A 64,692-nucleotide genomic window follows, 5' to 3' on the forward strand; every position below is an offset into this window, starting at 1 on the left:
GATGAAGAAGGGATAAGTCATAGCCATCGTCATTGTTAGGTGCTTCAAATTTCATGACATAATAGTCATAATTTGGCATAGAGTAGGTAATGTCATAGATAGAATGATCTTGAGGATAGTCTCTCCCAAGTGTTCTCCAATCAGTTCTAACGAAATCAGTATTAGTATTTTGTGGTTCACACTCAAGTGACTCTTCATCTAACGTTTGTCCCTTAAATGAATGGATTATATCAACACACACATCTTTAGTACTACAAGTTCCTTCTTGATTAATTTTAATAGATTCATTTGTATTTTGAAGTCGACATACTTGTGTACATGATATAGAGGATTCTTTTGCTAGCTTTTGTCTTCTCTCGAACTCAACTTCTTTTGGACTAATAGGCAATCCTACTTGACTATCTCTTAGTTCTTCTATGGTTCTTCCATACCTTGGTACATCTTGCTCCTTATCTAATAGAAATCTGATAGTTCCTAATGTTTGATCCATATTGTTTGTGCTTCTTGTAGTGTTACTTCTTAGTCTTTTTCATCCTCTTTCTTTTGTTGTCTTGTATATGCCTCTTTTCTCTGAATTATGAGTTCTTCTTGTCTTCTTTCTAACTCTATCTTTTGTTTTGTAAAAGACCAGTCTTCATTTGTGATATCTGCTTGCTCTTCATTCTTTTCTTCACTTGATATACTAGATGATACATCTGGACCCCGTTCCTATTCATTTGAATCTAACTCTGAACCATTTTCTAGGATTACACCAATGTACCATACAGGAATACTGTATGGTGCAAATAGTTCTTTGATTTCTGCCATCTCTACTTTTGCTACTTCTGGAATATCTTGTTCAGATTTTGTATTTGGTCTTATTCCTTGAACTTGTTTACAAGATTCTTCTTCTCTTTTGATTGCAAGTTCTTCTTGTTGTTTCTCATATTCTTCTTGTTTTTGCTTATTGGCTACTATTTATCTTGCTTGATGTTTCTTGCCATTGTTCTTCTCTAGGGACTGATTTCTTTCTCCACTTTGGTTGTTGATAATTATGTTGCTTTTGATTTGGTTTTGAATATCCAAGTCCTAACTTATTTTCTTTAGATTGTGAGTGAGGACAAATAGGTTCTAAAATAACTTGATGATGCTTACCAATTGGTCCTTTTCCTTTATATCCCATTTTTTGAATGATCTTATAACCATTGCCATATTGCTCTATGGGAATATTGACTTCTGCAGCTATTGCTATAGTTTCATTTTCATCTTTGTACAACCAACCAAGAATTTCCTTGTCTTCAGTTTCTTCTGCAAGTGTTCCAGCTCTAACAAATGCTCCATTAAACATTTCTTTTGATTTTTATGAGATCCAAGGTTGGATATTTGTAGGCTTTCCATATGATTTAGGTGAAAGTGGAAAATTATGCAAAGAATATTTTCCCATTCCTTCATCATTTAATTTGAGCTTTTTCTCGAAGGTTTCCCATAACTTTTCTTGAATTTATTTGGTAGGATATACTGATTCTTTGTTATGTGGAAATCTTGTATCTTGTGTTGGCTTCATATTATTGCAATATTGGCTAGAGTTTGCAATTATAGTGACCTCTTGTCCCTCATGAGGAAACTTTACACATTGGTGATATGTAGAAGGAACTGCTTTCATGTTGTGAATCCATGGCCTTCCCAGAAGAATGTTATAAGAGAGATTCAAATCTAAAACCTAACATAATGTATTCCTTTCCACAAGTCCTATTTTGATTGGTAACACCACTGTTCCTTTAGAAGAACACACCTCTTCATCATAAGCCTTAATGGTTATTTTCTTCTTTGGATCTATTGCATTTTTTGAATATCTCAAAGCCTTTATTAAACTTAATGCACAAATGTTTAAGCCAGCTCCAACATCTACGAGTACGTGTTTGACACAAGTTTTATTAATGGTGACTTCAACATGTAAGGGAGCATTGTGAGGATGTTGCAAGGATGCGTCATCATTTTCAGAAAAATGATAAGCAATTAGGGGCTATAAGGTGTCCCACCGTGGGGCTGGAGCCTCGCACATATCTTTCTAATATCCTGTCTAGTTCTCACAAAAACAAATTTAACGCATTTGTAATCTAGATTCACACCTGTGTGAGTTCTGACAGCGCTTTTGTCCTGCAGGCTAGCACATTTGTCATTTAGGTTAGCGCTTTTGTCTACAAATCAACGCATTTTATCCTCAGAGCAGTGCTTTTGTCCTGTAGGTTAACGCATGTGTCATTTTGGTTAGCGCTTTTGTTAGTGATTTTTTGCTTCTTAGTCCGTAGAGTAGCCCTTTTGTATCACGGGTTCACGCTTTTGTCCTCTAGGTTAGTGCTTTTGAGGTGAAAGACAGTGCATTTTCTAGGATAGTGCTTTTATTTGCAACTAACAAACTTTTTCTGCAGGTTTGAATGTCCAAGAACTAAATTTTTCAAACTACTGACATATCTATGTGCAGGATTGTTTTTAAGCAAATTTTATGCATTTCCTCACGTAGTTAATTAAGAGTTTTATTTTGGAAAGTAACACATCATATCTTGCTCATTTAGCTTAACTAAGGCGATAAATTAACAACATGCAACTTGCATTTTGAGTGACTTCTTTAAAATAGTTGCACATAGATTTTAGAAGGTTAAAATAAACTTGTGTTTTCCATACTTGATGAAGTAGTAGGTAAGTATGCTCTCACCCTCATACAATGATCAAAAAACCAGACCTACTTTCTTTTATGTGTAACCTTTAGAGGGTCTACCTTCTCGAGCTGCCTTAAGGGAGCTAGTGAGAGGGGAACAACCCAAAGTGGAAACGAGCTAATACCAAGTCCTTCCGATCCACTCTAAATAAATCATGTTTGTGATGAAAGTCACAAGAAACATGTGTTGATAAGTTCATACCGACACTATGTTTCCCCATAAACCCTATGGAGCGTAACCTCTATAGGTTGGGAACCTTCTGTATTTACAGAGCTGAAAGTGTCACATGTATGGCCACATGACCGGAAGCCTTTACTAAAAACCACTTTTACTAGTTGCCAAAATATTTCTAATTATTGGCACAGGAGATCGGACCTCTGAAGCGGCTCACACACATATAGTTCTTAGTAGAGATATCAAGTTTTCCATGGGGGGTTTTCATGGAAACTGGTTCTTGGTTGCCCCGGAGAAGTGAGTGTCGAGGGTGGAGCCAATGGGGTCAAGCATCTAAATATCCCCTTTGAATAGCGTAGCCTCGAGGGAAAACACCATGTGAGATTCAACAATTATTGTCTCAGTCTGCCATAAGATTTGTACTTGCTTCTGCATTTTGTTTTTCAAACATTGTGTCTTCTATGTCTATAACATGCTCAGAATGGTCAAAAAATGAAGAAAGTCATCATCTAAAGATGAGCAAAAATCCAACAACTTGCTAGAAAATTTGAAAAGAATCCTTGAAACATAGTCAGAGTAGCGCTTTCAAGCAACAAAATAGCACTTTTATCCCATAAGTTAGCACTTTTGACCCAAAAAAAAGTTAGCACAAAGACTTTTTCACATCTAAAACAAAGCATATCAAACCAAAATTTCAAAATCAGTACATAAACACTTCTTGAGTAGAATTGTCTTTAAACTATCACACATTTTCAAACTAGTTTGATAACTGGGTCACCAATCCAACAAGCTATACACATAAAAGTTGGCTATGAGTAATTAAATAGATATTTTATATTTATTTAATGATTATTCTTCTATTAAATAGTTAATTTGAAAAGATTAATTTATTTAATTCATTTTATGGCTTTCTATTAATTAATATTTTATTAATTAATTCATCTATCATATTCTTCTAATTAATTAAATATCTAATATTTATTTATTCCTCTAACCAAGTTAATTAAATATCTAATATTTAATTATCTCCTCCAAACAATTAAATATCCAATATTTAATAGTCATTCTCCTATCCTATAGTCTCAAATATTAAATAATTCTTAAATTATTTAATCTCCCTTTTCCAACTCACCCTCCATCTCCACTTCATCTTCCCTTTGCCAACTCATCAAACATGTGGCTAAAGAAATTAATATTTATCAAATATTAATTCATCATTTATCTCCAACTTCCAAACTTAATGAAAATTGTATATGTACACATATCTCATAACCATTTTCTATATTCTCTCCAACACCCCTACATCTTAGGAAGGACTTGAGTCCACTTGTCCTCTCGTGCCTAAATTTCCTCCAACCATCCCTAGATTCTCTCAGTCAGCAACCCAGTCACGGTGAGACGAGTGACACTTGTCTTCTCCTTCCCCCTTTCTCTTAACCTTCACCTTTGCTTACAGCCATCCAAATCTGCAAATCTAATCAAGACCATTGATCTAAGCCACATCATCTAATCCTCTCAAAGTCTATAAAATCAAGAGCTTCAGTTGAGAGAGAATTAATTTTCAAGAGTCTCCAAAATAGTTTTCAATCAATCATATGCATCCGCGAGTTTTTGAAGCAATATAGCATTATCATTTTAGCAATATAATCATATAGCATTATCATTTTAGCATAATCATGTAGTTGTGCATATCATAGTATCAGTTAACTACAAGTTATCAATCTATTCTTCATATGTCATCTTGGAAGCCAATAGTGCATTGTCTGAGAGCACACCCATCTGCAACCAGGAACAGTGGAGTTAGGACAAAATGAGACATAAGACATGAAGGTAAAATATTGTTTTATTTTAATATGTATTTCATGCAGTTTCATTGGTTGAATTTGGATTTCCTGTATGCATTTCCATTTGTATTTTGTGAAACTAACTTATTGCAAGTAACATTCTAAGGACGAAATTCAAGCTCACACATTTTGGCACCCACCGTGGTGCTGGACCTCGCATATACTTTAAAAATCTCAAAAAAAATAAAATTAACGCATTTGTAATGCAAATTCAGGCATATGTGAATTCTGACAGCGCTTTTGTTCGACAGGTTAGCGCATTTGCATCATAGGTTAGCACATATGTCATGTAGGTTAGCGCTTTTGTCTGAAAAACTGCGCATCTGCATCATAGGTTAGCGCATATGTCATATAGGTTAGCGCTTTTGTCTGAAATTCTGTGGATTCGTATCACAGGTTAGCGCATTTGCATCATAGGTTAGTGCATATGTCGAAGAAATCGTGCTTTTGTATCCATAGAGCAGTGCTTTTGTAGTCTAAGTTAGCGCTTTTGTTCCGCAGGTTAGCACTTTTGAATAGAAAAATAGCGCATATGTTAGGTTAGCGCTTCTGTTTATGAGACTGAACAAATTTTCTTGCAAGTCCGAATGTCCAAGAAATCAGATTTTTTAGATTACTAACATACATGTGCAGGATGGCATTTAAGGCAAATTGTATGCATTTCCTCATCTAGTTAATTAGAAGTCTTCATTTGGAAAGTAATATACCATATTTTGTTCATCTAGTTTAACTAAGAGGATGAATTGACAGCATGCAACTTGCATTTTTTAAGCTTTCTCTAAAATAGTTGCACATAGACTTTTGAAAGGGCTAAAATGAACACCATGTTTGTTGGAGCAACATCTCCAAATAGGACTTAGCCAACAATTGCTTTGAAAAGGTTAAAAAGAACACTTGTATTTCGTGTCTCGAAAGTGGTAGGTATATGCTCTCCCCTTAATTGGGTGACCAAAAAGCCAAACCCACTCTTTTACGCTTTCTTTACTTTCAAGCAATTAAATCCTTTAGAGAGTATGTCTTCCTGAGCTGCCTTGAGGGGGCCAGTGAGAGGGGAATGACCTAAAGTGGAAATGAGCTAATACCGAGTCCTTCCAATCCACTATAAATAAATCATGTTTGTGACGAAAGTCCCAAACAACATGTGTTGATAAGTTCATACCGACACTATGTTTCCCCATAAACCCTATGGAGCGTAACCTTTGTAGGCTGGGAACCTTCTGTATTTACAAAGTTGAAAGTGCCGCATGTATGGCCACATGACCGGAAGCCTTTATTAAAAACCATTTGTACTAGTTGCCAAAATCCTTCTAGTTGTTGGCGCAAGAGGTCGGACCTCTGAAGTTGCTCACATACATACGATTCCTAGTAGAGATATAAAGTTTGCCATGGGGAGATTTCATGGAAACTGGTGCTTGGCTACCCTGAAGAAGTGAGTGTCGAGGGTGGAGCCAGTGGGTCAAGCATCTAAATATCCGCTTTGAATAGCATAGCCTCAGGGGAAACTCCATGTGAGATTCAACAACTATTGTCTCGGCCTGCCATAGGGATTATACATGCTTGTGCATTTTGTTTATTAAACACTATGTCTTCTATGTCTGTAATATGTTCCAAATGGTCAAAAATTGAAGAAAATTATCATCTACAAGGGAGCAAAAATCCAACAAATTTCTGAAAAAGTTTGATCAAAAGGGTAATACAAAAGCTTTTCAACACTTGAAAAACCAGACTCAAAATCAAAGTGTCAAAACATCAACGTCAAAATAATTCTTGAAGTAGGTTTGTCTCTAAACCATCACATATTTTTCAAACTAGCTCAAACAACTAGGTTGCTAATCCAATAGGTTATACTCAAGAGGTTCTATAAACATCAACATTTAACAAGCTATTGATTCAACCATCTTAAGTGCAAAAATCAACATCTTTGTCAAGTTTCTCATTAGGATGATCAAATCCTCTATCACGAAGTTTGATCAAATCTATACTAGGTTCCTAATCTTGGATATATCTTTCCTATTTTGAACCTAGGTTATATCAAAACCAAAACACACCAACATTGGAATCAAACAAACTTGTGAATTGTCAAATACTTATATGACTTTTAAGTATCACCTTAAGAAAAGAAAACCCAGTTACAAAGCTACTCAGAAAAGAATAAGATTCTTGTATATCAATCGCAAGATCTTATTGAAACATAGGACATTCCTACACTGTTTTCGTCACTACTTACGTGGCTACGGTACAGAATTTGATGGTGAAACATTACAAAGATGTGTCTTTCAACAAAGAGACGCTTTATCCCAATGAACAAACAATAGTGGTAAGATCAATAAAGCATATCTTCCTAAACCAATAATCACCTATTGACCTTGTCCTTTGGAACTTTCAACAACTTTGAAATAAACACATGTCAGTTTGGACTAGAGCCCAACACGAACAACTTAGAAAACAAAAACAAATGGAGGAAGAAGATACTCCTTTATTCCACACTTTTGGATTTACCATTGTTGACGAAGAAGCAGTCAATAGCACCATTAGAGACCTAGAGAAAGATTTCAAATTTGATAGGATAATGGAAAAATTGTTGGCAAAACAAAAAGAAAAATATCTCTTGATGTTGGCAAAATCTGCAGCTAAACTACCACAAGACTTTAACATGGAAAGCTTGAAACAAGATGCGGAGACAAGTAACAGCCAAAACATAGACGAGAAAAATAATGAAGATGTGAACAAAGAAAACAACGAAGAAACAAGGAAAGAAAGGGATGATAAAAGAAAAGAACGTAGTGACAAAAAGACTCATGATGAAACAAGGAGAGACTATGTAGATAATCCCTTATCAAACCTTGTCCAATAAATACAAACTCTACAACAACAAATACAAGACATACAAAATGGGACAAGCTCCAAGAAATATTTGTTACAAGATATATGCCCATATCCTTTTCATAAAAATCTGAATATAATACCATTTCTGCAACATTGCGAGATTCCTAAATATGACAAATACGATGGAAAATCTGATCCTCAAGATCACATTAGGGAGTTTTGTACTATGAGCATGGAATTTGCTCATGATGAAACCTACCTTATGCGTCTTTTTCCTAGTAGTTTAAATGGACAATCAATGGAGTGGTTTTCACGATTACCATCTGGAATCAAATCCTTTGAAGAACTTGTGAATAGGTTTATTTCACAATATTCCTACAATATAAGGAATGAAATAACAATGTTGGATATCTGCAATGTTAAACAAAAGAATGGTGAATCCTTTATGATTTTCTTACAACAATGGAAACTCATGTTTAATAGGTATCCCCAAGATGTACCTGATCAAGAAGAGATGGACATATTCATTGATAATCTTATCAGTGAAATGAGTTATCAACTAAGGATGCAATGTCCTCCCTCTTTCACCAAAATGATCGAGAATGGACTAAAAATAGAGAACGCAATGGTAAAGAAAGGAGCACTAAAACTTTACAATAATTCATACAACAACAACAACATCAATGACAAACCCAAGTTCTGGTCAAAGAATATGAATGTCAGCAATGAAGGAAATGACGATAATAGTAATACAACAACAACAACCAATTTTCAATCTATCAAGTCAAAACCCAAGCAATAACAATCCAAAAAACAATAAAGCTAAGTCATTTTTCTCCAATCCTCGAAGGAAATTCACAAACATTGGAGAATCTTTGGAATCAGCTCTAAAAACTTTGCTTGCTAACAAATTGATTGTTTTGCCAGAAGCAAGAAATTATGAACCACCAGTCAAGCCCAATTGGTGGAATGACAATCATTTTTGCAACTATCAAAGGAATAAAGGACACCTAACAAATGATTGTCAGAGATTGAAACACCTTATCCAAGATCTGATCAATAATGGAACCATCACAGTGGATAGCCATAAAAAAAAGGAATCACGCTTGGCTTTCAAAACTCCACTTCCGAATTATGGCAAAGGTGAATCATCCCAATTAAAAGATGACAAAGGAAAAGCCAAGGTGAATTACACTTATACCTACGATGATGTAGTGAATGTAATCATTGTTAACGAAAATTCATCTTCTGAACCAATCAATGTTATCACGAGAAGCAAAGCAAAGGTTACTTTTCCAAGTGTAGCAAAAGATCCAACACCGAATCCACAACGATACAATTTAGTAGAGCAATTGCAGCAAATACCTACTCAAATATCAATTCTGGAACTTCTCAAAATTTCACCTATGCATAAGGAAATTTTGGAGAAAGCTTTAGTGGAAACAACAGTTTCAAAAGATTTGGATGTAGATCAATTCCAAAATATGGTAGGACACCTTATAACTCCTCATTGCTTATCATTTTCTGAAAATGATGATGCGTCCTTACAACATCCTCACAACACTCCCTTACATGTTGAAATCTCCATAAATAAAACTCGTGTCAAACATGTGCTCAGAGATGGAGAAGCTGGATTAAACGTTTGTGCTCTAAGTTTGATAAAAGCTTTGGGATATTCAGAGATTGCAGTAGATCTAAAAAAGAAAATAACCATCAAAGCTTATGATGAAGCAGAACGTTTTTCTAAAAGAACTGTTGTGCTACCAATTAGGATAAGACCTGTGGAAAAAGATACATTATGTCAGGTTTTAGATTTGAACCTCTCCTACAACATTCTTCTAGGGAGACCGTGGATTCACAAGATGAAAGCAGTTCCTTCTACATATCATCAATGTGTAAAATTTCCTCATGAAGGAAAAGAAATCACTATAATTGTAGATTCCAGACAATATTGCAATAATTTGAAGCCAACACAAGATACAAGAGTTCCACATAACAGAGAATCAGTATATCCTACCAAAGAAATTCAAGCAAAGTTATGGGAAACTTTTGAAGAAAATCTCAAGTTAAATGATGAAGGTATGGGAAAGTATTCTTTGCAAAATTTTCCACTTTCCCCTAAATCATATGGAAAACCTACAGATATTCAATCGAAGACATCAAGAAAATCAAAACATATGTTTAAAGGAACCTTTGTTAGTGCTAGAACTCTTGAAGAAGAAAATGAAGACAAAGACATTCTTGGTTGGTTGTACAAAGATGAAGATAAAACTATAGCAACAACAACAAAAGTCAATATCCCCATAAAACAATATGGCAAAGGATATGAAATGATGCAAAAGATGGGATATAGAGGAAAAGGACCAATTGGTAAGCAACATCAAGGTATTTCAGAACCTATTTGTCCACACTCACAATCCACAGAAGATAAATCCAGGCTAGGATATCTAAAGTCTAATCAAAAGCAACATAATCATTAGCAGCAAAAATGGAGAAAGAAATCAGTTTCTAAAGAAGAAAATTGGCAAGAAAAGCTACATCAAGCGGCCAAAACAGTAGCCAATAAGCAAAAGAAGCAAGAAGATCATGAAAAGAAAGAAGAAGAGACTACTATCAAAGGTGAAGAAAAATCTTGTCAACAAGTTCTGAAAATACAAACAAAGGCAAAATCCGAACAAGATATTCCAGAAGCAGTAAAAATAGAAATGGCAGAAATCAAGGAACTTTTTGCATCAAAGATGTGCGTGTGGATATAATCCATTCATTTAAGGGATGAACGTTAGTTGAAGAACCACTTGAGTGTGAACTACAAAATGCTAATATAAATTTTGTTAAGACTAATTCGGAAATGTTTGCGAAATTCAATTCTCACAAACATTTAATCTATGACAGAACCTATTCTACATCAAGCTATGATCATTATATCATGAACATTGAAACACCTAATGATGGCGATGATTATGATTTACCCCTTCTGCATCCTGATCTAATTGATTGGGATAATTTAGACAACCCTGAACTGAATGTCTTTTCTAATGACCATGACTTAGTCGTGTACCTTAACATTTTTGAACCCATCCATCCTAAGATATCTTCCATTGCAGAGTCAAGTGATGTTTCTCGTAATCAGGAGAATGCCAAACTTTCCAGTCACAAAAGTGAAATAAAACAAGGAAAGAGACCTATTGTTGAAAACCATTTCATGGCAACATTAGATCAATCAAAAGAGAACACAAAGGGTGTATCTGATGGTGAAAACCTCCTAGAGACACCAGAAGATGGAAAGTTTGACATTTTTCCTACATATTTTCAAGAGAGATCTGCTATCCTGATAGAACCGACAAAAGAAGTAAACATTGATACATCAAAGGATCCTAAAATACTTCATTTTGCTGCCTCATATCAGAAAAAGAGAGGAAAGAGTACATGGAAATCTTTAAGCAAAGACAAATAAATTTTGCTTGGTCCTATACAGATGTGCCAGGACTTAACCCAGATCTTATCATGCATCATCTTAATGTGGATTTAAAAGCAAAACTTGTTAAGCATAAGCTATGAAAGATGCATCTCCATATTGCTCTCCTTGTCAAAACCAAGCTCAAGAAACTATTAGAAGTGGGTTTCATAAGACCATTTGCTTATCCAGAATGGATCTCAAGTATTGTACCAGTATCAAAGCCAGATAAGAGCATAAGAGTCTGCACAGATTTCAGGGATCTAAATAAAGCATGTCCAAAAGATGATTTCCCGCTACCAAACATTGATATCATAGTAGACTTATCAGCAGGACATGAGATGTTTTCATTAATGGATGGCTTCTTAGGATATAATCAAATAAGAATCGCACCGAAGATCAAGAGAAGACAACTTTCACCTATGCATGGGGAATGTATTGTTGGCATGTTATGTCATTTGGGCTTAAAAATGTAGGAGCAACTTATCAAAGGGCTATGACGACAATTTTCCATGATATGATGCATACATTCATGGAAGGCTATGTCGATGACATACTTGCAAAATCTCACATGAGAAAAGAACATTTGAACATTCTAAGCAAGATTTTTGATAGGCTGGAAAGATATCAATTGAGATTAAATCCAAAGAAATGTGCATTTGGGGTAACCTTTGGAAAGCTCCTAGGGTAAATTATATCAGCTTGTGGCAATGAAGTAGATCCTGGAAAAGTTAAAGCTATCATGGAAATGGAGTCACCTAAAAACCTAAGTCAATTGCGATCTTTACAAGGAAGGTTGCAATCAATCAAGAGATTTGTTTCTCAATTGGCTGATAGATGTCTTCCATTTACCCATCTTTTACATAAAAATGTTCCATTCAAATGGGATACAAAATGTGAAGAAGTTTTCTTGCAAATAAAAGAATATCTTATGAGTCCTCCAGTACTGATATCACCAATCAAAGGGAAACCATTGTTACTCTATGTCTTAGCAACAAGTGTGTCATTAGGTGCTCTCCTAGCTCAACATGATGATGAAGGAAAAGAAAGAGCAGTTTATTATATCAGCAGAACACTTGTTGGCTATGATTTAAATTATTCCTCAATTGAAAAGATATGTCTAGCAGTTGTATTTGCAACCCAAAAGCTATGACATTCTATGTTGATTCATTCTGTAAAACTAATAGCAAAGATAGATCCTCTCAAATATCTATTGAGCAAGTCAACATTGACAGGGATACTAGCCAAATGGGTTATGATATTGAGTGAATTTGACATAGAATATGTTAACCGGAAAGCTATCAAGGGACAAGTCATCATTGATCAATTGGTCGATGCACCTTTACAAAATAACATGCCTTTGCACATCAAATTTCCTGATGCATATATCTTGACAGTAAGTACAAACTTTTGGGAATTGTACTTTGATGGTTCTTATACTCAATATGGATCAGGTGCGGGAATATTTTTCATCACACCTCAAGGACACACAATTCCAAAATCATATAGATTACGATTTCCATGCACCAATAATACTGCCGAGTATGAAGCATTGGCCATAGGGCTTAAAATGGCCATTGAATGGAATGTCAAAGAACTACATGTCTATGGTGATTCACAACTTGTCATAAATCAAATCAATGATGAATATCAAACAAAGGATCATAAGTTTATGCCATACAAATAGTTGATAGAGGAATTCAAAGGACACTTTAAAGAAATCACATTCACCCAGATTCCCAGAAATGAGAATAAAGCAGCAGATGCAATGACTACAATAGCATCTCTCTTGTAAAATAAAGAGAATCAACAGCATTACAAATTTCTCGTGGAAGATATCTTAACCCCGACCATCCAATCCCAGCATACCTATCAAATTTGCAATATATCAAGAACCAGTGAATCCTTATACGGTCAAACCTACCAATACTTGAAAGATCATATCCTTCCTCTGGAATTATCTCGTAATCAATGAAGAAACTTTATCCGTCAGTCCTCTCACTATACCATTATTGTTGATATCTTATATAGGTGTGGTCTAGATGGTACATTGTTGAGATGTCTTGAAAAAGATGAATCTGAGAGAGTTCTTAATGATATTCATGTAGGTATTTGCGGTACACACTCGAGTGGTTTAACATTGGCTAAGAAACTTATTCGTATGGGTTATTTCTAGCCTACTATGGAAAGAGATTCATTCACCTGTGCTAGAAAATGTAAACAATCTCAGATCCATGGAAATCTAATTCATGCACTAGCACAAGAGTTATATCCTATGACATGATCATGGCCATTTTCACAATGGGGCCTTGATTTGGTAGGAAAGATCAATCCCTCATCTTCTAATGGACATAAGTTCATTTTGATTGCTACTGAATATTTTACTAAGTGGATTGAAGCAGTGCCTTTAACAAAAGTGATAGGAAAACAAATATTATCATTCATCTTGAATTATATAATCTGTCACTATGGCGTTCCTATGACCATTATCACTGATAATGGAAGACCATTCAAAAATCAAGATGTGAAAGAGCTATGTGAACAATTTCATATCCAACATAGGTTCTCTAACCCATATTATCCACAAGGTAATGGTCAAGCTGAGGCATCAAACAAAACTATCTTGAAAATCTTGAAGAAAATAGTCAATGAAGCTGGAAAAGATTGGCACATTCAACTAAATCCTGCTCTTTGGGCATACCGAACTAGTGTCTGCACTCCAACAGGGGCAACTCCATATTGTTTGGTCTATGGATCTGAAGCTATATTATCTATAGAAGTAGAGTTACCTTCTCTACGAGTATCCTTGCACGGTCTTATACCAGAGGAAGAACAACGAGTCTCTCGACTCCAAGAACTAGAATTAATTTAAGAATGTCGCCAAAATGCAACATAACATTTGAAGGTATACCAACAAAGAATGGAAAGAAGCTATAACCACAGAGTCAAGCCACATATTTTCCAGATTGGAGATATAGTTCTAAGGGAGAATCCAAAAAATCAGCAAGATTGAGAAAAGAAGGGAAAATTTAAACCGAATTGGCTAGGACCTTTTGTCATAGTAGCCGCATATGGATCAAGAGCATACAAGTTATCTACCCCCAAAGGTGATTGGTTTGATGAACCTATCAGTTCTATCCATCTCAATAAATTCTATGCTTGAGATATAAAGTCCTAAAAAAAATCAATAAAAAGCATATAAAGTCCTGAAAAAATCAATAAAAAGCATATAAAATCCAAAAAAATGCAATAAATTTAGACAGTGAAAACCTGGTAAACATGCGCTATCTAAGAAATAAGTTCCTCCATCTATGAGATCGCTTTACGCACCTATCCACTCCATCCTATTGCATCTATCACTTCCATCATATCCTAGTTTATCCATTCTGTCTTTCGCATCCATTGCTCTGAACCATTTAGCAAGAAACATGCAGCTTACCAACAGTTATCAATCTTTGACATACTTGTCGTAGTCACTTGTCTTAGATTTCATCAGAATCAATCAATCTGCATTTGTATCCCGCTATGGTTTGGATCTTGATCAATTCATATATCCATAATAATTTTTGTTTCCACTGGGGGAAAAATCCTAATTCCTTTTGCTAAGGTGATCTTTTGAATCTTTAAAATCCAAAAACATTCGAAAAACTTAGAAAATCCAAAAACACCTAGGATTTTGAAACAGATAACGAGCAGCAAAGCAACGAAAATCAAGGCATTTCATCAACAACTGAATCGTGAAATTTAGAAGCCAAAGAATCAACTAACAAGTAACAAAGGATTATCAAAGATCATTCATCAAGATGATTATATCAATTAATGACCATAAGAACATGTGAATGACATACAAGATTCATTGTTTATATCTTGATTTTATTGCTAATCATGTACTCTATGCGACTCAAGGATGTCCATGACTAGAGAAGCTATGATGGGGCATGATTATTTTCTTTGATTGTTGTTTGTGGTTTATCTCTTACTACGATATGAACTTGTCTCAGGATATGATCAACAAAAGATCAAGGAGGACGTTCCAAGTCATGCATGAAAGGAGATACTCCTTGTTTGTTCTGCAAGCAATACTCAGGTCAACTTGATCCATTATATCACATTGCTTGTATTAACTTGCTATATCAAAATCCATGTAAGGAATACTCAGGTCATCTTGAATCATTATGTCAAGTTGTTTGTATTTTCTTACAACATTTTAAAGCTCAATGAAGAAATCAAGCACTATTACAAGATAACATATGAAGAATGGCAGTACAATTTTTAGTTAGATCATTTCATTAGCTCATTATTCATCTGCATTATAAGCATTCATTTGTCAGTTGCATTATAAGCATATCATTTCATTAACAGATCAACGGTCATAAATAAAGATTGAGTATACTTGGACAAACAAACACAATTTGCATTTAATCATTGTAGGTGCATTCATTTTATCATCATTTCAAATCATTTCGTGGCATTGGTTTGCATTTAATTAAGTGCATTTAATTCATCATGTAGTGTATCATCATTATTATTTGCATTATGATTCCATTATCGATCATTTAGTTGCATCTTTGCACTTATATTCATAAGCATATCATAAACATAAAAATAAAAAATAAATAAAAAAACATTTCATATAGATCATCGTCAAAAGCAAAGCAATCATTCATTTACATTTCCATATAGATCATTGCATTGCATATCATTTAACTTATTAATCATTTTCATTTGCATCCAAGATCATCAAAAGTGAAAAATCAACAAAAGCATTTATCATTGCATCATCATATAAAGCATCATCATAATGAAAAGAAAAGATCATACTGATGAATACTAAGAGGGGGGGGTGAATTAGTATGCCAAAAATCTTTGTACTTAAACACTTACACAGTCTGAAGATAAACCGGTAAAACAGTCTAATAGACAGACCGGTTATCACACATGCAAACCAAAATGTGAATAAAGCATTCACCCACAAAAGCAATACAACCATAACACAAGATATTTGATGTGGAAACTCAACTGGGAAAAACCACGGTGAGATGGAACTCACAAGTCACTATCTACAGAATAGAAACTAGACCGGTTAAGGTCTTACAATGTTCTTCACCAAAACAGATCCTGTTAGGAATCTCAATCTCTGTTAGGAGATAAGTCCGATTAAAGACTACCTTGTTAGAGGATTTTAGATTCACAAAAGTGAACCATCTTGTTAGAGGATTTTACAAAGGCTTTTGGGCCTACCTAGTTAAGGGCTACAGACTTGTCAAAGATGTGAGTAATCAACAAGTGTTTGATCTATCTAATAGCACAAACTGCTTGGTTAGATCCAGTATAGCTCACTGCTAATGCGTTTCAGCATTACTTCAATCTTCTCTATCTCTTTCTGTTACAACTTGATCTTCTCAGATAAGATCGCTCTTACAACAACTCAACAACCACTTTAAACCCTAGCCACAACATAAACCCTTTCAGCAACAACAACTACAACAACTCAAAACCCTAGACATGATGTCCTTTTAAAGGAATCTGATTTCATGTCGGTCCAATAGGATTACATTACAATTTCCTAGGTTCAATGAATCTAGACATACTCAGTAACACGACACAAAAAGCACCATCAGTGTGTTGGCACCGTCAATCAATCGATGGGTTGGTAAATCATCACAAAATGCTAGTTGGTAACTCATCACAAAGTATTACCGGTTCATACAAAATACCGGTTTCCGGTTTGACAAAAATGAAGACTGGTAAGAATGTGCTATGCCGCTTTGCTCCTTTGTACCGGTTGAGATCTACGAACCGCTTGAGGTCAATATGCCGCTTCAGACCGGGAAACACATTCTACAAAATCACCAATAGTCTAAAGACTAGAATACAACATACTGGTTGGAACAAATACCTGTTGAGCTCTAGCTCATACATATAAAGGGGATCTCTATACAAGTGTGTGTCCATCAATGACAATCACAACATAAACATAAAAAATGCCAACAATCTCCCCCTTTGGCATTGATGACAACACTTCGGAAAATAAAATTTTGACATCTAAGTGTTTTACAACAAAAACATGCCATTAACAAAATTGCTCCCCCTAAGCATATACACTATCCCTTAATCAACACAATGTATAGCAATTTTGCATACAGAGCATAAACAATGAGATATCAGAGCACATAGCATATATCAAAAACATATATCAAAATTTTAAAATCAGATACTTCTCCCTATTTGTCTCCAAAATAGATAGAGTACTTCTCCCCCTTTGCCAACAATGACAAAGTACCGCTGAACAACCCTATTTCCATTTGCTATAAATAAAAATTTTATGACAATAATGAATAATACTTGTCAAAACCCAATTTATAGTCCTGCAAAAATTGTTTCATGGATAGAGACCAGGACTCAAGTAAGGAGGTGGCTACTTCTTTTTCTGTTTGCATCTGGTATACCTGGTCCTCCATAGCATCAACTGTGCTCAGCTCCTGCATAACTGTCAAGGCATCTAGGTTCAGATAACACTTTTGAAGAATTTGCAGACGTGGAAGTAAAACTAGTTGTAGCTCCTGCAAATCTCTAGATCGTGTACTGATCAATTGCTCCATTTTGGCTGACTGGATCTGGAACCAGTGAACGATTTGCCCATATGTTGCAAAGGAATCATAAGGTGGCTTAAATGTGCTCAAGTAGAACTGTAAGTCCATTTGAAGCTTTTGCTTCTTAGCTAGCACATCATCGCAGAACAGATAAGGTTGACAGATTTTGCTTAGTAGCAAGTTTCCCTCATCCAAAGCATTCCTTATATCCTTTTGGTCTTTCAGCAGTTCAGACCGGAGCTCGTTCAACTTTTTCACTAGAGCAATGTTAAGAGCCTTTTGATGCTCTTTCTTGACATTTGCCTCAGCTGCTTCTTCCAGGCTCTGCACCTGATCATCCACTACAGTACATAGTAGTTTGAGTTGTGCTAGTGATGATTCAGTGTTAGGAAGATTAGTATCGAGGATTAAACTAGTAAGGGTGTCTACAGCCACCTGAATTATGTCCTACTCCTTTTTCTTGCGAATGATCTCAAGGCGCTTTTGAGCAACCTTGATGCTTTGCATAAGCTCTGACCCACTTGCAAACTGGAGATCGATAGGACTGGAGACTTCAGCCGGTTTGGCTTGACTCTCGGTTGCCTTTGGAGTCTCCATCTGTGTGCTCTCCATTGCTTTCGCTACCTTGTCTGCTTCTTCCTTCTTCCTTTTCTTTGTTTCTTTCTTCTGTTATTGTTCCTTGTCTTCCTCTTCTTTCTTTTTCCTCTCTACTTCCTTCCTCTTCTCCTCTTCTTTTTCTTCTCTTCCTCTTCCTTCTTCTTCTTTTCTTCCTCTTCCTTCTTCTTCTTTTCTTCCTTTTCTTCCTTCTTCTTTTCTTCCTTGTCCTCTTCTTCTTTCTTCTTCCTTTCATCTTCTTGCTTCTTCTTCTCTTCATCTTTTCATTTCTCCTCTTCCTCTTTTCTCTTCTCTTCCTCTTTTCTCTTTTTCTCATCTTCATCCCTCTTCTTCTTCTCTTCCTGTTCCTTAGCCGCTTCCTGTGTGTCCTTAGCTTGCTCACCACCCTGTTCGGCTTGTTGCCCCTGTTATGTTCCCTTAGAAGGTATGTCCTGAGTGACATCTTCTACATCCAGGGCATCGACATCAATAGTGTCGATTGGTTCTTCAACCGAGTTTCCTTCTTCATCAAAAACTTCATCCAGTTTGGATATGACCGGTTCTTTTTCTGCTAGTCGGTTGACCATTCGTGCTTTGTGAGCTTGAATAGCATGATTCATATACTGATGAGTGTCTTTTTCAACATAATCAACTCTTCCTTCCAACGGCCAGAGTCTTCTTCTCCTTGTGAAGAAGAGCCCTTTGTTTTGATCCAAAACATCAAATAATTCTGAATTTGAGAGGTCGGGAAAGTACTATGCAAAGACTTTCTCCCTAATCTCCTGTTCTTTTTCAATGGCAATGCACAATTTATTATCTAATGCTTTAAATAAAGAATCTGATGTCTAAGATTTAATCTTTGATGGCGACCGGTCATTTTTACACAAATAAATAATGATTTCCTGTAATACTTCTTCCTTCTCATCACTAAAATCATCATAATAATCTACTAGATCATGAAGTAATTTTCTCCTAATATTCTTAACTGTCCTTTGAAAATGTGTCAAAGGTTTGTATGAGGAGATATCGATATTTACCGGTGCGGATGCTGCCGATTCATTCTTCTTCATTTTCTTTGTCTGTCTGGCCTTCTTTGGCTTTTCATCAGACTCGATCTCTTCAGAGTCCAGTTCATTTGTCTTAGTCTTCCTTTTTCTTTCAAAGACTTTTGTCGGTGTCACCTTTGGTTTCTTCTTTGCAGGTGACTGCTTGGTCACTCTTGGAGTTGCAGTGGTAGCCGGTGCCGATGTTGCAGGCACTGCCTTGGCTTTCTTTGATGTCGGTTCTTTTCCTTTCTTAACAGATGGTTCCTCGGCTAGTGCAATCCTCTCCAAGTAGGTTCCGGTCCTTTTAGCCTTAGGATGAAGAGGCGAGACAATAAGGGTTGAGGCATACCCTTCTAGCATATCATACATAACCTCATAGCCCATTGGCTCCACTTCCTCCATTCTAGGCTCAACAACCTCCATTAAGCATTTGTCCACCTGAATGGTGAAACAAATGTCATCTTCGTATTTCTTAACGATATCACCTGACATCCTTACCCTTTGACTCATCTTTCTTCTGAACTCATCAAAATATTTGTTCAGTACTTCAGGGTAACCGGTTCCAATGGCTTGTATGGTTTCCTTGATCTGCTTGGTTACCGGTTGGTCAAGAGACTACTAGACATCTCCTACTCCAGGAAAGTAGCCTTGGATATAGAAAAACAACCCAACCAATAGTTGTCCGAATTTGAATCTCAGTGCATTATCCTGTTTAATCGACTTCAGATTAGATGGGATTTGCCTCTACATACCGGTGCATAGGTCAAATGATGCATCTTCTTTAATCATGCGGTAAGCAGCATTTACCGCTGCAGCAGATACAGAATTAATCCTGCTGGCTGAGAATGTTCTGTAGCCTATCACCATGTAGGCATATTTCACTAGATCATCCTTGATAGGATTAACTGTCATACCCCGTGAGTCACTTGTTGAACTGGTGAGCTTGGCCATTTCGGTTTTGCTTACCGTTCTTAGGGCTAGCACTTCTCCTGTGTTGCAAAAATAGGCAACTGTATGAATTGCCTGAGGCATGATATCATGCGTCCTCTCCAGGTACATCTTGTCACCATGGACTCTACTCAAAATGATCCTAATATGATCCTTTGTAAAATCTTCCAGAAAGTATACTGCATTATGGAGTTTCTTCTTCTCTAAGATACTAAACTCCAGTTTGATCTTCTTTTCCTTGCCGCAAAATAAACCTAACTGGGTGTGAATAGCTAAAGACCCTAGGTCTTCTATTTTGCAATCAATATAATCTGAAATTCCTTCTTCAACTATGACTCCAGCCGGAACTTGTGATAAGGCATTATATTTGGACTTCCTTTGAATAAAACTTTTCGACTCAATGGATGTACTAGAACTGGTATGAGATGCGGAAGCCATTGTTGAGTATTTCAAGAACACAAAAAATACCTTTACAACGCAAATTTAGGGCTTCCTGATTCTGCTTCACTCCACTCTTCGTCGGTTGCCAAATCACTTCTTTGTATTCTCCACGACTGCTTGCAAACTGGATTTGAATCTCCTTCAAGATTTATCAATTTCTTGAAATCTTAGCTCAAATCACCTTTTCTTCACTCTGCACTTGAAAACTTTTCTTCGCTCGAAAAGAGATAGTGAGAAATGATTTGAAATATGCTTTTATACATATCTCTCACCTACCGCCATTAATGCTCCTCTATTAGTGCGTAAACCCTAATTTGCCTCTTTTACCGTTTTCGGTCTTTTGCCAAGCGATAGGTATCACATGCCAGTTAAGGTCTATTACCGGTGTAACTGGGGGTTCACAATCATTTCGCCGTTTGCTCCCCCTAAGCCTCTTTGGAGGTTAGTTTGTCGGTTCTGATATTTCCACACTAGGTGCAGAAACCGGTTCCTCTTCCAACATTGTTGGTTTCTTCCTCCGAGTTTTGTTCATGTCCATTTGAACTTTTTCAACATCAACTTCTCCTTTTTGAGTGACCGGTATATCATCAAATATACTCTTTCTGCTTCTGCAAAATCTTGCAATGTGACCAAGTTTGTTGCAGCGATAGCAAACCAATCCAGGTGCTCTCCAAGGTCCATTGTTCATATTTTCATTCTTTCTTCTGCATGTAGCAGCGGTGTGACCATGTCCATGACAAATCCAATAGTTTGCTCTCCATCCGATTGCCGATTGATAACCACTGTTTCCTGACTGATAATTGTAGGCATTAAACTGGTTAAGGTTCCGGTTTACAAAATCTTTCGGACCAGCTCCTTGGGTCCTCTGAGGATATCTTCTGGTATTGTTCATGACAAACCTGCATTCAGATGCTCTATGCCCAAACTTGTTGCATGCATAACAATGACCATTGAACTTACTAGATCTAGGTACATTGTTGATAAAATAAGGAAAATTATTGTAGGCTTTGCTCCTACATACATTGGCAATGTGTCCTTCTTTAAGACAGTTAAAGCAAACAGGTTTGAATTTTTGCTTACCTTTTCCTTTGAGTGCTGGTTGCTTCTTTGATGCTTCAACATTTGTTCCTGAGGATTCTCCTTCATCATGTCTAGAGAAAACAAGACCATTGGTATTCTTTACCGGTCTAGATGACTCAAGCTTTTGCTCTAGCTTGACAGTACTTCTGCTAAACTTAGCAAGTATTTCCTTTGACTCAGAGAGTTCTTCGGAAATAGCAGTATTTGTCTCCATTAGGCTTGCATTTTCAGAGATGGCTATGTTCAGTTCTCCTTGCATGTCTTCCTTCTCCATCCTGCTCTCATGAAGGCGAGCAGTCAATGCACTAATCTCTTGTTTCAACTTGGAGATCTCATGATCTCTGTCCTTTACCCGATCTTTAGCTTTCCTCTGGTTCTCAAGCTCTTGACTAAACTGGATGGTCAGTCCTTCTAACTCCTTTCTTAGATTGGAGTTTGAATCATTCAGCTTATTTACTTCTGCAATCATGGCTTCCATATTTGCTTCATCTTCATAACTACTTTCAGATAGCTCCATCAACTTCTCTGCATGTTCTCTCCTTTTTGCTTGAGATGCCTTGTATTTGACCATAAGATCATCATAGGCTTGCTCAAACTGAGTGAGCCATTGAGTAAGTTCCCTCAAGGTGTATTCCCCATATCTCTTTCCAAGTGGTTAAACTTATAGAAAGGTTGGCTCTGATACCAATTGATGAATACTAAGAGGGGGGGTGAATTAGTATGCCAAAAATCTCTGTACTTAAACACTTACATAGTCTGAAGATAAACTGGTAAAACAGTCTAACAGACAGACCGGTTATCACACATGCAAACCAAAATGTGAATAAAGCATTCACCCACAAAAGCAATACAACCATAACACAAGATATTTGACGTAGAAACCCAACTGCGAAAAACCACGGTGAGATGGAACTCACAAGTCACTATCTACAGAATAGAAACCAGACCGGTTAAGATCTTACAATGTTCTTCACCAGGACAAATCCTGTTAGGAATCTCAATCTCTGTTAGGAGATAAGTCCAATTAAAGACTACCTTGTTAGAGGATTTTAGATTCACAGAAGGGAACCACCTTGTTAGAGGATTTTACAAAGGCTTTTGAGCCTACCCGGTTAAGGGCTACAGACTTGTCAAAGATGTGAATAATCAACAAGTGTTTGATCTATCTAATAGCACAAACTACTTGGTTAGATCCAGTATAGCTCACTGCTAATGCATTTCAGCATTACTTCAGTCTTCTCTATCTCTTTCTATTACAACTTGATCTTCTTAGATAAGATTGCTCTTACAACAACTCAACAACCACCTTAAACCCTAGCCACAACATAAACCCTTTCAGCAACAACAACTACAACAACTCAAAACCCTAGACATGATGTCCTTTTAAAGGAATCTGATTTCATGTCGGTCCAATAGGATTACATTACAATTTCCTAGGTTCAATGAATCTAGACATACTCAGTAACACGACACAAAAAGCACCGTCAATCAATCGATGGGTTGGTAACTCATCACAAAATGTCGGTTGGTAACTCATCACAGAGTATTACCAGTTCATACAAAGTACCGATTGCCGGTTTGACAAAAATGAAGACTGGTAAAAATGTGTTATGTCGCTTTTCTCCTTCGTACCGGTTGAGATCTACGAACCGCTTGAGGTTGATATGCCGCTTCAGACTGGGAAACACATTTTGCAAAATCACCAATAGTCTAAAGACTAGAATACAACATACCGGTTGGAACAAATACCTGTTGAGCTCTAGCTCATACATATAAAGGGGATCTCTATACAAGTGTGTCCATCAATGACAATCACAACATAAACATCAAAAATGCCAACACATACCATCATCCATCTAATCACTGTATCCATATATAATCAAAGCATATAAGCATATAGATCATCAAATAGAATAACATGCATAATAAATATCATCATCATATAGAATCCATGTCTGCATATAGATCATCATAAAACAATAAAAGTCCAAGTATACAATGATATCAGATAAATAATACAAATGCCTCATCAAATACAAATCAAGTCAAGGTTGTCCTGTACCACTGCCTCCTGACTTTGTCCGTCTCTATGGCTGTGGGCGCGAAGATCCTCCAGATGTCTATCTCCCATGATCACCACTCCTCTGAGGAGGTCCCATAACCCCACCACTGCTAGTATCTATCAACACAGTGGTATGATAACTACCTGCTCTTTGCAACTGCCTCCTCATATCATTGTCGCCAGTAGGAAGTCTCCTTCCCAGCCCGAAATAATGCTCTAACAGTATCTGCCAAGAGAGTACCTGATCCAACCTGTTGAATATGATCAAGAAGGCCCTGAGTATCTTGTTGTCTCCTAACAGCTCTATCCCGCTCCATAATAAGAGTCTGCACTTGTGCTCGAAACTGATCAATCTGTGCTCTCAGACTGTCAATGGTATCCTTCCCTGGCACATCATGCTCTGGTATAACCACATCTGGCATATCATGCACTGGTGCAACCTGCTCTGGTACATCTTGTTGTGGCACATGAACCCCAATCCCCTCACCACCAACCTGTCCAACTACTGGAATCTCAGTCCAAGTAACTCTCTGAACCCATCGTCTAATCAAAGGAACATGATCCTCAGGATCCTCATCATCTCCACCATGCACTGCAATAACTCAAGGATCTGGTTGAATATGTCCAAAATCAATGCCTCTCCTGCAACCCCCATCCAGTCCAGTCACCCAGCCTCCTGTCAATGGCAATCCCCTCGGTGATCTCATACTAGTCCTACCATGCTCTCTCCCAATCCGTCCAACATCCCTCCCACCCATAGGACGTGGTCTCTCAATCCTGCCAGCCGGTCCAAACGGTCCTCCACAAACTCTCAATCGACCTCCCCTCTGTCCAGGTCTCCTACCACCACCACCTCCATCCCCACCATCATCTCCACCTCCCCCAACCTCATGAGCAGCTCTAAGCTCTCGTCTCTGTCTCTATCTCCTAGAAACTGGATCATCTGAATCATCATCCTCATCTCCTGAGCTAGGAGAAGGATCTGCTGGATCAATAATGCGAGGAAATGGATGCGCTAATATGTACTAGGCATACTTTGCAGTAACCCCCAGATCAAGAATATGCAATCTCATATCATATGCCACTCTCGAAGTAGCAACAAACTCTGCACGAGCAATCTCAAATGATAACGATGGTCGCCAATCCCGCCTATCTCTGTACCGCCGAGCATATATCGTCACACCAGTAGGCATAGGCTGGATGATACCAAACTATCTCAAAATCTGACTAATCAACTGTTTCTCAACAATGAAAGGTGTCCGACCAATAAGATATCTACTCTGCATGATACATGGTAATGTCTGAGCATCATCCATCCATGTCTCACAATCAAGATATGGTCTCCAAGTGATGTTGTCCAAAGAATCTAGCACCCAACACCAATACTCCATCTTACCCAACTTATGCTGAGTAAGGATACCTGCATAGAAATATAAGTATGGTTGCCTCTCTCCATGAAATCTATGATGGATAGGTCGAGTAACAGCAATGTGCTCCCAGCACTAGATCTGCAATAAAGTGCACCCAGTAGACAAACTCGCACTCTCATCATACACTACCTGATGCAGATCATGATATAAATGAGCTAACATGCACACACCCCAAGCATATCAAGTACGATGTTGCATCATACTCAGAAGAATCTCACCCCATCCAATGGAAAAACCTCGTGATCTCCTATCAGGACATATAAATCCTCCAATCAAACCAACAAGAATCACAAGAAGAGCCTCATAGTACATCACCATATCAACCCATCTAATCTCTCCTCTACCGATGCTCTCATCAACAAACACGAATCTGCATGCCTCTGTCCCCACTCAATCCTAATAATCATACTGTACTATTTCACCAGTCACTAGGATATGCAGAATCTTGTAGACGTCCTCAAGAGTCACACTAATCTCGCTCGTCGATAGGTGGAAAGTGTTATGCTCGTTGTGCCATCTTTCGGCCAATGTTGTCAACAAATCCCTGCTATGCGTAATCTCAGGCATATATAACAAATAGCATAAACCACATGCATCTATGTGTCTAATCTCAACCTGGGTCAACTCTAGAACTAAATGTCGCACTGCCGGTAATTTCTCCCGACACTGGAGAACATCAAGTTTCTCCTATTTTGTCAAGAGAAATCAATCAAATCAAATCTATCGATCAAATCATCATCTATCAATCAAAACTGAATCAATCATCAAATCTATCTATCTATCAAATCAAATTGAAGCAACTTATGCTATCAAATCATTTTAAAAACTATCAATCATGGTTTTTTATCAATCACTGAGTTTACTCAAAACTCTGCTAAAGCTCCTACATCAGAAACTAAATCAATTTCTTAGAGCTAATCAAAGCTATCTATCCAATCTATCAAATCAAACTCATCAAAGCTATCTATCAAACGATCCAAATCAAGCTAGTCAAAGCTATCTATCAAATATATAAAGCAAGCTAATCAAAGCTATCTATCCAATCTATCAAATCAAACTCATCAAAGCTATCTATCAAACGATCCAAATCAAGCTAATCAAAGCTATCTATCAAATATATAAAGTAAGCTAATCAAAGCTATCTATCCAATCTATCAAATCAAGCTAATCAAAGCTATCTATCAAACGATCCAAATCAAGCTAATCAAAAGCTACCTATCAATCTATCAATCACGCAATCCTGCAATCAAGACCTTATTTTCATCATCAATGCATTTTAAATACGTTAAATCTATTCATCAAAGTGATTTTTCGCTTTTGCACTTATCAAAATTATCAAATTTAAGCAAAAGTGCTGACCAATTGAGCATTTGCGCTAAACCACAACAAATGCGCTAAATCTAAAAGTGAATGCGCTAACTTAGTGCATATGCGCTATCCTTTTCAACAAACGCGCTAAAACTACAAGCATAAGTGCTAACCCATGCAAAAGCACTACCTTTTTGGGCATATGCGCTAACCGACAACACATTTGCGTTACCCTATGCATATGCGCTAACATACAATGCATATATGCTAAACTAAGAATTTGCACTAAACCTAGTTGCATATGCGTTAAAACAAATTGCAAAAGCGCTAAACTAATGCCCAAAAAATCAAAAATTTCAAAAAAAACCAAAAAACCACCTAAAAACATGAAAATTTGAACGAAAATTTGAAAACAAGGCGCGGGATAAGAAACATACCGGATACCCATACTCGGGAGGTCGCTGATAATGCCAAACACGCTCAAAATGATGGTTCTCCACGGGAATCACCATTTTGCCACCTCAGCAAGAATATTTTCTCCACAAGCTGACAAGGATAACAATGAAGTTAAAATTAGCTTTGGTTAATTTTATATTTACTATTTGAAGAGTAATTAATTTCAAATGGGGCAATTTAATTTATTTTTTACAAATGAATTTAATTGACTAAATTTTTTTATCAATTATCATGAGATTAATCGTTCAAACCAAAATTTTTGACAATTTCATGATCAATCTCCTGAGGGGGCACACAATCAGGATTTTCAATCTCTATCAGGCACATTATCCAGACTTGATTTAATCTTTGAAACAATGTTGTCTCGACATCATTTCAAAGAGGGGCAAAATGTATACACATAAAAATTGGCTATGAGCAATTAAATAAATATTTTAATTTATTTAATGATTATTCTTCTATTAAATAATTAATTTGAAAAGATTAATTTATTTAATTCATTTTATGGTTTTCTATTAATTAATTCATCTATCCTATTCTTCTAATTAATTAAATATCTAATATTTAATTATTCCTCTAACCAAGTTAATTAAATATCTAATATTTAATTATCTCCTCCAAACAATTAAATATCCAATATTTAATAGTTATTCTCCTATCCTATAGTCTCAAATAATAAATAATTCTTAAGTTATTTAATCTCCCTTTTCCAACTCACCCTCCATCTCCACTTCATCTTCCCTTTGCCAACTCATCAAACCTGTGGCTAAGGAAATTAATATTTATCAAATATTAATTCATCATTTATCTCCAACTTCCAAACTTAATGAAAATTGTGTACGTACACATATCTCATAACCATTTCCTATATTCTCTCCAACACCCCCTACATCTTAGGAAGGACTTGAGTCCACTTGTCCTCTCATGCCTAAATTTCCTCCAACCATCCCTAGATTCTCTCAATCAGCAACCCAGTCAAGGTGAGATGAGTGACACTTGTCTTCTCCTTCCCCCTTTCTCTCAACCTTCACCTTTGCTCACAACCATCCAAATCTCCAAATCTGATCAGGACCGTTAATCTAAGCCACATCATCTAATCCTCTCAAGATCTATAAAATCAAGAGCTTCAATTGAGAGAGAATTAATTTTCAAGTCTTCAAAATAGTTTTCAATCAATCATATGCATCTGTGAGTTTTTGAAGCAATATAGCATTATCATTTTAGCAATATAATCATATAGCATTATCATTTTAGCATAATCATGTAGTTGTGCATATCATAGTATCAGTTAACTACAAGTTATCAGTCCATTCTTCATATGCCATCTTGGAAGCCAACAGTGCATTGTCTGAGAGCACACCCATCTGCAACTAGGAACAGTGGAGTTAGGACAAAATGAGACATGAGACATGAAAATAAAATATTGTTTTATTTTAATATGTATTTCATGCAGTTTCATTGGTTGAATTTGGATTTCTTGTATGCATTTCCATTTGTATTTTGTGAAACTAACTTATTACAGGTAACATTCTAAGAATGAAATTCAAGCTCACACAATACCATTTCCACAGCATTGTGAGATCCCTAAATATGACAAATACGATGGAAAATCTGATTCTCAAGATCACATTAGGGAGTTTTGTACTATGAGTATGGAATTTACACATGACGAAACTTACCTAATATGTCTATTCCCTAGGAGTTTAAATGGACAATCAATGAAATGGTTCTCTAGATTACCATCTGGAATCAAATCTTTTGAAGAACTCGTGAATAGCTTTATTTCACAATACTCCTACAATGTAAGGAATGAGATAACAATGTTGTATTTATGCAATGTTAAACAAAAGAATGGTGAATCTTTCATGATCTTATTGCAGCAATGGAAACAAATGTTTAATAGGTATCCAAGAGATGTACCTGATCAATAAAAGATGAAGATATTCATTGATAATCAACAAGTTATCATCTAAAAATTCAATGTCCTCCTTCTTTCACTAAGATGATTGAGAATGGTCTGAAAATAAAAGACGCGATGGTAAAGAAAGGAGAGCTAAAGCTTTACAATAATTCTTACAACAACAACAACAATCACAAATGCAAGTTCTGGTTAAAGAATAGGAATGTCATCAATGGAGGAAATGACGACAATAATGCTACAAAACAACAACCAATCTTTAATCTATCAAGTCGGATCCCAAGCAATAACAATCAAGAAAATAATAAATCCAAGTCTTTCTTCTCCAATCCTCGTAGGAAATTCACAAACATTGGAGAACCCTTGGAATCAGCTTTGAAAACTCTTCTTGCGAACAAATTGATTATTTTACCAGAAGTAAGAAGTTATGAACCACAAGTCAAACCAAATTGGTGGAACGACAATCATTTTTGCAATTACCATCGAAATAAAGGACACCAAACTAATGATTGTCAAAGATTGAAACACCTTATCCAAGATTTAATCGATAATGGAACTATCACAATGGATAGCCATAAGACAAACGAATCACACCTAGCCTTCAAAACTTTGCTTCCAAACTATGAAAAAGGTGAACAACCTAAATCAAAAGATGACAAAGGCAAAGCCAAAGTGAACTACACTTATACATATGATGATGTGGTAAATGTCATCATCGTTAAAGATAACACACCTTCAAAACCAATCGATGTTATTACGAGAAGCAAAGCGAAGGTCACATTTCTAGGTATAACAAATGAGTCAACCTCCACTTCACGACAATATAACTTAGTGGAACAATTACAACGAATATCGGCTTAAATATCAATTTTGAAACTTCTCAAAGTCTCACCTATGCATAAGGAAACTTAAAAAAAATCTCTAACAGAAACAACAGTTTCAAAAGACTTGGATTTAGATCAGTTTCAAAACACGATGGGGGCTAAAATGTGTCGACTTGAATTTCATCCTCAGAATACTACCTGCAACATATTAGTTTCACAAAATACAAAGGAAATGCTATAGGAAATCCAAACTCAACCAATGAAACTATATGAAATGAATATTAAAATAAAAACATTATTTTTACCTTCATGATTTAAGTCTCATTGTGTCCTAACTCCACTGTTTTTGGTTGCAAATGATTTTCTCTCAGACAAGCACTGATAGCTTCCAAGATGGCATATGAAGAATGGACTGATAACTGATAGTTAACTGATACTATGATATGCAATTCAAAATGATTATGTTAAATGATTATGCTATTTGCTTCAAGATTAAAACTCACTGATGCATAAGTTTTCACATATGGTTAACTTAAAAACTCACTTGAAGACTAACTCTTTCTCAACTCAAACTCTCACATTTATAGGCTTTGAGAGGATAAGATGATGTGGCCTAGATCAACGGTCATGATCAGATCTGCAAATTTGGATGGTTGTGAGCAAAGGTGAAGGTTGAGAGAAAGGTGGAAGGATAAGACAAGTGTCACTCATCTCACCTTGACTGGGTTGCTGACTAAGGGAATCTAGGGATGGTTGGAGAATATTTAGGCATGAGAGGACAAGTGGACTCAAGTCCTTCATAATATTTAGGGATGTTGGAGAGAATATAGAAGAAGGTTAAGAAATATGTGTACGTACACAATATTTCATTTATTTTGGAAGTTGAAGATAAGTGGCTAATAAATGTTTATTTATTTTAATTTTGTTGAATTAATTTAGCCACATGGTGGATGAGTTGGCAAAGGAAAGATGAAGTGGAGATGGAAGGTGAGTTGGAAATGAAATTATTTAATAATTGAGACTATAGGATAGAAGAATAACCATTAAACATTAGATATTTAATTGATTGATTAGAGGAATAATTAAATATTAGATATTTAATTAATTGATTAGAGGAATAGGATAAATGGATTAATTAATAAAATATTTTAATTAAATTAATTAATAGAAAGACGTGAAATGAATTAAATAAATTAATCTTTTCAAATCAACTATTTAATAGAAGAATAATTATTAAATAATCGTTCATAGCCATTTTTATGTGTATACAACCAGTTCAGACCCTTGAGGACTGGTGCTTGAGTCAATGCATGTTTGAGCTTCAAGAAAGCTTCATGGCATACAGAAGTCCAATCAAACTTCATATCCTTAGTCAAAAGATAATATAAAGGTCCTGCAATTTTACTAAAATCCTTAATAAATCTTTGATTATATCCAGCATGACCAAGGAAACTTCGGACATCCTTTTGCTTTGTGGGGGCAGGAAGGTTTTGAATGACTTCAATTTTGGCTGGGTTGACCTGTATTCTAGCTATAAAAATATGATGACCAAGAACTATGCCTTCATGCATCATCATAAAGCATTTTTCACTATTCAAGGATAAATTGTAATCTTCACGCCTCTGTAAAACTTTCTTTAAATTCTCCAATGCCTCTTCAAATTCTGAACCATAAGTGGTAAAATAATCCATATAGATCTCCATGCTATCTTGGGAAATATCTGAAAAATATGCTTATCACTTCTCTTTGAAAAGTAGTTGGAGCATTACGCAACCCAAAGGGAAGAACAGAATATGCATATGTTCCCCAAGGGCAAGTAAATGTAGTCTTTTCTTGATCCTCGAGAGCAATTTGAATATGATTGTAGCCACTGAATCCATCCAAGAGTGAAAATTACCGCTTCCCTGCCAAGGAATCTAATACTTGATCCACAAATGGTAATGGAAAATGATCCTTCCTAGTTGCTGAGTTCAAAGCTCTGTAATCTACACACACCCATCATTTACCTCTTTTCTTTGGAACTATGACTAGAGGCGACACCCACTGACTATCTGATATAGGAAAGATAAATCTAGCATTTAATAATTTATATTGTTCCTCTTTAACTATCTCCCTTAATGCGGGATTGATTCTTCTCTGTGATTGTCTGAGTGGTCTACAATCTTCTTTGATATAAATACGATGGGTACAAATCGTAGGATCAATTCCTTGCATATCTTTGTAATCCCATGCAAAAGCGTGTTGATGACATTTGAGCAATTCAACCAGTGTTAGCCTTTGAGTTTCTGTGAGTTGATTATTGATATTCAAACATTTATTTGGATCAACTTCCACCTTGACAGTAAGATCAACCTGAGTTGCCTCAGAAAGATGAGAAGTGCAGACTTCCTGCGGCAATAGGGTATGCAATATGTTAGTGGCTGCAGGAAAATCTGATGCTGTAATATTTGATGTTAACTTCTGTAACTGCTGCTCTAGATTATACCGATTTGCCAGAATTTTAGAAAGAATAGAATCGTCATCCTGGAGTTGTATGAATGATTCTTTGTTAATCATCATAAGATGATTGAAAGAGTTGACTTCCTCTTCTAATTCTTCCCCCATGTTAGGCCAACCAACTTGTTCTTTATCAAGTTGGGGTTGAGCAAGTCAATACAGAGCCAAAGTTTTAGTAGTATTTCCATCAGAAATAGTCAATGTCTCTTGATCGACATCCAATATATGCATCGGTTGTAGCAAGCCAAGGTCTCCCTAAGATAACCGGATATCCCCTCAATGTAGCTTTAGGAGACAAGATCATAAAATCTATCGGATATTCCCAGGAGTCTAAAGTAACTACAACATCTTCAATCATACCATCAGGTCGAACCGTGGAACTATCAACAAGCTGCAGGACCGTAGGAGTAGGTCTGAGACTGGTTATGTTAAGTTTTTGCATAATGTCTCTTGTCATTACATTGATGGATTCTCTCAAATCTATTAGGAATTCTTTATCTGAGTACCATTGATCTATTAGGAATTCTTTATCTGAGTACCATTGATGACTATTTTCACAATAGGACTACCAAGATCAGAATATTTAGGAATTGAAATTTTTTCCAACATAATATTAGCCAATTGACCCATTACATGCACTATTTGAGGATCCTTTTTCTTCCTGCCAGGTTTCTTTAAACATGCCTCTTTAATTGCCTTACAATAGATAGGGACATCCTTAATAGCCTGAAATAATGGAATCTTAACACATGTGTTTCAGTTGATCAATGATATCAAAATTTATATCCACTTGCTGAGGAATCTCTTCATCCTACAACCTTGAGGAAATAGAAATATTTGATGACTCTGAGGTATTTGGGTTTGTGGGCTAGATATTTCCTTTTCCTTTTGTATTTCAATTATAACTGGAGGGGACAGGTTAGGCAAACTTGTCTTGGATCTAAGGCGAATTTCACTTATAGAAAGAGAATAATTTAGGTATTAATTAGGATCAGCTGAATAAACTTGTTGTTGATGTTGAGGCTTGCTATTAGGATTTGGCATGGGTTGAGTGGGCAGTTGTGTGGGTTTAGGTGGAACGGTATTAGCAGTAGGAGGAGGCATTATAGAAGGTTGTTGAGGGTGTTGATAACCAGAAGACTGATTTGTCCATTGTTGACCTCCTCTCCATTGAGGAGTAGGTTGCCAATTCCATTGGAATGATTGCCATGGTCCCTGAGATTGAGACCAATTTAATTGTGGTTGTTGCCACTGTGGAGTTTGATTGGAAAAATTTTGCCCTTAGCTTTGAGGATTATACCAGTTTTGATAATTTCCAAAATTTTGAGCATATGGAGGTTGCCATTGATTATTTTGTGCATAGGAATTTCCACTATAACCAGAAAAAGAAAGTGGATCAGGAGGCATACCTTGTCTTGAAAAATTTGGCCTTCTTTGAGCAACATAGAAGACTTGTTCATCATCTCCTTGTACTGTCTTGAAATCAGGAACTTCAAGATTTGCAACCATCTTACATCTGCAATCTCTTTTCTCTTGTCTACAATGTGGACAAAATTCTGCGAGCATTGCATCAACTTCCTCATGCTTCTTCTTAGCTTGAAGTGTGTCTAACTAAGTAGCCATATTGTTTATGATATCCTCTTTAAAATCCTTCAAAAGGTGACTAATTTCCATTCGTGAAACTCCATTACTGGACGTTGATGAAGACATCTTCGGCTTGAAACGCCTACTCTTCTTAAAAGAAGATCTGGAATACTTCTGACAAATTTGACCAATGTAATTCCATGTTGCTCGAGTTATATCACCACCTCCCATAAGGTCTAAAGAATCTATCCATTCATCACTGATTCCCCTCAGAAATATCAACAAGAGAATCTTCATTTAAAGTACTATGCTTGGACTTCTTAACACTGAATAGAAATCTCTCCAGATAATCTTCTAGACTCTCATCCTCCTTTTGTGTCATTCTAAAGATATCATCCCCATGGTGGTCAATCCCTCTACAATAATCTTTATATTTTACAAGAAACAACTATTTCATCTCATCCCATGTAGTGATTGTAGTACTCCCCAGACTCATAAACCATCTCAAAGTTGATTCTTTTAAAGTGGCAAGAAATATTTTGAGTCTATGGGCATCTGTAGTATAATCATAACTCCTACATAGGACATCAAATTCAAACAAGAAAGTATTGGGGTCCTCTATCACCAGTCCATAAAATTTAGGAAGAGAAGAAGTTGGAATGTTCTTGAGATTAGCATTATCATGCAAATGAGAAATGGGGAACTCAAATGTTGGGTTCACAGGTCGAGATGGGTTATTCCCACCAACGGGTGGATTTCCTTGCATTGGTCTTTGAGGAGGAGTTATAGGACAAGGGTCCTCTTCAGGAGATCCAAAGAGGAAATGAAGGTTGTTCTCAAAAAGTTCAAATTCAAGCGGGTTCAAATTATATGGGAATTGGTAAAGTGCAGCAAAAGGGTTTACATCTGGTGCTTCATATGGATTGAGTCTTGTATGATTAGGAAGGTTAGGAAGGAATCTACCTTGAGCATCTCTTCTTCCTCTATGCATGCAGATTCATGAGAATTACTTAAAACAAACTGAACTATCAAAACCAACTATACTGAAAACTTTTTAAAAAATCATAACTATGATAGGTTCTTAGTTTACACCATCCCCGGCAACGGCACCAAAAATGTTTGCCTAGCCAATAGGAACAATAAATAGAGCTAAAGTCTTAACCCAAAAATTGGTCATTCATTCTGAGTAACTATTATCTCCATGGCTAAAGTTCATTTACTTGTCAACCCAGGGACGTATTACTTGAAATGGGTCTGCATTGTATATGCACTAAGCTCCTGTGATGGTCATTATGCACTACTGCAGCAACTAAGTTTATTTGAAATAAACAAGTGAAAATATAACAACTGAATGGCTATAGGAAATCTTAACATTAAGAAAAGATTCTAACTAAATAACTGTTAACTAAGTTCAAAGCTGACAAACAGGAATTACTCTGTCTGCTTTGGTTGCAGGAACAGTCACAGGATCTAGTTCCAATGGCTGCAGGAACAGTCAATCGCAAGAACATCTACTACAGCAAAAAGGAAACTTAATATAACAAACACACAGGAATACTCACCAAGTAGCCCCCTTGGATGAGTGTATCCAGACTTCAAAGATGATTCTATATACTCAGAATATCATAGCTTTTATTCATTATTTCTAAAAGTCGATACAACACATGAGATAAGAGAAATGCTTCTAATTCTGGAAAACGTTGTCTAACCTCTTAGAAGAGGTGCAGGTCTTTATTTATAAGAAAATTATAACAAACCTCCTACTACCTAGATCATGCCCATGAAATTAGGTGGAAAACATTTATGACTGTAAGGAGAATAAGTTCATCCACAAAAAACGTGGAACCTAACTAAACCATAGCCAAGAATATAGCATGGCGGTGTTTGCTAGATTGATGTTTGCTGGAGACAAACATAAATAAATCTGGTATCGCCTCACTATTCCTTTGCCGATTCTTTTGCATACCATCTTCTTTGTTGTTTTAAATGTTTAACCGCCCCAAAATATCTCCAACTGCTTTCATGGTGTGATTCTCCATCTGGCTTAAAATAACTGCTTCTGCAGTAACTTATTTACTCCTGCATTTAAAGGTTAGAACATACAAGCATACATATATATCTATTTTCATTAATCATAGCATTTATACATCCACACATGATATTACCTATGATAATCCGCATGGCTACAGGAATATTAAGTCAAAACAATATAGGGTTCAACGGGTTTAGCTATCATTTAGAATGCACATAGTCAAACTTTAATACATCGCATGACTCAAAAATTGTCCCAATATGCAACTTAAAACATAGGAAAAACTAATCAGTCATAGAAATAAAAGATCTATTATTTTAGCTCATCACATCTATCTCACTATCTCTACCTCTCTCTCTCTCTCTCTCTCTCTCTCTCTCTCTCTCTCTCTCTCTCTCTCTCTCTCTCTCTCTCTCTCTCTCTCCCCCTCCCCCCCCCTCTCTCTTTTATTGTCTTTGCTTCCTCTCTCTCTCTCTCTCTCTCTCTCTCTCTCTCTCTCTCTCTCTCTCTCTCTCTCTCTCTCTTTGTATATATATATATATATCTTTGACTCTACCTCTATCTTCCTCTCTTCCCCTCTTTATCTTCCTAAACATCTATGTCTATATCTATTTTCCTCTATGTATATCTATCCATATTTATTCTTCCATCTCTCCCTTTGTCTCTATCTTGTTATCTCTCCATCTTACCCATGTATCTCTCTCTCTCTCTACTCTGTCTTCATCTTTCTATCTCTCCCTCTCTCATCTCACTCTCCTAATCTCTCCCTCTCCTCTCCTCTCCATATCCATCTCCATCTCCGTCTCCTCCATCTCTATCTCTATCCCTAATTTCTACCTCACTAACCCCCCCTCCCCCCTCTCTCCCTATTGCAAACATAACATGAACCTATTGGTAATGGAGTTTGATTAACTTCTTGATTCAAAGGTTCTATTTAAGTCATGTTTGGATCCCTATATGTAGATTAATAGTCAATTCAAATTAAGTTATCACTTCTTCACTAATACCTTTGTCTTACAAATAACATATTTTGCTAAATGGCCTACCAATTAAATACCTCACGTACTACACAAATGTATGCAAAAATAGACCAATTTTTTTTCCCTATTGACCTTCCACTCCTCTTCGACGTACCCATTGCACATCAAGGTGCAATTGCTAGTTTGTATTAAATTGAATACAATTTCATATTTTATAATTTATTATAAATGGAAGACCATCATTAATACAAGTTACTTGTTAGAAAATAGTTGCATAAAAAATGAAAGAGTAAAAGCATCTTAACTTATCTACAATAGTTGAAATTTATTACAAGATAATTGTATAAAAAATGGTTAGTTGCCTAAAATTAAGATTAGTTTGAAATAAAAAATTATGTATGAGAAAAAAATGTCTTTTAATATAATATCACGTAGACTTTTTATTGATATTATTAAATTCCAAAAAAAAAAATATTTTTTTTTATATTAAATATAGAGTAAACTTACTAAAAAATAATAATAATAATAATTAGAGAATTTTATATCTTATAATATATAAATGAAAGACCATCATTAATACAAGTTACTTGTTAGAAAATAGTTGCATGAAAAAAGGTTGGGAGAGTAAAGGTGAGTGTCCTAACATATCTACAACTATTAATTAGTTGAAGCTACTTGATATAAGTTGATTGTAGGAAAGATTGTGTATAAGAAGAAATCTAAAGTTTAATAAAATAAATGTTGAACAATTGTTGATAAAAGTTGAAGTGAGAAGATTTCTTAATTCCATAAAATAAATTTGTATATGTATGTATGTATGTATGTACATATATACAAATATACGGTACATATATACATATACATATACATACAATCGATTATAATTTTATATCAATCGAATTAAATTAGTAGTTAAAATTGATATTTAAGTAAAATAAAATGGATTCAATTAGTACAAGTTTTATGGTAATAAATTTAATTATACAATTTTTTCGATTTTTTTAATAATGATAAAATTGATCTATCTGTTTGGACTCAATCTTATTCTATTTTTTTATATTGTTATTGAAGTTGAGGGATATATATAGTTTATATATCTGTCAATTTGAACTACAAATGTATGTCTATCTCAATAAAGTTCTTAAATGTATGTTCAACTCTAAAATCTTGATTCCAAGACACTAAATCAAATATATGTCAAAACCCTCATCATCAACTACTACAAATCAACATCAACTAAACACGTTCTAAATTTCTTTTCAACAAATTGCATTCATAACTTTAAATTTTGTATATATTTAATTTATTGTAAATCAAATATAGCTCTTGGTAGTACTGTTATAACGCTTTTATTACAGCTAATAGACTGTTTTTTCCAATTGTTTTGCTGAAGTTGCAGCTTTACCTCTATAATTTGATTCTTAATCCAATAAATGAATAAAAATTCTTTTGCAAGTATAATACTAAGTAGTACAAACTTACAGTTGATAATGCAACGGCCAACAATAAACTAAATTCCTCGTGTAAATTAATTTTATTAAAAAACTCGTAAGGACGTGAGCAAGGAAAAAACAACTAAAAGCCAATTTTATCCACTAGAAAAGGAAAAACTATTTGTTTAAGTCATCATAAATACAGCAAAACAATCAGATACAAATCTATTTTATAAGAAGACAAATTATTTAAACATTGTTTTGAATTAATGTTAAAGTTGGATTCATTCTTCCTTACTTTATAGACTGGTTTTGATATTAAAACTGTTTAATACTGTTAATATACTATTAATGTACTGTTAATGACTTGTTGTTTTGTTTGAGCTGCTTTTTAACTATTTTGTTATAAGATCAGTGTCTTTGTTTTGCTGCTTTTAATATCAAAAACAAATTAAGATGCTTTGGGAGAAAATTATATGTCCCTCACAGCTCATTATTTGCTCATGATTGAAATATACGAAAAAGTTCATTATTATTGATATATGAAAATGGAAACTACAAAGACATCATAATAATAAAGTCTGGTGCACGAAAAAATGACTAATTGTGCAAAAGGAAATTCTCCACAATTTTATTGAACTCTTGTGGGTTCTCAATGTGGGGAATGTGTGATGCATTTTTCATCACCACCAACTCTGCATGATCTCCAAGATGCCTACATAACCAAGAAAAGCTCATCAGAGATCAGTCTTCTTCTTTTAGAAAAAGAAAAAATTAAAAAACTCATAGACAAACTCTGTGAAGGAAAATATTGTTCAACTATAGAATGGTTGTCAAATCTTTAGTATTCTAAAATTAAGGGTCAGTTTAAAATAGGGAGCACATTAAAAAATATCTTAAATGATTTGGAAACAGCTATCAGTTATCAAGATATATCATAACATCCATGGTTGGATGTTACATAACTGAAGTTTTGACTTCTCGTTCGATTCTCATCGACGAGAAGTCAAAGTTTCAGTTATGTAGCATCAAACTATTGATGATGGTACACTGAACAAGCTACAAACGATTTCTATTGACGAGAATTTAAAACTTCAGTTATGTAGCATCAAACCATTGATGCAATGGTGCATCATGATGGCTAAATAGCCATTTCGTGAATGGTTCCCTATTAAACAAAATAAATAATCCTTTTAGTCAAAATCGGTCCTATAGTGTGAGAAGTGAGGATATTGGACAAGTGGTAATGTTCTTCAATTGTTTTATCTACTTGCTTGTCTGCCTTGAGTATAAAATAATTACAAGCATGCATAATACAGGAGGGTATGTGGAATGCAACTTAAATTCTTTGAAGAGCTGCAGAGCATCTACATACAAAGACCTATGTAGATAATTGCTATGGCTATCAGCAACTCGGTGTACAGAAAGAAACGAAGTATATTAAAGTTTGATGATGTTGACTCTTCTTAGTGAGGATATGAGGAGGAAGAATCAAGGAGTTTCATTTGGAAATGCTTTGATAATCAGAAATAGGGGGAGATGAGAAAATCATAACCAAAAAAGAAAGCTCAGATGACAGTTGAACTTCACATTCAAAAATAACCACATAGTCTAACATCCCAATTTATAGTGTCCAACGGCTATAATCTTGTTTGTTTCAGAGAGTTTCTGACCTTCACACTATTAAACTAACAAGTAACAATATATAATGTTCAATCATAACTGAAACTATATGTACTTACTTTTTCAATTCAAAGGCCTTATTCAGTGGAAATATCTGATCATGCTCTCCCCACGCAATCAAAATGTCCTACAAAACACACAATCATCAGTCCTTGAATACAACTTTGGATAAAAGGCATTCAGATAGGAGAAAAAAACCATGAAAATTAAAACATCATGTATAAAAAACAGGTTAGGCAATGCCTTCTCAAGAACAGGAAGAGGTGGGGCAAGTTCACTGCCAAGGATAAGACCTTTCAGCAGCTCTTCTTTCTCTGCTCTATTTTTCACATAGAGATTCTGCATTACAGTCCAAAACAGGAAAAATTTAGTGTTAAGAGTTCTGAATTGGTTGTTCTCATGTTTTTTAATATAAACATTAATAAATTGAGAATACAGCCTTGCTTGACTTTGTTCAAAATTTGGAAATTATGTTTCTACTTTTAGTTAACACAGCAAAGTAACAATTTAAGGATTCTCAACAACATAAGTTCAACTATGTAAATGCAAATACACTAGTCCCTGATCATAGACCTTTTAGTCCTTCAGTGCGGATTTCTATCACCAGGATATCACTTAAGTATTTAGCTGGGCATAAGAAATTAACGACTCTAAATTGATATAATTCTAGTCACAATCATATCTACCAAATATTCTTCAATTATCCAAGAACCCTCAGACCATCCCCATATTTGCTATCAATTTTCCTAATAATTCAGTAACAGAGTCATTCCTTCAGCTATCCACCTTGACTAGTGATTCATGAGAATTCATCTTTCAAGAGGATTAATGGTCCACTTTGCATTCATAGCTTTGTCTCACAGAGGGGACAAAGAGAGGTGAGATTGAGATGAGATTTTGATAAGAAACATTTTTTAAGGGGTTTAATATTATTATTTTGTTTCTGAATTCTTCTGTGTATAATTTTTTTATTGGATTAACATTCTATAATCCATCATCAGAATAAGAAAGCTTTGAATTCTCAGATGAATCTCAAAGAAGTGAGATTGAAATGAATTATGCACAAGGGTTTGAGCGGGTAGGTTGAGCGGGTAGGTCGAAATGAGTAGTTACTAGTAAAACCCTTCTCTCGTGGGATTTAATATTCTGCTTTGCATTGACAGGTGAATCTCACAAGGTATTTCCGCTGTAATCAACAGAAGTTTCTTAAGGAGGTCAACCATCCAAATTCTATCGATTCTAGGGGAATGAAGACCATTAATTTGAAAATTGAACTGCTAAATATTTAAGTTCCCACAGCCGATCATGTTTAGAAGAGGGGATTTTTGGAGATAACTGTACAGGATGAGAATGATTATAGGTGTCCAAGGAGATCCCATCCATGTTTCTTCTTGTTAATGGTAAAAAGCTTCCCACAAAACCTCTTGTTCACAATAAATACTTCCCAAAGCTACGTAAAGAAAGAGAGAGAAAAGAAGTATACTTACTTTAATGTAATCATTCAAGAGAAAATTGGGAACCAGGGAAGGGGGCTTGTAGAGAGAAAGCTTCATCAAAATCCTCAGGTTGTCAGCACTCTGAGGAAGAAGAAGCTCTGAAACTTTCTGCAGCCTTGCACGCTGTAGGAGCTCTTCATTGTCTTTGGCATTGTTACATACACCTGAACTTGCAATTACCAATTTCTCCACAGCCTCGGGATACATACAACCCAGATTGTAGGCCACAAACCCACCATAACTAGTCCCCATAACACTAAACTTGGTGACACCCAAGTTCTTCATCAGTTTCATAATTGATTCTGCCTGAAAAACCTCAGACCTTCCAGAGCCCCTGGTGGTTGAGTCCCCAAAGAAGACCAAATCAGGAACATAGACATTGAAGCTCTTCCCTAAAGGCTGTACCTGTGGGTGCCATTGCCACATTGCATTGGTCCCGAACCCATGAATTAGAACCAAATTGGGCTTGTGGGTCTCCTGTTTTTTGGGACACCAACAATGCATGGTTGTTTCATGATCAATATCTAACACTTTGGGCTCTAGTCCGGCAGACAAAAAGCCTTTCTGTAGGCTTTTGTTTCTGTATGCTACCAGACTGAAAAGGTAGTTTGCCATGACCAGAAAGGACAATTGTTTACTTAGGCACTTTCTGTACTTGGTAGAGACTTGACCTGCCTATATACAGAAGAGATTGATTGAATCCAAATTCAGTTTTGCCTAGATTATACATAAATTTGCATGTTAAGTGAGCCTCTCGAAGCTAATTTAGCTCTAGAAGTTTATAACAAGTTATGTTCAAATTTAGTTTTCTAAATTTATTCAGTAAAGGCTACCTTGGAAGCTCCTAAATTGGAGTAGATGGAAGAAAAACCGGGCACCATTAACATCAAATTGTGTGCAAATTTTTGTTATAGGTATGGTGTTCTGATGTCAGCTTTTGTATATTTATTTATTGGTTTCCTGGAATCATATCTTTCCTTCGTTGGCTTAACTAATGCATCTACCCTGCCCTATTTGTTGACCATCATAATCTCACGTTTAATGGTTGAACACCACACCATCTACTTCATTGTTCTAGCAGGTGCGATCTCTTCAACACAATTTAATTGTGGTCGTCTCTACCAGTAAACAGGCTCCATATTTTAATTGAGATTTCATTTGTTAGGGACAGATTTCATTTGTTAGTCCCTGAGACTTATGATTTCAATGCACCTTTTTTTTCAATTAATCTGTATTGGACTAGGGAAAGGACCCAGTAGTTGTGCACCCTAACTTTGCGCTTCTCAAAATCTTACTTGGAAATTTCAAATCACTCCGATTTTTTTACAGTAACTTACTTGGCAAGTCCCCTACTTATAACTAAGGTTTCAAGGTCACATCATCAAATATGATGCCACATCAGCATGCTTTTTGCCAAGGTGTCCAAAACAGCCCCAAAAAAAAAGTGAGACCAATAGGCGTGCAAAAGAGACCCCAATAGTTGTGCAGCTGACATGGCATCACCTGATTGGTTACCTTTTACAATATTAGTACATTTCTTAACAACTATTAGTACATTTCCTAACAACTGTTGGTACATTTCCTAACAAAAATTGATATTTTTTGTTTCAAACAATAGGTTTTATTTGTTCAATTTTTGGAACAAAAGGTATCAACAACCCTCACAACAATTGGTACATGCTCAACTACTGGGTCCTTTCCCCTAAACAAAAAATTGAGATATGCTAAATTTGGAATCATTTTATTTTTCAAATTTACTTTGTAGTTTGTAATTTTACTAGGGGAACACCACCACTAGCCGTCATAGCTAATTTTGCGCACCCAGAGATCCTAAACGGTACATTGGACTTTGATTTTATTTTTTTAGTTTTACTAGGGGAACACCACCACTAGTCGTCATAGCTAATTTTGCGCACCCAGAGATCCTAAACGGTACATTGGACTTTGATTTTATTTTTTTAGTGTCACTTAACTACGAAAAACCTATTGATCTGGCTTTTGGGTAGTAATGATGCACGTTGTGGAATCAGTTATGCGCACAAAGGTCAAAAAGTACACATTTCAAAGTGTCGCCTGATACCTAACTAAAGATGTTCCAGTAACCGTCAACTCAAAATCGCTAGTACTTGTTGTCAAATGTCCTAATAGTGGTGCACAAATGTTCCAATAGTGGTACACAAATGGGACAAATGTTCCAATAGTTGTGTACAAATGGGCCAATTAATTACAAAAAATGATCGACAATTGGTACAAAACAAATTTATTAATGGTGTTTTTATTATGACGGCTATTTGGGGGTCAACATGACAATAAGGTGACGGTTATTGGAACTGTATTATCTATTGGTGCTCTTCTCCTAGTGGTTTTTTAATTTTCTATTTGAAAATAAAGAAAAAAAAATTAGCCAATCAATTTGCAAAGGCCAGATAATTATTTTTATATCTTCTAATGTTTAACGGGCAAGACCATGAGATTTGCTTACCCCAAATTGAACCTTCATCTTGTTTAACCCATTTTTACATCAAATTGGAAGAATTAGAGAAGCACTTAATTTTTTATGCTTATATGTTTCTATATGTGATAAAATGATTTTAACTTTCTTATTATAAAGCATTTAATATTATCAAATTCTCACTCTAAATTAAATGGAATTTTTTTATTTCTTATCATTTGGGCTAAAAAAATATTGGAATTAAGATGTCACTTCTATGAATAGTTAATAGATGAGGTATTACAAAATTTTATTTTTTATATTATGTCGTGTATAATTTTTTAATTAATTGAAATATTATTAATAGATTTTAAGATCAATCACAAAAATATCTACATAATTAAACGAGAAAGATCAATAAATTTATCTCTACTAGTTTCATCTCTAATTTTTTTAACAAAAAACAAAGCTCCTATTTTTTTTTGCGAAGTTTCATACTTTTGCCTAAGGGAGGGACTCTAGTTGTAGCATAGCTCTTGTTAAATATTGTAATGGGAGAAATTTGAAATTTAATAATTATAATTTTTTAAAAAATTTGTTGGTTTTGGAGATGACTTTAAATTGTGTGATTAATCAAGTCTTTTTTTATTTTATTTTTATTGGCTTGTCTTTTATGCAATGGAAATGGAAATAGATGTAAATTGATATTTTTATAGTCCAAAAGATCGGGCGATCTGTTTGTGGGTCTACATATGACTTATAGTAATATAGGACTACCTTGAACCTGGTTGTTAATGGGTTTATAGGTTTGCGGATGACTTGTAGTAATATGGGACTACCTTGCACCTAGTTGTTTATGGGTTTACAGGTCTACTGATGACCTATAGTAATATGGGACTACCCCGCACCTAGTTGTTTATGGGTCTCTAGATGACTTATAGTAATATGGACTACCCTGCACCTAGTTGTTTGAGGGTTTACAGGTCTATAGATGACATAGTAATATGGGGCTACCCCGCACCTAGTTATTTATGGGTCTATAGATGACTTATATGGGACCACCCCGCACCTAGTTGTGCTACAAATGAGGTGTACATACCTTACTCCCTACAAGATTTGAACTTGTGACCTCTTTTTCAAGAGTACAAGTTCTCCACCACTAAGCCAACTTAAGTGTATAGGCCAACTTAAGTGTGCAGGGCAACTAAAGCAATGCTATCCAAGTATTCTATTTTAGTGAAAAAGTTGACAAATAATTTGAACGTAACTTGAGTCCATGTGTACACATTCTCAAGGACTAGTCTTGATTCTCATTTTATCAGTTTATTAGTCATGCTCAAATCTGTTAGTATGACAATTCTCAAAACATTTAAAATTCAAATTTAAAGCTTATACCCAAGCCAATTCATTATGGTGTTGTGTTTAAGGGCAAACCATGTGTAAAGCCTATGGGCCTTTGTGCCTTTGTCTTTGTCATGCTTTGGTGTATTGGAGTTATATGAGTTATATAATGCTATGTTGTATTATTTTGTATTATAAATTGGTGATCATTTATGGATACCAATGTTCCATTTGTGGATATTTGATATAGTTTTATTTGAATAAATACTTATATGAATGTGTGTAAGTTTATATTGATTGATATTTTAGCTTCACAATTTTTATTTAGATGAAATGTTGTCTAGGTAGACCTAGCTTTGCAATATTATTGTCTTAATGATTAATGACAAGATATTATACTACTAGAGTAAATGATTTAATTGAATTATGCCTATCAAATGCTTATTATTATTTAATTGTGTAATTTTATCATTTGCTTCAACTATTATTATGTATTTGACAGATGTGCATAATGTATGTTTGATTTAGTGTATAGGAACTTACAAGGTATTGCCCAATGGTGAGTGTGTGAAGAATATCGACATGGACAACCCTAGTTAGCTCATCTCTCTTGTCTAATCTTGAAATCTATGAAAATCAAATCCAAATCTATTATGATTCTAGATCCCCTTATGTTAGACTTGTATATGTGTCTCCTTCGATGTGTTTAAGTACCAGTTGTATGATGATGTTTGCTCGATAGCTACAATGGATTTAATAATTTCTTTAAATATTTAGTCAAGTCGTTAATTGTTCGAGAAAAGCAACTAGTTGAATTATTGAAAGGAAATCAAATAATTTAGTGTATACGGTGAAAACTGGATGTTAAATTATTGTAAAACCAAACAAAGATCCAACCACATAAAACCCTAGTTCTACAATTAAAATCCACCATACACCAATGAAGAACCTAAAACATGCAAAACATGAAAATTTTGAAAGATTATACCATTTGCATGCTTAATAGGGTTTGATCTCCATTGATCTTGCTTGATATGGTTGCTCTCAGTTTTGTATTGTGCACGAGAGCTCAACAAATAATGGATTGTGGTTGTGTAGACGCTTGATTGCTTGATAGCATGAAGGTTGATTAGATGCATTATTTGGGGTTTGGCAAGGATGAAAAGATCATCTTATATAGAGAATACCTTAGAAAATGGAAGGATATGATTAAGAGGTGGAAGGATAAATTGACGACTACGATTAAAGGGTAGGTATAGAAAATGGGAAAATATTAGAGAGATGGTTAAAGGTAATTTAAAAGATGGTGACGAGTGTGATGGAGGGGAAAAGCTAAAGAATTAATTAAATAAATAAAAATCTATTTAATTAATAGAAGTGGCCAATTAAATAAATAAATATTTATTTAATTTTGAGAGGGGATAATTTAAATAAATACAAATATTTATTTAAATAGGGAAAGGCTAGAAGAGGATTAATGAATTAATTAAATAAATAAATAATCTATTTAATTAATAGAAGGCTTAGGATAAAATAATTAAATAAATAAAATAGGTTAGGACAGTTTTAAGTATCTACATATAGTAAAAAAATTGATTTAATTGTTGAAAAGATTGAATTTTTATGTGTTTGAATATCTATTTTAAAGAATTACTTAAGTGAAAATGAATATGAAAAATAAAAGAAAAGGATTTTGAGCATGTGAAAAGGCAAAGGGGCTTGCTTTACATTAGTCATTATGCATTGTTGGAAAATAGAGAATTGGATAGAAAACATGATTGAAAAACCCTCATAAGGAAATTTGGATTTGCTTGCTTGGTTTGGAATTTTAGAAGGAAAGGAATCAACTTATAATTGCATTTGAATTCTTAAGGGAATCTCTACCTTGTTCACAATTTTTAAACATAATTTTAATTTAAAAATTTATGTTTTAAATTTAATTTTGAAAAACAAATTATCCTTTTAAAACTTTAGCAATTTTTTTAAGAATAAAAAACGATACATGAAAAGATTGTTGTTGTGTAGGATTAGACTAAGAGGGTTTTCTCACAATTTGAATTTTTGCATTTCAATTTATAAAAAAAATATGTGAATTCATCCTAAAAACCCCTGGAATCTTCAAGAAAATCTTATGTGATTTGAAAACAATGATATTAGGTATTTTTAAGTTAAAAGGCTATCTTTATACAAAATTTGAAAAAAAAATACTTGAAGATCTATTGATGGCAATGGACGCTAGATAATTTAGAAATTTTATTTATTTGTTTTGTTGAAATTTATAATTTTTGAAAGGCGATTTTTGTTTTTGAAATAGTGTATTAGTCTTTGCATTTGAGATTGTATGTACCTTGGAAAGCATCTTTTCAATGAGAACTACCCTACAGCTATTATTGAGCTTTTGAAGAAAATTGACTACTAAATTGTTATTGGGCTCTTTGAAGATAATTGACCCCTGAATTCTATAGGATAGGGGGACATTGTAGAAGGCTTTAAGTGTTCATGAAGCCTTGATTATAATATGGAATTAAGAGTGTCGAAACACTGAACTCATGGGATGAGGTTGGAGGAAATGATCTGAAGAAAACTTGTTTGGATTATGTGTTGTGTAATGAAATCTTGAATCTAAAAACTTAATATTGAATCTAGGTAGGCAAAGCACAGTAAATAAGTGTCCCTCTAATTGAGGGTTTGGAAAACGGGTAGAAGAAGTGTCCCTCTACCCAAAGGTAGGTATAGCATGCTGAATAAGTTTCCCTATTACCTCTTCTAAAAAAGCATCCACAAGGTGTGTGCTTACTTGAGACCATGCTTTCTGTTGCATTTTCTATCTTGGACTTTGAGAACCAAGTGAAATTCCACTACTATTCCTTACGAACCTTCCTCTTTTCCTTATTGACGGGATGGAACCCCTCTAATATTATGTTGAGATAAACCTTTCATCATATATGGTGTGTGGAACCATCCTATGTGATCCTTATATGTGTGTGTGTGTGTGTGTGTCAGTGCCTTGTGAGACCCTATATTGTGTGAGCTTGGTCTTGACAGTTCTGCATAGCTTATGGGTTTCCTAGACACATCTATTATTCTTAAAACGATGTTAATACATTTGGATGGTAGGTAGTTTTTCCTTGTTGGTCCTTCCATAAAGATAGTGTGGTAAGTAGTGGAGTTCCTTGCTCATGTTGTGTGTTGAGATCATTGTTTTGCTCAACAACAATGTAATACTTTTTATATAATTATTATAGAGTGTGATTCTTCCATGTTAGAAAGTGGCCTCTATCATAGAATTGCATAAGTTATAATTGGTTTGAAAATGTTTAGAATCGGTTCATGTAGAAACATTGTCTTATTTATGGAAATGATTGATCTTGCTTCTTGTAGTTCTCGTTTATATATTTATCATTAGTTTATGTTTTGTGTTTGTGTAGATTTATGTTTTGTTATCATAATAGAAGAGAGTCACATTATTTATTTTAGCCCATCCTAATGTTGATGTTGATTGGACATGGCCTTTTGAGTTATTTTTCTCTTGTTTGACTTATATTTTTAGTTTCATTGGTTTTGGAGTGATCTTCACTAAATTTTCCTTATCTTGGGATTTATGTGCATTGACATGGTTTCATGTGGCCAAGTCAAAGCCCACATCCTTGTGAAATTATCCCTGAGATTTTTTGCAAATGGCTCAAAAAATGAGGAAGTTATACTTCATCTAGTGGAAAAAAGTTTCCTGTTGGTTTTAGGCTAGGAGTACATTTTTTACCCTATTTGCAGATTTCACTTACATAGATTAAAATTTCAAGTCAAGCTTGCTAGTTTAAAGCTACAAGTTACAATATATACCGGAGTCCAAAGTGGCAATTTTCAATCAAATCCCAAAGTCTAATGTGTATTAGGGTCAAAATTTTAAAACTCATTGCACATGGCATTTGTGAGTTGTGTCAAGATTTTGGATTCTGGGGTTGGTCATGCATTGGTGTCAAGGAATCATTTGTACTTGCACAAGTATCAATGTCAAACATTCCATGATGTCTAAAGTGATGTGCAACTAGAGTTCTGAAAGCATTTTCAATTTGCAAACATGCAAATTTTAAATGGATTCTAAGGTTTAATCAATAACTAACTTGGTATTTGTAGTCTAATTATTTTTTTTTTATAGACATGTAAAGTACAAAAGGATCTTGAGGTCCAAACCACTTGTTGTTTAAGATTATAGAGTAGCTTTTGTTAGGAAAATGGTGTCTCAACCTTGCAATAATAAAAGGTTATTATTAATACATGAGCGACATGGGTTCAATTGTAGGGGGTTCAGGGGTAGTGCACTCAACTTGGGGGTTGCAAGGGGTTCCCCCCTTGCTGACCTCACTAGTTGTGGGTCTAGTGTGCAGTGTGCCCTAATGGAAGATCTCAAGGGAAACGCCCCGAAAAAAAATTTCACTTATATTTTATCATTGTAAATCTTGACTGTTTATCATAAGGTCGTAGATCTAACTTTTGATATTTTGAGCGCCTTGTTTTTCCTAGAAGGAAACCCTATTTTATGGGGATATTGTATTACGACTATGTATTTTGATGTGTTCAAACAGCTTGATAAATATTGAGTTACCTATGGATTTTCGTTGGTGATACTCCTGTGAGAAGCTTGCTCTACAAGTATATTGTAATTTATTGTTGATTTATGAATTATAAATACTGGGCAGCTTTTGGAGTGTGGGTTTTTTCTCTCAAAAGGGATTTCCCCACGTAAATCACCATGTTGTAGTATGCATGTTATTTATGTTTATTTATGTTAATTTTATATAACTATTGTAAAGATATGTAAAAAAGATTGCATTGCCCTAGATTCTCAAAGTTAGTGTAGGAAGTTGTTTCGCTACTTAACTTCCTTATAGTTTTTACATTATAGGATTGCAATTTTTTTATGACTTCCCATTTAGAGGTTATTTGAGGATCAAAGTTTGGGCTTCAACATGTTTTTCCAAGTTAAAAATTAACAAAAGTGGAGGTGATTGGGGTTGTAGTTTGTAAATGTATTATGTTGTCTAAGGCTAACCTAGATGGCTTACACAATGTGTAATCTCGGACCAACATTTGACCCACATCGAATGTAAATTATAATTTTTGGTTAAAGTCTAACCCACCTACAAGTTCTTATATAAAATTTGGAATGACAATTTTTTGTCCTTTTGATTGTCATAGCTTAGTGGAATTTGTAGGGTGGTTTAGTAGCTATGCTAGGAAGATGCTTTGGTGGTTTAGGAATCATGACTCTCTTTCATGCCTCATTTTTTATGCCAATCTTGGTGTTTTATCTCAAGGGATATTTATTCTTCCACTTGTATCCTCATGTTTATGCATTAGTGTGTGAAGCAAGAGTGTTAAGATGGATTTTACATGACAGTTTATGCATGCTAGTTCATTATGTGGTTCTAAATTACCACTTTTTGTGAAAAAAAAATGATTTATCCTTTGTCTATTAATTTTCTCATGTAAAATTCGGGGTATTACACTTGAATTCATTACCTATCTATCCACAAGCTCTTACTCGAACTTACAATATCATTTAGAGAGCACTATAGAGGATCAACATTACTGTAGCGTCATAAATTGTACATCTTTATTAGTGTGTCCAATTTAACACTCTCCTAGCACCTATTTTAGTATTTCCCTTCCCTCTATGCATTATAGGATCTTTATTGTAATTAATTAATATTTTATTCAATATTATGGTTCTTATTCCACCTTATTACATCATCACACTCTTATTTGGGCCCTTAATTCTAGGTGTGCCCTTTATCATTTTATCCTAATTTATCCTTAATCCCACCCTAACTTCAACTCTCAAAGCATATTTCACATATATCTACACTTCTTTGTTTGAGCTGCCAAGCTATAATTTGCATTAGAATCATGATAGCTCACATCCCTTGAAATTTGGAAAAAAGTTGATAGGACCATGGTGCCCACCACCATGGTCCTACGCTTTTTTCTTCGAATTTTGACAGGATAATTGGGGCGGTCATACCCTATTCAAATTTAGCTTCGTGCAAAAATATATTAATTCTAAGTCGTCCTAGAGGTGAATTCAATTATGAAATCCCTATATAAGGCATCATTCTCAACTCATTTTCATCTAAGCAATCTAAGACTCTAAAGAAATCAATTATCTATCCCCTCATTTATGCATCCACGAAGCATTCATTATCAAGCATTTTTCAAAGATCTTCAAGGTTGCATATTCATCCTTCAAGCATTGTGGAGAGAAATTGCATCAATCTTATGCAAGCATGTGTGTGTGATTAGGGTTTTGTGTGTGCCATGCCATTTTCATACAACATTTGTGATTACATTCAAAGAGCAGAGCATCATCATCAACAATTGCACATCTAAGTTATATCCATTTCGCATTTGCATTATTTCATTCAAAGTTGATTCCAAACCGGGGTTTAACTTAGACAAACCCCCATTCCCAACAATTTCCCCCTTTTTTCACTGTGTAGGAAGAAGTACAAAGTTGTGTTTGAGAAGATCAACATAATTCACAGAGACGAACAGATTCATCATTTGACAACAAGAAATTTGAAGGACCGGGGCGACCACTACCATGGTCCCGAAAAATCAGGTCGAACTTCTGGGAACATATCCATGATATCTTATTCTACTTAGATCCAAGTTGATGTCTTTGTGTGATGACTATAGCTCACTACTTATACCTGATCTCTTTAATAATCACCTATTTAAATCCTAATTTCAACATTTTCACAATTCCACTTAGAAAGAGGGATTCAAAACCCTAACGAGTTAAATCTAATCAGACTTCTCAGCCCTTCCTTAATGGGATTGAGGTTGGATCTATTGGATTCACCCCTCCTTCAATGTAAAGGTTAATTTGGCTCATTAGTGGTCTTATCCTATTAGGTGAAACCCTAGCTCCAAATTACACCTCTACAATTACATCAATAACTTAATTAAACATCTTATGGATCATGACATCTTTTTGTGTTGCCTTTGGTCATTTTTTATGAAATAACTAAATCAATAACAAGGATTTGACCAAAGGAGGACAAACTTAGCCTATCAAACTCTTAAACTATAAGGCCCACCTCTGTTTATACTCTTGATTTGCCATTGTATTAGGATATTCTATTCCAATCTATTTTAATGACACGTGTTGTAAATGACATTACGTGATAATTTATATTACATTACATGTCAAGATATGAGTTTATTTGAATAAATGAACATCTCATTTATTGCTTATTTTATAGATTTAAGAATATATATATGAAATATATAAGATGGATCTTGTTGAGATAAATTTTTATATATACTAATACACTAGAGATGTAGTGTATGTAGAAGGTGTTCATATTTTCTCCTTGGCTTTAATTATTGTTGCTTCATTCATTATTCTCAATGTATTTTATGTATGCAATGAGTGTACAAGAAACAGGAATAAGCCAATAAGAGTCAAAGAGTAATATGGATGTATTTCCATTTTATTAATCTATGTGTAGGATGATTAAGATAAGTCTACTAGTATACACATACACAAGTCTGATGAGATCATGGGTACCATTATTACTACCTCGTAAATATAATGTAAGTTGTTTAATCTTTTAATTTTAATGTCATATCTTTCAAGGATTTATATTTGGTGTTGAACACACCACATTGATTAAGAAGGGGGTGAATCAGTCCAGACCTCTAAATACTTAATTTTCTATCTTTAATCCTTCAAACCACAACTATATAATCATAGCAATAATAAATCATAAAATAACAAGGCACAAAAAACACATGAAAACCAATTTTATGTGGAAAAACTAAGTAGGGAAAACCACGGTGAGAATCATACTCACAATATGAATATAATTGATTACAATGTTGCCTTCGAAACTCACTGCTACTGAGAGGACTTGCAGAACCAAGGTGCACAGCCTTAGGGCAAGATACAAATTGTTAATGCATTAGTAGCTTCTGCAAGATAAGACTTCTCTAACCCGTTAATCTCCTTTATTTTGTTATGGTTTATTCATCTATGCTATTAGATTATCTGATTTATGCTTTACGAACTGAATATGTTTATCAGATTGTAACATTGATCATGATTATGATATTGGCATTGGATAAAGATGGATTAGATCGACGACTTGCTTAACATAGTTAAGTGTCGATCTAAATGCTATCGGGCTAATAACCCGATAGCATATGTAATGCTATTTGTTATCGGGTTTAGTTCATACCGATAAACATTTATAATCGGGCCATTAACAAAGCATCATAACTAACATCGTTTCAACCGAGTGTTTAAGTATTAAATGTTAGTTACCAAACATAACCGAAATCAGGATGTGCAATATGGAAAGACACCGATCAATAGGTGCCTTGATCGGTCATGTCTAAAAGACATGACCGGTCAAGACATCTATTGACCGGTCTTCTAAAACATATAAAGCCCAACATGAATCATTTGGAGAAGACATATAAAAATATTAATGATCTCTCTCCTTCAACCTGCAACAAAACAATCAGATTATCAGACAATATAATCATATAAAATTCTCACATATATAATTTGTTCTTTTATTGCAATTGAATAAAACTTTACACAAATGACTCACAAGACTGAGACACTATCTCAAGGAAAGATACATAAAGATGCCAATAGACTCACTATCTTCTTACAAAGAAAAGAATAGTTGAATTGAATTGAAATGGATCTCCTAATCATGAAATTGTCCAACATAATACTATCACAATTGAAATGAAATGGATCTCATAATACTATCACACTGAAGATATCATCATGAAAGCTCTTCACAACTGATTTCTGCATATCTCCAACATCATATCTACTTTCAAATCATTCACATACACTACTTGTCAATTCACACACATCTCATGCCATGGCTCATGCATGTGCACACCTTTGTATACAAGATTAATCATTAAAACCCTTAACTAGGTCAATCATGGATAAAATAATTCATATTACATAAGTTTGGCTACCTAGACCTAAAATATCCATTCCAATCCACTCCAAGAGATAAAGAGGACCCAAATACATCACAACACGTCCTTTCCAAATGATTCCAATGAATCACACATGCTAATACACCCAGTAAGGTTAACGTTAAATGGAATGTGTAGATAAACATTAAAGCACGTTAACCAATTGGCCCAAAACTATCCTCCAAAGAAAATTGCACAATGTGGATCTCCACACACCATGGTGAGACCCAAGACACTAATCAAACTCATTCTCCAAAGAAAACTTGGACTAAAAGAATATGATCCAAGTAGGATACATCACTATAGTAAACCAAAAACTAAGCCAACTAACAACGCTAAACTCAAAACATCATAACTTCGTATGCCAATCAAACCATCACCAAAAATATGAATTAGAACACTACACAAACCAAATAAACACGTCTTCAAAACTGTAGCACTTGAATCCACATATCTTAAAGCCACCAAGTATTCTTCGGATTGGTTCTAACATGCATCCTCATAGTCAAAAACAACAACAACCAACTCTACCATATGAACAATGGAGGACCTACAAACCTGATAGTGCAATATACATAGAACATAAACATTATATCCAAAGCCGCAACACATGATCTTCACATACCAAAGGAATTCAAGATATTCTTCCACTAGGATATTAAACACTCTTTCTTGCATAAATATTGTTTGCATATTGAAACTTCCACTATACCAACCTTTCAAAAACACCTCAGCATCTTCACCAAACCACATGATAATAGCGAAACACTCACTTCTGGACCATCTGCAACACATAGTGACATCAATGGCAATATAGCACAACAACTCAAGTTTCCAACATTTGAATCATTTTCTTTTTTTTTGTTTAAATATTTAAATTGTTTTGGAAGATTGTCTGGTCAATTGTGTGTGAAAATGGGCTCTTCTGGATATCTAAAAAAGGTTAATTTATTCATTTGGATGTAATTTGGCCAGAGTTTACCTTGTAGAATAAATGAATCTTTTAGAAGTCTCTAGAGAATTATAGGTGTTGTTTAAAATGTGATTAGTCATAAGTTTTAAACTCCATTTCATTTGTATTTTTCTTATAAATTTGAATGTAAATTAAAGATTTGACTTGGAGAAGATATTTTTTAATATGAATTTGGATTTTAATTTCAGGCGAGTTTCAAATTTGATTGGAGAAGATATTTTAGAATGTGAAAATGTCTTGGATTCAAGTTGTTTTACAAATCAATATTGTCATATGATTTATAAAGTGGTTTATAAATTCAACAATTTATTGGATGAAAGATAGAGTGGAGTAAGGCCGGTATTTAACCAAGAGGAAAGGTTGAAAAGAGGGTTTACCTCTTTAGGGGTCATTATTACAATTGGAAACAAGATGTAGGAGAGCTTGAGAGAAGAATATGGAGAAAACCAAGAGGGTTTGGATTTGTGGAGGATTGGAATCTTGGAATTGTTCTTAGATTTTTTTAAAAGCTTGTATAGAGTGTGGAGATCTTCTTACTATACCTCTTTGAGATCTTCAGTTTGAAAAGAGGTTAGATCTTATTTTATTTATACTATTATTTTTGTTAAATTAGCTTTTTGAATTAAGTAGTATGTTTCTTATTTGTTAATGTGCTTGCAAAAACAATAAATTCCTTTACTTTATTTTTGTTTCATTTGTTGAAAATGAATGTGATGGAATCCATTAATGGAGCCTTGAAATATTTTGAACTAAATTATCAACTTTGTACACAATTGTGAAGAGAATGACGAGTCTTCTTGTTTGAATGCAGAGATTCCATTGTATCCACTTTAGGGTCATGAAATTGTGTATTTAGACATTTATAAATTTATGATGAAATGGGATATGTAAACTTGTCAATTCAAATTAAATATTTTTGCATTTTGAGGGTTGGGTCCTCCTATTGAATAAATTTACAATTGAATGAGCTATAGTAAAAGACCATTTGATTTTTAAATAAAGATTATGCTTAGTTACACATTTCAATGATTTCCTTTCAAATTTTGCATTTATGATTGTTGGCACGCCTTTGTATTTCTTTAATAGCATAATGAACTCATAATACATTCCTTCGCCTTGAAAATCTAAAAAAAACATATCCCAAAACATGTCCATAAATTTTATCTTCAAATTTTGTATATTATTTTTAGAAACTGGAGTTTCGTAGTCATTACCCATATGTCAACATTTTCCTATGAAAATGTTAATTTGGTAGATGGAATTATTATCTTTCATACATTATTTTTAGTATTATATAATTGTCTATCAAGATAGAGTCATTATCTATTGTTTCCAAGCATTTGTGTAGTAATTCTCACTTTATTATGCATGTTAGAGATTCATTCCCCATGTGATGCAATAGTGTTTATGGTGTTCTAAGACTATTTTGAGTCATATTGATAATTTGGGAATAAATTGAGTAATTTGGTGTTCTCACCTTATAACTAGTTAATGTTTAGTAGATAATGTTAAATAATATTTAGTTATTCAATGAATAAAAAATAACGTGGAGGTTATTTTATGATATTACGAATATAGGGAATATTCTCTAAATCCTTGCTAGTTTAATTGATTTTTTGATTAATCAAGACAATTTTACTGAATGAGTAGATGTTATTTGGTTTAGTTCATTTTCTTAAGTAAGAAAAATGAATCTAATTGACTTATTTATTGTTTATGAAAAGGAAGTGATGATTTTAATAAAACAAATGTATCTAATTTAATGATTAAAAGAATTAATTGAATTTGATTATGGTCTTTCAATTATTAGCTTGTTAGGATGTGATGGAGCTATATTGTTGTGTGTCATTATTTCGTAGATTGATATAAGTTCATATATCTACTCGTGAGTCATCTACATGTACTTTCACACATTTAGAATGTTTGTGCATCGTTCTTTGTGAAGTGACAATATTTGTGCATTAAGTGGATAATAATTGTTACATCTAACCTTTAACTATTTGATTTTTATACTATTTAGATGTGATTTTTGTTAGTCCCAGCCTATCTAGGCGGAGACTAATGTTTTCATGAAGCTTTTAGCAATTAATATGTTCCTCAAAAATCATGGAAAAATTCTATGACGATTTTGTTACATAAATCAATTTTTTGCTAAATTCTCCTATTTCCTCATTGGTTGGTGGTATTTTTCCCTATGGTTTTTTCGATTTCTCTATTAAAAATTAGAGAAAATAATCTTTATGTGTTCGGCTAACCCAAGGTTTTTATTGTTGTTTTTTTAAGACAGGTAGCGAATGCAAGGAGGTGGCATTTTAAAAAAGTTCCACGTGCTTTGCTTGTGCTTCCATATTTTGCATGAAGGGTTATATAGTATTTTCCCTACAAATTTTGTGAAGCCTGCATGGAAGAAGCCCTCTGATAGATCAAGTGCAATGGCTACCTAGGCTAGAAACACAGTGACAGTTATGGGAGTCGAGGCCTGGACAACCCTTGCAAAGGCTTGAAATGGTTCAAAATTAGTGGATCTTTAGCTACAAAATATTATCAAATGTGGTGTTGTAGGGATCTCTCTCAACTCAAATCGATTCTCTGATTAGACTTAAAACTTTGTATGCTCCATATACTATACTAAATAAAATAAATATTGTAAATAATAGTTGTACAGAAGAATGCTCTTTCCATAGTTTATGAATAAAATTATGTTAACTTATTTAGAATTTGACATTTCAGATCATAGAGATTTGATAATTATTTTGATGGTAGATTATGCAGTATGATTAAATATTTTAAGACAATTTTATAAATTATCTTACAAAATAAGAATTGTAGTTATTAAAACAGGGAACTGTACTTTTATTGGTTTTTACAATTTTGTTAATTTAAGCTTTCCAGGGATTTGTCCTACAACACAGAATTGACCGGAAGGCATCCAGATAGTATAGGAAACTTGCTTTTACATAAAGCACAACACCCTACAGATGTTCAAAGCATATTTACCATCTTATATTTAATTTCACAACATTCAATTGAAAAATTCTATTTTTTATAACTAGTAAATTTTTGTAATTCATAGGATGGTGATTGGGTGCAATTTCATTGGACAGATTCCAAGTGCATTGGGAACTTGACTAATCTTAATTTTTTGCAAGATTATACATGTAACTTTCCATATGTGTCATTAGGAGATACTTTGCCAATCGAATTTAGGAACCATAGACAAAAATATAAAGGTTTACTGATAATATTTGTTTTTTACAGGGCTTTGAATTCGAATAAGTTCACAATCTCTCAGGCACCATTTCATCTGAACTCTTCAGTGAGAATATGGATTTTCTTCACGTGTGAGTGAAATACATTGTTACTTATATGTTAAGTAGTTTTTATTGTCATCTACAAACTACTTGATCGTAATAAGTTTGAAGGACAAATCCTGTCTACTCTGGGACTTGTAACCAATTTGACTGTCATGTGAGTATCAACATTTTAACTCTGCTTTTTCTTGCTATGTCATGCTCATGGTTTTCATAGTTGCTTTGCATAACAAAAATTGATGGATTCCAATTTAATTTGTGTTTTGTGGGTGATATTGTTGGGAAACAAGAGGTTTGATAGAAACCCAATACCAGATTCAATTCCCTCCAACATTAGTAGCCTCTTAGTAAGCGATGAAGAATGTAAGAAAATTTTACTTCTTTTGTCTCGTCATGGATTGTGAGTGAATTTTGATCGTGTGGGTTATGTGATTCGGAAGAGATTTTATCATATCTCTTTCTTGTTTGTATTGTAGGTTCTTTATATGTACATTTAACAATTTTTTACTAATTTTATAAAAAAATGTTTTTCACAAATTTCTTCAACAATTTTTAGTATACCAACACCCGAAACAGTATGAATAAAAAACAACCAGTTGAATGGAACAATAACTATTAGTGCCACTAATTCAAATAAAGTGCAATAGATAGACCTTACAAATAACAATATAACTCAAGTTGATGTCCAAGGTAATACTACACTATGGTAAGCAACAATTTGATTATCATCCTTGCATTTTGTTGTTTCAATTTGAAAACAAGGAGAGTTTAACTCGGTTTCACATGCTGAAAAGAATAAGTTTTATCATATTAATTGTCTGAGCTATGTACAATTTACAGGAATGCAAGAAACCTAGTTTGTAACTCAAGATCTAGTCTTTTAAGCTGTAAATCATGCCAAAAACATGGTGCAAGTGAAAAGCTATGAAACAACCATGACACAATGTGGGAACATAAATTGCTCTAGAGAATTGAAGCACAATCCCGAGACTTGCAAGTGCCAATGACCTTACAAGGGTCAAATGGTATTTAGGGCTCCCTCATTTTCAAATCTCGTAGATACACAAAGATTCAAAGGCTTGGAGAACTATCTTATTGCCAAATTAGGTGTAGATACAATCTATCTTTTTTGCCTTAGTTTTGATAGCACCCACTATTTGATCATGCCAATGTATTTTTTCCCAATGGATTCTATGTTCATTACCCAATCAGAGCTTAATTGGATTGGTTTCAAACTTAACAATAAAGTTTATAAACCTCCAAATGAATTTGGGCCCTTTTTCTTTATGGCAACTCCATACATCATCAATGTGAAAACCATTTGATTTTAAGTTGGATTATAAATTTATAGGCCCTATTTATAATGGACCATAACAAGAGACCGATAACTATTAGTTAAGTGACCGAATTGCTTGGTTGATAAATTTCAAGGTCTAAAGAATCTAGCAAAAGTATGAGAACTTACTGGAATAGACGTTGGAGATCTTGTTTTGGCTCTTGTAGTTATTAATTGTTGGAATAGTTGTTGGAACTATTGTTTTGGCTCTTGCAGTTATTTTCGTTGGATTTTATGCACTAAGGCAAAAGAAAAGAGTAGGGAATGCCATAGAAATACACAAACCCTTTGGTACAATATTCTTTCTCATTGATCTTAATCGTCTTTAGTAAACACCCCTTTGTTGAGATGGTTCATGCTGCAATCATTCGCAGATTGATGTGTAATATCTACTGGAGAAATTCTAAAGTACTTTTGGATTGAATCCTAAGCCCGTCTAAGCCCAATTTCATAAAATAATCATTGGCTTTCATCCTCATGAGCTCCTTGATAATTGTTTAATTTGTTGATCCAATGAGGATTAATATTATTTGTGATTATACCCAACTGTATAATGTATTTGGTCAACTGGTCTCATGTTCAACCTTTATTTTAATTGTTGTAGCCTCATGGGGAACGAGTAGCATGGATAATTTAAACACCCATAAATTGAAAGGCGCCAGATGATTGAAAGGTGTTGTCTTGTCACTTTATTAAATTAGTCAATAGAAATGCTTACAAGGATTCATATTTATTTTTTATCGATATTACAAGGATTCATATTATCTACAACATATAGTTGCATATTATACAATATCTGAATAAGCTCTTGACTATTCATCATTTCCACCTATTATAAATTCTCAAGTGACTTAATCATAATAATATGCCATTAAACTTTATCGAGCAATGACATATTTAATGATTTTGATTTTTTTAGTTTAGATTTATAGTAAAAAGTATATTAAATAAGACATAAATGTTATAATGAATTAGTAAGATGTCTCAACCTTGCTCTTAATATTCGATATATGAAGAATGCATCTTTCAAGCTATAAACCACAAATACTTATTTTTTTGGAAAAAAATAAATTTGGGTTCTTTAGAATTGCTTTCAAGGATGCATATTGTGTAGATATTTTTTTATTTTCACAATTCTTTACAAAGAGCCTCAATGGAATCTTAGATAAAAAAATTATAGCCTCTTGTAGTTGGGCCTCCAACACTAAAAATGTAAGAATAGATAAAACATATAAAATAGATGTAAGAAAGAGTTATGCTTGTTGACCAACTTATGATATTTGTTACAAATCATCATTAGTTGTCTCTAAATGGAGTTAATAAAGTCAAAATAGAATTTCCAATTTGATGAATGTATTATTATACACTTGTAATAGGTGGGAGGAATATACTATTTTAGCTAGTGAAGTCATCTAAGGAATTTGATGTTAGTTTTCTAAATAGTTATTTAGATTTTAATTGTTGAGTGGTTTTAACTTGCGGTTTTGTAATTAATATTTTATGGTTTAATGTAAAAAAATATTCTTTATAGTAGGCTTGAGACGGAGGCATTAATATTGAGTTTGTAAGTATTATTATGTTGTTTAAACTACTATAGATCTCTAGTTAATGATACTACTATAAAGGTTTGTTTTGTAAGTGTACTATAACTATGTATAGATTACTAAATAATACATTAGGATAATTTAGAGCGTGTTATTTTACTCCTAGAAGGTTTTTTCCCATGTACACTTGTGTTGTGGTGTGATTTGGTTTATGTTCTTATATGTGTTTTTCCTTTTTGTAATTGTAAGGGTCTAAAATTTACACAACACTTTCCTCAAAATTTGGCTTAGAAAGTATTTTCACGCGTCTTTTCTCCCTTTAGATTGATTACTTTCCTACTGGGTTGAATCCAATATTATTGTGATACATAACAAGAAAGTAGGTGGAATGAGATCACTCTAGATTTGAAAAAGAAAGAACCCCACTATATTTATAACTGCATAGTTCATCCAAAATAGGGCAAACTAGAGGTAGTTGTAGAGTGAATAGGCCTAGGACATTGGATTAGGTCATATATAGATATGTGTGTGTGTGTGTGTGTACGTACGTATATATGGGATGATATAAGGTGACTGCATGTAGCATGTCATTCCCTACAATTTGCGAGGTAGTAGTTATGGAGGTATCAATTGCAATGCAACTGTCAAGGATATGGAGCAGTTGTTGTTACTTTTTGTTGATGTAAAGCAAATATAGTCATATGATAAGGAGAAGCTTATAAAACAATGAATGGCACAACTTAGTGTGATATTTCCATGTTCTTACATTTTTCCTATTCTAACTATTATTGATGTGGTCCAAGTTCAATTTGGATTGTGACACCGTTGACTCCTATTAGTGTAGTTTCATAAATTGTAACCCCTTACAATTTTACACCCCTTTTTGGGCCTTTGCTTTGGTGTGCCTCCTTCTAGATCATTTTTAGCCTATTTTGGCCTTATCTCATCCAAATCATTGTCGTATATGCTCGTGAGATGACCTGATCCAATGTCCTAGGCCTATTCACTCTACAACTACCTCTAATTTGCCCTATTTTGGGTAGACTATGACTCCTAGTGCTATAGTCCTAGTGGACAAGGGCGTCTAGTGCCATAGTCCCTCCCAAAAGGGATCAAAATCAAATGTGTTGGTGTGCCATTTCCTGCTATTTGTGATTTAGTCTCGATAAATTATCAATAAGACCATTGGAAGTCAACATAAATGTGAAAATACCTCCATAACTCTATACAAAGGCATCATCTCTAATTCCTTTGATTATCTACCAGTTTTATCATTAAAAATTAAGAGCAAGTATCCCTCCATTCAAGAGAAGATTTGAGTACAAGGAGCAACAAGCTACAACAAACTATTTTCAAGTATATTTTCATGATGGATTTTGTTAGGATTTATCATGTTATTGTATCAACACTTGGAGGACTTGTCTAAAGAGCATTTCATTTCCACCATTATCAATATTGGGGTATAATCTTGTCAATTGATCATTTTGCTTTTGATTTAACCTCTACCCTACCAAAGGTAAGCTCTTTTATTTAATCAATCATAGTTGTAGTGGAGGTTAACACGTACTCGGGGTTTGACTCAGGCAAGACCCTATACAACACAACACTTTTCTCCTCTTTTTTGTGTGCAGATGATAGATCTGATGGTAGAGAGTTATGCATTTGCATAGTGCAGACCGAGACCCATAGTTCAAGATTTCAAACATGTTGAAACCACCAAACTAAGTCAATTCACTTACTTGTTTGACACTTTTTTACTGAATTTTGGAGAGCATGATCTAAAGAGAATTTTGATTTGAGATCCAAAGTCTCGATCTATAGGACACTAGCCAAAACTAAGGTTCCTAGCACACTGGTCCACCACTTTTAGGTATAAATTTTAGTGACGAGTTCCTTTTTGTATCTTATATATAGATATGTACTTCTGAGTTGACTTTTAGTTTTGTATATGTCTATTTATGTTGAATATTATCAGTTTTGCATCACTCTACCTAGTTCTTGAAAATTGAAGGGAATGGGTAGTCACAATGCTCAACTCTTGTATGAGACTAAAGTTGAACCTAATTGATTGTTCCCCAATGAAAGAATTTTGAAATGGATCTTAATTTATATCTCTAGGCTAGGATCCCATTTTCCAACATTTCATTTTGGTGGACCTAACTCTTCTTATATTTGCATAACTTCTAATTTTTAGTTCCAAATCTAATTTTTATGTATTCACCACATACATTGGTTGAACATTGCTTTTAGTTACATCATTATTGATTAATATGGTATATGCTATTGAGTGTATCTCACAGTGCATTTTATAAATGGAGTTGTTATCTTCTTTTGCTAGTTTTATTTCAAGATTTATCCAAGACATTCATGACATTCCATTTTATGCATATGATGATAAATTAACTCTTCCCCTCTTCTAAAGATCCTCTTACCCACGAGGATGTTTTGGTGCAAGAGAGTATTAACACTTCTTTCAAAAATCTCCCTCTTAGGGGTGAGCTTTGAGGAATAATGTTTATCCTTCTCCTAAAATGTACCTCCTCCTCGAGGATAATTTGGTGCAGGAGGATGATATCATTACCACTTTTCTTTGTGATACCTTGCCTTCTATTTGAAAGAAACAAAAGTAAATGGTTGGTCAAATGCATAAAAATTAAATACTAACATGAATGCACCATTTTACCTTTACACTCCATGGATTGGATGTAGTTTCACCCTTGACCACTCGATTTGTCCTTGATGTGGTTCAATGTGTGGATTCCTCTCCAAATTGCACAGCAAAGTAAGGATTTTAGAGCGAAAATGGCAGCATAAGGATAACATGAAAATTGTATTATAGATATGAGGGAGGAGGCTCTAATTTATATATTTTTGAGATAGAAATGGATGGTTGAGATCAAAAGCTGATGGAGAGATAAGATTGAAGGAGAGGAGATGAGTTGGATTGAAGGCTTAGTCTTGTGCCAAGTGTTGCAAGGGTGGAGATATTTGGAAGAACACTTGTCATGGGGAAGAGGGCATCTTGGGAATAACACGAGAATGACAAGTGGACACAAAAATGGTAGAGTGAAAGAGGTGTAGGAAGAGGGAAGTGACAAGTGGATGAAAAGAGAAAGTGTAGGGTGGCATGCAAGCTCATTTAAGAGGGGTATCACATGTGGACTTCGGTAGGTGTGAGGAATATAAAATTGGAGGAAAATGATATTGAGGACCAAACACATTAATCAACTTTAATTAGTGGGCTTAGTGGGAGGACTTGTGGGAATATAGGCTACTAGTTCGTTAATTGAAAAATAATTAACTAATTTGGCTTAAAGGATTATTTGGCTAATGGGCCAAGGATAAT

At 34.5% G+C, this 64,692-nt stretch overlaps 1 protein-coding gene across 1 annotated transcript; it reads right to left on the reverse strand.

The window, feature by feature from the left end:
* Window positions 1-38,726: 38,726 nt before the first annotated feature.
* On the reverse strand, window positions 38,727-42,313 carry LOC131050823 (uncharacterized). The gene is made up of 4 exons (XM_057985114.2): window positions 41,390-42,313; window positions 40,146-40,241; window positions 39,962-40,029; window positions 38,727-38,934 (listed from the first exon to the last, which is right to left on the reverse strand). Exons 1-4 carry the CDS (start codon window positions 42,011-42,013, stop codon window positions 38,820-38,822), a joined length of 903 nt encoding a protein of 300 aa, XP_057841097.2. The 5' UTR covers window positions 42,014-42,313; the 3' UTR covers window positions 38,727-38,819.
* Between the last annotated feature and the right edge of the window lie 22,379 nt (window positions 42,314-64,692).

This window comes from Cryptomeria japonica, chromosome 2 (genome assembly GCF_030272615.1).
Source record: "Cryptomeria japonica chromosome 2, Sugi_1.0, whole genome shotgun sequence".
NCBI lineage: Eukaryota > Viridiplantae > Streptophyta > Pinopsida > Cupressales > Cupressaceae > Cryptomeria > Cryptomeria japonica.

Excerpts from the sequence above, each read along its gene's own strand:
- LOC131050823 (XM_057985114.2), bottom strand. The coding sequence starts at position 42,013 with ATGGCAAACTACCTTTTCAGTCTGGTAGCATACAGAAACAAAAGCCTA. Across the intron at positions 40,242-41,389 it reads TCTTGAATGATTACATTAAA|AATCTCTATGTGAAAAATAG; the intron begins GTAAGTATACTT and ends ACTGTAATGCAG. Across the intron at positions 40,030-40,145 it reads CTCTTCCTGTTCTTGAGAAG|GACATTTTGATTGCGTGGGG; the intron begins GCATTGCCTAAC and ends TGTGTTTTGTAG.